Source organism: Pungitius pungitius, chromosome 3, assembly GCF_949316345.1.
Source record: "Pungitius pungitius chromosome 3, fPunPun2.1, whole genome shotgun sequence".
Lineage (NCBI taxonomy): Eukaryota > Metazoa > Chordata > Actinopteri > Perciformes > Gasterosteidae > Pungitius > Pungitius pungitius.
This window is the reverse complement of record NC_084902.1, coordinates 28,559,105-28,618,589: the sequence shown is the minus strand read 5'-3', so window position 1 is coordinate 28,618,589 and position 59,485 is coordinate 28,559,105. Positions and strand designations below refer to the sequence as shown.

The 59,485-nt window shown below is 49.1% G+C and overlaps 4 protein-coding genes across 8 annotated transcripts; 1 reads left to right on the top strand and 3 right to left on the bottom strand.

The window, feature by feature from the left end:
- Nucleotides 1-4,490: 4,490 nt before the first annotated feature.
- Nucleotides 4,491-18,956, bottom strand: LOC134127009 (DNA-binding protein SATB2-like). Its single transcript, XM_062561537.1, has 12 exons — nt 18,022-18,956; nt 14,173-14,364; nt 13,060-13,245; nt 11,168-11,294; nt 10,686-10,809; nt 10,069-10,171; nt 9,054-9,104; nt 8,473-8,936; nt 8,182-8,394; nt 7,958-8,110; nt 6,682-6,873; nt 4,491-6,045 (listed from the first exon to the last, which is right to left on the bottom strand). The coding sequence occupies exons 2-12, from the start codon at nt 14,339-14,341 to the stop codon at nt 5,482-5,484; spliced, it is 2,346 nt and encodes a 781-aa protein (XP_062417521.1). The 5' UTR covers nt 14,342-14,364; nt 18,022-18,956; the 3' UTR covers nt 4,491-5,481.
- Nucleotides 18,957-20,550: 1,594 nt separating this feature from the next.
- On the bottom strand, nt 20,551-36,517 carry LOC119219676 (potassium voltage-gated channel subfamily H member 4-like). 5 transcript variants are annotated; one of them, XM_037475047.2, is made up of 15 exons: nt 36,065-36,517; nt 30,368-30,601; nt 30,112-30,255; nt 29,843-29,988; nt 29,296-29,554; nt 28,725-28,882; nt 27,634-27,841; nt 26,733-27,113; nt 26,413-26,612; nt 26,054-26,303; nt 24,524-24,738; nt 22,048-22,322; nt 21,815-21,924; nt 21,628-21,680; nt 20,551-21,487 (listed from the first exon to the last, which is right to left on the bottom strand). In XM_037475047.2, the coding sequence occupies exons 1-15, from the start codon at nt 36,129-36,131 to the stop codon at nt 20,822-20,824; spliced, it is 3,366 nt and encodes a 1,121-aa protein (XP_037330944.2). In that variant the 5' UTR covers nt 36,132-36,517; the 3' UTR covers nt 20,551-20,821. The 5 variants fall into 5 exon arrangements, with proteins under 5 accessions (XP_037330944.2, XP_037330917.2, XP_037330925.2 ...); XM_037475020.2 differs by having other exon boundaries at nt 21,824-21,924; nt 36,065-36,271; XM_037475028.2 differs by having other exon boundaries at nt 30,124-30,255; nt 36,065-36,271.
- A 1,855-nt stretch (nt 36,518-38,372) lies between these two features.
- LOC119219737 (protein FAM184A-like) lies at nt 38,373-56,711 on the top strand. The gene is made up of 23 exons (XM_037475127.2): nt 38,373-38,769; nt 41,706-41,783; nt 42,451-42,585; nt 42,709-42,807; nt 43,664-43,870; nt 44,317-44,490; nt 44,619-44,780; nt 44,947-45,082; nt 45,373-45,554; nt 45,655-45,840; nt 48,731-48,853; nt 48,947-49,108; nt 50,072-50,193; nt 50,293-50,443; nt 51,395-51,509; nt 51,584-51,681; nt 51,890-52,043; nt 52,171-52,298; nt 52,406-52,590; nt 52,787-52,933; nt 53,033-53,150; nt 53,271-53,375; nt 54,585-56,711. Exons 1-23 carry the CDS (start codon nt 38,596-38,598, stop codon nt 54,591-54,593), a joined length of 3,150 nt encoding a protein of 1,049 aa, XP_037331024.1. The 5' UTR covers nt 38,373-38,595; the 3' UTR covers nt 54,594-56,711.
- A 306-nt stretch (nt 56,712-57,017) lies between these two features.
- On the bottom strand, nt 57,018-58,252 carry pln (phospholamban). Its single transcript, XM_062561599.1, has one exon. The coding sequence runs from the start codon at nt 58,027-58,029 to the stop codon at nt 57,589-57,591; it is 441 nt and encodes a 146-aa protein (XP_062417583.1). The 5' UTR covers nt 58,030-58,252; the 3' UTR covers nt 57,018-57,588.
- Nucleotides 58,253-59,485: the final 1,233 nt, after the last annotated feature.

The following is a 59,485-nucleotide window of genomic DNA, read 5'->3' as shown; positions in this document are numbered from 1 at the left end:
GTCCTTCTGCTATCATTTCGGATGCGGGATCATGAATTATTTGGCGGCCAGATAACACTAATTTTGCATTAGATTCACGGCCCAGTGAACCTGCACATTTTCACCCCCAACACACACTCATTTGTTGCCCCCCCTCCATCTCCTGCCCCCCCCGGTTGTTTGTGCGTCGCGAAATGTAGGTCAGAAACGCGTGTGTTTACTGTATGAGGGATAAAACGGACGCACGGCGGGCTGCAGAGGTCCCCCGACCCATCTACAAACATGCACACACACACACACACACACACACACACACACACACACACACGCAATCCGGCGGTAGGTGAGTTTAATATTTCATTTGGCTGATGGACGGCCGCTCTGTGAGCCAAACATCATTACAAACACACTAAGTGACTTAACTCTAATCAGAGCTGAAAATCTCATTAAAGCCGCTCCGCGGTGGAGGAGTAGCTCGCCTTTTTTTTTTTTTACTTCCCACCGTGGGTTTGGGGGGCTTTTTTTTAATGGAAAATGCACACGTGGCGCTTGCAGGTGCAGTGTGAAAGGCGCTTTCATGCGACGGAGGATTAACACACCTGAGCGGACGGCGGCTGTCACAGCATTAGCTGTTAGCTGTTAGCATCGTTAGCCGCCCGCTAAGCCGCCGCCATCACCTTATTTTGGCGCCATCCGTCACGATACACCTATTTTCACCCTACGTCCATAACTCATTTCCCTTTTCACACGCTTTCGGGCCATCATTTAAGCTTTGGTCATGTCACACTTTTGCATGATGTTGATCCTCTTTTTGTCCCAGTGTCACAACACAGAAAAGAAGGTAAAACCGGGCAGCGTTTTCGTCAGGGTTCCCGTGTGTTTAGATGTGTGTGTGTTTGTGTGTATCATTTATGAATGACGAGGGAGTAAACAGCTGGCCCTTTGGTAACATGCTTTTGCACTTTGACTGCGTGTGCAGCCTGAGCCGACATTATAAAGCGGTGAGTTTGAACGTGAGGTATTTAGATAAAAAAAAGGTGTGTCCTCAAACTAACTATCATGGAAAGATAAGCTGCAAAGTGCAGGTGGCAGATGTCCAGTTATGGGCGACACAACTTGGGGGAGATTAGAATGTTACAGCAGCATTTAGGGGACTTTTTTTAACACAACCCCCCCCCTCGTCCCCTTCGATGCATCCGCCCTCAGGCTCATCCTCCGCGTGGTACTCCTTGACATTTCTGGCATCTTTTCAAAGTTGCAGGATGCCACTCTCCCACCATCAGCCCCCCCTCGCCACCACCTCCACGCAGCGCCGCGCTTCACCCATGGCGGGAGTCAGAGATGTCCTTGTTGTTCTCCTCCCTCCACCCCGGCATCCCTCGCTGCGTTTGCTCCGAACAGATGCCAGCGCCGGGTAGAGTCCTCTCCGGAGGGGCTGCCAGCAGCATATTGCTTTATAATTAATGAAATTAGGGCGGCTGTCTGCCGAGGAGGCTTCAGGTCCCAGCGCAGGACAGACCTGCCGCCTGCTGCCTGCCGCCTGCCAGGAAGACCGACGACTGCAGAGATCCAAGAGGACAGACTTTTGGTCGACCCGGCGCCACGCCGCGCTCGTCCTCTTCATCGGCTTGAGGGGCGTGGCCCATCTGTCCCGCCCTTACCTGTGCGGGCCAGCAGGCCACTTCTCTGCGGCTCCCATGCGACCCGTGAGCTCTCAACACGGAACGCGTTAGTCCCCCACGAGAGGTGAATACAATTTTTTTAAATGCCATTCAATGTAAATGCATATTAAGTATTGATGCTTGAATTAATAATTTGGTATGTTCTGAATGAAATAATTCCAACGGACGCAGAAGACGTGAGACGAGATCGAAGCCCTTTTCACAGCAGACGTTTTGACGCGGGGGAAAAAAGAGCGAGTGTCGCTAACAACATCAGCTGCGTTTTTTTTGTTGTCCCGGTGAGACATGGCGGCGTGACGGAGAGACGGCGGGGGGGAGGGGGGGGGCAATATCAGGACCCCGAAGCTCCAGCAGCCTAATGGAACTCATTCATTGTATTATTTACACCTGTGCTGTGACATGTCAACATGTCTCCCGTGAAAAGGCCCCATTGTGTCTCCAGAAAACGAAGTTACACAGGTGTGTGTGTGTGCATGCGTGTGCGTGTGTGTGTGTGTGTGTGTGTGTGTGTTTCTAACAGAATAACACACGAGCAAAAGTAAGAATGCTAAACCTCCGGAAGGAGAGAGAGAGAGAGTGAGGAATAGTTTTTTTTTTAAAGGCCTATAGAGTGTGTAGCAAAACGCACAAACCCACACACACAAACGTTTTGGTAGACTTGAGTTCTCGGCAACAGCTTAAAGACATTACTCTTGTTCCACTGCGCTAAGCGGGACGCCATTCGTCACTTTAGAAATGCGCTTGCTCTCATGTACGTTATGTATTAGTCCTCATTTAACATAAAATAAAAGACGGGCCTCCCGCGGTGCAGCGGGCGGCGTGGACGCGGCGCGGCGGCGGTGCAGCGGGCCGCACTGGGACCCAGCGGAGGAGGGAAGGAGCGTGAAATCGCAGACACCTGGTGGCCCTTTCTGCACAGGATCCTGCAGCTGGTGTCGAGGGCCCGAGGCCCAGCTGCACTTCCTCGACGGCTCCGCTGGCTTCCGGCGACGGGTCGAGGGGTCGAGGGGTCACCTGTATTTCGCAACCACTGCATCAAGCTGATGAAATTAGCTGTTATTTTGTTTTCGATAAAGCACGTTGCTTTCGATCCGTAAAACCGTGACATAAGAGATAGTTCGGTGGTGGGGGTTGAAAAAGGTGAAAAGCTGTTACCTGATTGGACTTTTTCTATAAAAAATGACAGCGTGTCGGGTTCCACCGGTGGAGGACATGCTGTGAGATCCAGGGTGGAGCGAACTCACTGTGCAACGACACAGTTATTTACAGAGCGTGATTTAAGCCACGGCTGCATTACGTAATCACGGAACTAATAGCTCATTGACTCCGGTTTGGAGCTGGTCGGTGGGCGCGAGCTGTGCTCAAAGCTCAGGGAGGCATTAAGAGGCACCTTCATCGGCTCTCACACCCATTCACACGTTACGCCGATGAGACGATGTTCCTCCTCAGGGCGTCAACACAAACACAACGTGAGACTTAACACTAATTCACTTGATGTATTTCAACAACAAATATGGCTTTTTACTGCTTTAAATAAATGGAACACTAAAGCATCAGATGCCAGACTTTTAAAAGCATCATTAGTTGCTTTGAAGTGTCTTTTTCGGGCGGCGCACATTAAAACCTGCGGGTCAGAGCAATGTTTGCTTTTCTGAAGCGATGTGATGTGGTCGTTTTCTGACTTGTTTCATCATTGGTTTGTTTTCACCATCTGTGCGTATGTATGTATGTATGTATGTGTGCGTTTGGGTGTGTGTGTGCGTCATCAACCCAAAGTGTTTTCAATACTCATTTTTGGTTCTGAAAACATGTGCCAGACATCCACAATGAAGCAGGGGACACGAGTACGAAGGTAAAAATATTAAAAAAGAAGATGACACTAAAATGCTTAGGGTTGCCCTTTCTGTTACACACACACACACACGCACACACACAAACGCACACACTTCAAAGCATCAGACACAGAAGCCAGTTGCTTCTCTGATTACCGCGTGTTGTGTTCAATGGTGTGTAAAGCGTATTAGCCTGTTTATCAGAGTGTGTATTAGCGTGTTGCACTGCAGGAGCTGGAGGCCCACTGTGTGTGTGTGTGTGTGTGTGAGGGAGCGTGCTAGCAGGAGATCACAGGTGTGTTTGCGAGCTCCACAGAGAGCCTCCTCTACCCCCTTACAACCCCCACGCCCCCCACCCTGGGTAATATCAGTGCACCGTGCACCTGCGTCCTGATCCCACACACACACACACACCTCTAATGGCCCTGTATCAGCCTGCCATACGGCTCTAATAGCCAGCTGTGTGAGGAAGAAGCCCAGTGGACCGTACCAACAGTCACTGATGCAGTTGTAATATTATGCGAGTTAACTACCATGAACACACCGAAAAAGGACACGTTCTGCTTAAGCTGTGATTCCACTGAAACGCGGTCGCCTCCCGCACGAGAAGGGCCCCCGCCGCCATCCCTCGCGTTAGAACTCGGGGGCCGACAGGGGAAACAGGGAGCAAGGCGCTCGCTAACGAGGCGCAAAACCCATGAAATTAGTTCTCAAGACGCAAATATGAAAAGGGTTCCTACCTGCGGCATGTGATGCATGATGGGAAAACACCTGCAGCCAGAGGCTCTCTGCGTTTCCTTCTCTGGTCATTAATGAATCAGGTGGAGCCACATGGGCCTAAATGCTCGGATGAGAGTGACCTAGAAGCTGGGGTGTCACCATTTGTACCCGAGCATCTCAAATCAGGAGGGTTTTTGTTGGGGGGGGGGGTCTTCAAAAGCCAAACTTTCCACACAGAGCACTTTGGAACGTTTTTTTTTTTTTATAAGATCTTCACAATACAGCGATGATTGTCACATGATCCTCTGTGTTACATACGAGGGCGGATGGAGTTCGCCACGTGGACCTTTTGGTCGACATTTACATCACAACAAACACAAACGCCTTCATTTCTCCTACGGTCTGTAAAAAAAAGAAAAGAGTTGATACTCCTCCATTTGTTTTCACATTTGCAAAGACTTTAAATCAAAGAAAGTAATAAAACAACTATAAGCAGACTCAGATTTGAGTAAATGTAGGTAATAAATATCGATGGGAGTGTAGTGATTTACTGATGAAAGACGTCCTGGTTTGTAAGGAGCTTCTGGCTTCATTGTCTCTTTTGCCAACTTTTGCCAACTTTTGCCTCATGAGGTACGATGTCAGTAGGTTCTTTATTTATTCATTTGCAATTGCTTTAAATATCTCCAGGAAATCCAGGAAATAACCTTGAGGTTTGGGAGGATTTTACTGACAAACACATCACGCCCCGCTTACAGTATTTGTGGTCAGGTTTAATCACATGTGGACTCTGGTGCCAGCTTAACGCCTACAGTGAACCCCGCCTGCCCCCTACCTTTACAGGAAACATAACTTTGAACAGTGAAAATATAATAAACAAATCGTACATAAATAAACACGAACCCCCTGAAGAACTTCTCAAACCGTCCCTCCTGCAGCATAATCCACTGTAATCAGCTTCCATCGGTCTGAATACGCATTTAGACATTGTTTGTGTGTCCTTTGACGGAGCTGTGAAAGAAGGGGATTGTGCTGCAGAGGTGGCTGGACCGCGAACATCACCTTAAAAACCCACTGAGGTGCTGATGAGATCAGCTGGTAGGAACCAAACGCACCGCGGTCCTCTCAGAGCTCTTCTCTTTCCAGTCCAACCTGAAAGACTTTGGCACAGTTCCTCAGATGCTGACGAGCTCCGGTGAATGAAAGCGCGTGTGTGTGTGTGTGTGTGTGTGTGGCTCCGCAGATCGACGGTGACCTCTCAGTTTGTGTTATCTCTGCTGCTCCGCAGAGTGGGGGCTGTCCGGGCTGCTGCAGGGGGACGGGGAGGACGTGGCCCCCTCTGCCTTCTCCGCCTCCATCTCCATCTCCACCTCCACCTCCATCTCTGCGCCTCGCTCTCCTCCCTCCGTCCCCAACGCCTCCACCGACCCCCTCCCGTCCTCGCTCGACCCCTCGGACCCGGAGCGCCCCCGCCCCCCGCCGTCCTCCCCGGGGCCGGGCTCTCGGGCCGCGTTGTGGTGCTTGACGTTGTAGCGCTGGTTCTGGAAGAACTTGACGATGGTGTGCTTGGGCAGGTCCAGCTGGGCCGACAGGGTGTGGATGGCCTCCTGGTCCGGGTAGAGCCCCACGTCGCCGATGAAGCTCTGCAGGGTCCCCAGCGCCTCCAGGGAAATGCGCGTCCGCGAGCGGGCCTTCTTGGGCCCGGCGCCGGGGCTCGCCCCGCGCTGCGGCCCGTCCTCCGGGGCGCGGAGGAGCAGCAGCTGGACGGGCTGTGGGTCCTCGCGCGTCGGCGACGGCGCGGTGGGAGGCCTCAGGGGCGGCCTGTGCGCGGCCTGCAGAGGAGAAAGGAGGATGGATTTACGAGTCTCTCTGTGCAACGATGTCGTGCAGATGTTGTTACAGATGTGTGGTAATAATGCGACAACCATAATAACGCAACATGGCCTCGCTGCAGCTTCACTGCGGATGTTACACCAAGGACCCGAGCAATAAAAGGAACCACTCAGCTCCTCTCCCGTCATTCAGGGGAGTCAAGAAGGAGCGGGGGGGGGGGGGTGAGCAGCACACCCAAACACAGGAATCCAGCGCCATGAGTCTGTGGTCCATCGAAATTAAAAGACCTAAATAGGGATAATGGCAATTCTTTTTTTTTTCTCTGCTTCAATAATTACAGGGAATGTTCTGAATAATATTGAGGTTAGGGCCAGACTGGAGAGCATTTTGGGGTTTTGGGGAGGGGGGGGGGTGGGGTGGAGGAGTGTTCAGCAGGAAATGTGTGGGCCAGTCATTTTACCACTTCTATTTGCAATGACTTATGGGACACAAATAGGACAGACCCTGGCGAGACAGATTTGTTTCTCTTTTAATCTTCCCAGTGACCACAGACGAATCCCCCCACCCCGATAAAAACGGACCCTCGGCTCCATCTGAAAAGGCAGCGGGTACCGACTGGCGGTGCGGCTCGCTACCTGCTGGTCCGGCACCTGCAGGACGGCGTGGAGCCGGTCGCTGTGCTGCTGCCGCGACTCCTCCTCGTAGACCTGGTCCCGGTCGGCCTGCGTCAGCGCCAGGAACCTGCGGATGGTGCACAGGTTCTCCCACAGGGTGCGGTTCTCTGGGCTCGGGCTCTCCTTCCACCTGAGCAGCTCACACAGCCAGCCCTGCGGGGGATTCAGGTGTTTAATCACTCAACGCACCCTTTGATTCTGCATAAGGGATTGTTTTTTTGGGGCAGATTTGGGTCGGTCTCCTTGGTGCCGTGAAGCAGTATTTAAAAAAGGCTTGATTTGATTTGTTTGTTTATCCCGTGTGCGTTTGGAGCCGGCTGCCTCGTGTGGTTTCCATCGCTGTTTACTCACATTATGGTCTTCTAGTTGCTATTTGGACTGAGTGCTGAGCAACAAAATGCTTGCATGTCCCATTCTGCACGTTTATTGGTTTCAGTCTCACTTCTTTCTCAATCATTACGGTTCAAAAATGAGTCTAAAAAGTGTATTTTATCTTAAAATTGAATGAATGAATAATGAATAAAGCACTCTGTGTTGTCTCATAGAAGTTGTTCCCTGAGAGGAGGAATAAAGAAAGCAGGAGGAAAAAGTCGGCGGGTGTATGTGTGTGTGAAGATTAGATTATCTCTGCTGGGCTGACCCAGGATCTGCCACCAGCTGTTGTTTATGCGCAGCCTTCAGCCTGGAAATTAATGGTAATAATGTGATCATGCCTCCGTCATCTTGTCTGTCTTTGCCCTCCGTCTTGCATCCTTCTGCTCCTCCTTCTCCACCCCCTCCATCCATTTACTGCTTTATCATTTCAGGCTTTTTCTCTGTGTCTCCTCAGTCGAGAGCAAAAGTAGGCATTTAAACTTCCTCTCTTAGCCCCCCCCCCCCCCCCCCCCTACACTGTTTAGATCTCCCCCTCCATCACCCGCATTGTTTATGTGAGGATGGAGACACGATGGTCGGCCACAGCGGGTAATCAGATCCTCCACACGCCCACACACACGCGCACACACACACACACACACACACCTGCATGTTACACCCTCATCAGCTCCTTCAAACATCATCAACTCAGCTCAACGATGTGCACGTGTGCTCAGGGACGTCCTACGGGGAGGTCGACGCGCACCGACTCATTCTCAAGGACGTTTGTCGGCGGCACGTTGAACCAAATCATGTGTGCATGCGGGTTCAGGCCCTCTGATAAGAATCAAGGAATGCATCCTTCTGTTTGGTCGGGACTGACCTGACTTTTATTGGCCGCCACCTTGGCGAACAGAGCCTGGGAGACCTTCGCCCTCTTCATCTCCTGCTGGATGTCGTCGTAGATGCCCGACGAGATGTCGACCAACGGGTCCGACCTCGGCGGCGGCTCCGCGGCCGACGCGCTGCACTTTGTCTGCAGCGAGGAAAGTTTCATGTTTCCTGTTGTCTAACATCTGAACACAGTGAGCAGTCCGTCCTGCGTACCTGCGGGGGTCTGAGAGCGTTGCCGGTGGAGACGTGGTTGGTGGAGAGGTTCTGGTTGGAGTTGGCGCTCCTCTCTCTCTCCTCCTGGTAGATGCGGTCTCGCTCGCCCTCCGGCAGGGTGAGGAAGCTCTGCATGGCCTTCAGGTTGACCAGCAGCGACTGGGAGGCCGAACGAGGGTCCTCCTCCTTACGCAGGATCTCTGACAGCAGCCCCTGCAGCCACACACACACACACAGGTGAGCGTTGACATCATCCCACCATCCCCTGGTAGCGCCTTCGCCTCAGTGTACCTGTGTGCGGTTGAAAGCCACGCGGGCAAACACCGCCTGAGAAATGCTGGCCCTCTTCAGCTCGTTCCTGACGTGCTGGTAGATGTTGAAGGAGACCTCGGCCCCCGGGCAGCTCAGGCCCGGCTCGCCCTTGCAGGTGCGCGAGACGGGCGGGTGGTGGAGGAACTGCTGGGGGAGTCCCTGCGGGTGCTGGTGTGCGAGCAGGCGGCCCACGGCCAGCTGCTGGTTGAGGAGGTGCGCCATGGCGAGCTGCTGGCGGACCAGCTGAGGGGAGAGCTGGGGGGGCAGGAGCCCGCCCTGGCCAAGGAGGGGAGGGCCCTGGGCTCGCAGGGGCGGGAGCTGGCTGGCGGGGAGGGGTTGGGGGTCCTGAGCCCCGGGGCTGCCCAGGGAGCCCAGGTGGGTGGGCGAGGGTAAGAGAGAGGGAGGTCGCTGGCTGAGGAGGCTCAGGTCGTACTCCCTCTCCACTGTGGCACCACACACACACACACACACACACACACACACACACACACACACACACAGGGATATAATCCAGTCCAATTTCTAGTCCTTTCATTTGGTCATTGAAGACTTCAACGTACCTTTAATATCGGATTTTTTCTGAGCTAACCACATCTTCTCGATGTATTCACCTGGAGGGGGGGGGGGATACGCATTTTTAGTGACACACTCACACATCAACCAATTTCTAGTTAAACCACCAGTGTAACAACAATACCTCTGCAGTATTCAATCAACACGTGTTGATTAAATAAAGATACCCAGTCTACTGGTTGAACTCTTATCTTCAGGACATAAGAGTCTTCTTTTTTTTTTTACAAAAAAACCTTTTACTTTTTTTTCTCTCAACAGCACAGGTTCGTCTGATGGTGCAGAAGATGCTGTGGTTTCCACGGAGCCCTATCTCCACTGGCTGTCTCCACTACTTCCAGATAAGATCAAATAGTGTCTCCTCTCGAACCCTCCACTGCTCTCCTCAGCTCGTCTCCACGTGAATCTGCTTCTTGTTACGCCTCTGCTGGCTTTGGTTGAGCCACATTTTGGGCTATTAGGGGAATTGAAGTTGGAGTGAGGTTTGGCGGGCCTTCAGATTTTTACCTTCCTAGTGCCTGTGTGCAGATTGAGTTGGTTGTGGGGGGGGTCTGCTGCTGTTTTCCATTAGCAGTTAAGAGCATTTAGTTTTGTCATGTGTATTAAGGGTGACATTAATGCAAACCATGTGTGACAGTCAGTTCCTACTGAGAGCTGTCAGTGACAGACGCCTCATGCAGCAGATTACACACACACACACACACACACACACACACACACACACACACACACACACACACAAAGGGTTCGGACAGATGAATGGGGGAAAAACTCCTACAAAAAGCATCACATTTCAAGCCACGAATCACAAAAAACAAAAGGCGGCCAGGCAGGTGAGACGCTGAGTGCAGTTGTGATAAGTTGTGAGTGTCAGCTTTAGAAAGAGCTCTGACAGCCTCCACTTCTCAAAGCAGCGTGAGGCCCATAAAGCACAAAAAGCCGATGAGTCACCAACTGAGCTGAGCCAAACCGAGCTGAGCCAAACCGGCGAACTCAAACCGTTACCTTTGACGCGCTTGAACCTCTTGTACCAGCGTCCAAACTCCTGGCACTTGGAGGTGGAGACGTTGATGTAGTAGGAACTGTTGACTATCGCTGAGATCATGCTCTGACAGAAAGACAGAAATTCATAAATAAGTCACTCTCCTCGCAGCATGCATTGTGGTCACTTGTAAGGGTTGAAACTCTCTCCCAGGCTGCAAAAAAACACAGACACACACACACACACACACAGACACACACACACACACAGACACCACCCACACTCTTCCCCTAATCACTAATTACATCACGACTAAGTTGTGTGTATAAATCACAAGTCAAAAATGACAGTTTCAAGTCTAACGACTGCAGGCTGTGTGTGAGGAGGATAATTGGGGTGTGCGTGTTTGCAGCCTTTCCCCTGGGACGGTATCAATACTGTGTGTGTGTGTGTGTGTGTGTGTTACGGTGAGATTACACAGTGCTCCAAAGTGTGTGGTGAACTGCTGATGAAAACGCACATGTGTTTAGAGAAAATACTTAGCAGCATCTCAGCTTTCCCTGTGTGTGTGTGTGTGTGCGCTTGACATTTCCATCTCACGGCATGTGGACACCGAGCGATTGGGCTTTGGGCGGCGTACCTGGGAGAGGGGGCACTCCTTGGCCAGCGCGCTCTGGTTGGTCTCTCTGAGCAGCTCTCGGAGGGCGCTCCTCACGGTGGCGTGGGTCCACTGCTCCGACGGCAGCTCCGCCAGCCGCGCAAAGCTGCACACGCGAGGCAAAGAAGCGGTGAGTAGGAGAGCTCCCCGCTTAAAGGTTCGTTCTGCTCCCTCGCTCTCACCTTTTTGTGTCTCTAAGCTACAGCGGCTTGGGCGCTAAACTGACCTGTTTGTTACCACAGCTGCATGAAGCAGACCACATATGGTGGTTCAGTACTGCAGAGTCACAAGCGGATCTGCTAATGTGTTGAACATGAAACAACTGTTTTCCACGGTCAAAACATAAGGGACATCTGAGCGTTTTGGGGTTGATTTTTCTTAGTGAGGAAATACTAAAAGTAAGTCTGAAGCAACCCGCGACCCCAATGTGAGTTAAACTTAACAAAGGCGCAGCCCGTGCCGACCTGTGCAGGAGGATCCGCAGTGTGACCATGTGGTAGACGTCCAGCAGCATGTCGGCCACTGTGGCCTCCGGGGCGTCCGTTAGGTAGTGGATGGGCATCGGCTTCCACTGGCCCACTTTGATGATGCCTGGGGAGCAGAACACACACAGATACCTCACACGCACGTCGTCTGCTGGATGGCAGAAATCTAGATATGACCCAACCTGCTTGTATGTGTGTGTGTCTGTGTGTGTGTGGGGGGGCGGGGAGAGGCCCCTCCCGGTCTTGGAGCATCGTCTCGGGTTGAACATTCCCCAAACCTTCCAAGAACCGTGACTGGAAGCGCAAATCTAAACAGGCCTAATCGCGTTAGGATCTGCTAAATCAAACACAGACCCTGCTTGGCCTCGGCCTGCCAGCCTCCACTGGGTGTGTGTGTGTGTGTGTGTGTGTGTGTCTTCATTGCAGGAGGATGGTAGTGATAAGGGCAAAAGAACAAAGCCTACTCTCCTGGGACTCCACAGTTGATTAATCAGAGGAGAAATGTCAAATCAGCTCGGCATTAAGGGCCGAGATGTTGATGCACTGAGTAAACACTGTGAGGTCACTGATCTGCTGTCTCACTGCACAACGTCTGAACCCTCGTGTCTGTCGGTTCCTGTGTGTCCTGCAGCTGACTTTGCTTAAGCGATGACTTTGAATGGTTCAACATGTCCTCAGCAGGTTGTTGCTGGTACGGGTAACTTTGAAACTTCTGCTGGTCTCGTCCGTGTGGGGTGAAAGAAACAAGAGGTTCATGCCGTCGGTGCCAAATGAATGTTTTAGGGTTAAATCGAGCTGCATGCAAATCTCTCAGCTTTCAGAATGCCTGCCCAGGAAGGTGATGACTGTAACTAGGGATTAACTTCACACGCACAGAGACTATTTTAAACACACTCAAAATAACTAATATTGAATAAAGTTTGGGATGTTTATGTGAAAACATGGCCTGAAGTTTAATTAGACTGCTTCTTTTTGCACACTAACTCACCAAAGCCCATGTGAAATTCACAGCAGAATCCATATACCCTAAATAAGAAATAGCCTCTTTTAATCAGCCATAATGTTCAAGTTAGTTAAAGAACCCCCCCCCCCTTGGCAGTTAAGAGTTCAAAAATACGTATAGCCGTACCGCCAAAGTTATGCAAGATGCAATTCAATGGCAGAAGAAAATAGAAGAGACTCTGTATAATTTTGGTTGCGACCACACTGGGGGAAAAAAATGCATGACTTCAGCCAAAAATTATTTATTTGAAAAGAAAAGGCTTATTTCTCAGAACAAAACGTCGCCGTTTGGGGAGAGGCGAGGGGGGGTCGCAGGGCGTCGGCTACTTGGTCGGAGCGCCCTGTGTTTACGGGACACACCAGGAATGTCAAACTGCCACGCTCCCCCCGTGCGTGTGTGTGTGTGTGTGTGAGTGTGTTGTTTCACAGATGACTGGATGTCGTCTGCCTTCTTGTTTCAAACACAAAATGATGGGAAAAAGTTTTTGGTCCCGGACCGCGACACAGTGTTCAATCTCTAAATTACCTTCTTGGTAAATACCGCCCCTGTGAACATTTCACCATCCCCCCCCCCCCCCCACCAAAAAAACCCACTGAAACACTGGCGTTCCCTGTTAAGATGTGAGAAGCGGAGGCAGATGCTTTTTGTCAGCGACTGAAGGTACTTTTGTTAAATGGTGTCAATCAAAGTGTCATTAAAGTCCTTCACTGCAGAGTTCTTCTCGATACGATGGCATGTGACATTGGACGATATCCAGCAATACATTATATAATTTGTATTGAACCTTTGGCTATTAAGTGAGAAAGATGTGAGAAGTGGTTTCATTGATCTGAACACACACACACACACACACACAGAGCGTACTTACCACTTGCCTGTGCCGCTGAGCTGTGGGAGTATCCCAGAGCGACCAGCGCCGTCTCCACCAGCTGCGTGAAGAGGACGTCCTTGTGCACCAACACAAACTCGGCGTGGCGGTCGCCGGGCCCCCCGCAGTCGCCGGCTCGGCCCGCGTCGGCGTGCTCCACCACGCAGTAGACGGGGATCATCAGACCTGGTCGGGGAGGGAGAGAGGGAGGGAGGGAGAGAGGGAGAGTTACAGGAGGAGAGGCCTCAGACTCGTTGACACCGGCTCTGTGTTTAGTCTGGAAGTGGGTCGCCAGGCTGGGTCGAGCATTTCGGGGTGCAAACGGCATTCAGCAACTGTAGCCTGCAGACGAATGCACTTGCAGCCGCTTGGGATCGGCTGGTTCAGACCGTCACAGCCCGGACCCGGAGCCCCGTCACAGAAAACTGCACATTTCAAATATAAAGAAAATGGAAATCATACCAAGCGGAGGGCGGAGTAGACCTGCAGCGAGAGTCTGGATAGTCGGAGTCTAGACTTCATTTTGATCGTTGAGCAAGAAAGCGTTTTCTACATTTATGGAAGTCAACGGAACACAACCCGAGCAGCTCGGAACGTTGTTTGATCCGTGCACGATGCATCTGTGCATCAACCCCATCGAGCGATCGATCCTCCTCCACCTGACGGAGGGGCAGGACCCGAGCACGCCATTGGCCAACAAGACAAATCCCCCCCTGAGGGAAAGGGCGTGTGTGTGTGTGTGTGTGTGTGTGCGCCGTTACACTGTTTGTGTGATGAGGCGTGATGATGTTCCCAACTGCATGAGAGGATAATGGGCATTTGTGCGTGAGTGTTTTCCGTGTTGGGTATTTTTGAGTTTACATGCAGCTTTATTACCAACGAGCGAGGCGGACGTCGCCTTCCTTTTGGTGCACACACACACACACACACACACACACACACACACACAAACACACACACACGAGAAGAACGATGACACGCGCACACACATAAGAGAAGAATCTAAAGGGCCCCCCGTCGTTCAATTTAGCAGATTTAAAAGCCCTCGGGCCTCGTGACTCGTGTTGAGGTGGTGCAGGTTGCTGTCAGGTGCACAGTGTGTCACGGCCTCACCCCCCAGCGGCCTCAGCGCCGCGCCGCTGCGTCGCATGCCGTTGACCTCCCGGCGGCCGGACCTCCAGGGCGGGGGGGGTCCGCCGGCGGAGGCGGGGCTCTCCCCTCTCTCCTCCGGGCTGGCGCTGTCCCGAGGGCCGGGGCTCCCGGCTGCCCCGCGCTGCTCCATCCCCCCCGGCACGGAGCGGCACCCTGCGGGGACACACAGCGGCTCGCTTTAGTGCGCGTCGAGCCGAAGATCAAAGCGCACGAGGCGCTGAATGTTTCAGTTGTTACAGAAGCGAGTTCCCGCTCACACACACACACACACACACACACACACACACACACACACACACACACACACACACACACACACACACAGGGAGTATATCATATTCCACACTGCGCCAGTGTTGACAGCGAAGGGCAATTAGAGGCGGTTTCATCAAGAAGCGGCGCGCTTTGTTGAGCGAGGCACGTTTCCCGGTGCCCCCGCACACAGGGGGAGGCCGTGAGGACCACAGCGAGAGGCCGGGGCATCTGGGACCGATCACATGGCACTAAATACAGGCCGCCGTGTTGCTCTCTGTTTGGACACGTCGGGAGAAAAACGGTACAGGTTTGCGATGACAGACGGGACGAAGCGCTCTGTACACCGTCTACCGGGAAAGAAAAAAAAACAGTTGACCAATAGGAATCGAGTATTCAACAGATTTCCACAGCTGTCAAACTGTGAAACTCTTAAAAAACGACGCTGTCACGTGACACCACGTCACGGATCACAACTTCCCGAGGCTCCCGTGTGCCCAGAAGCATACGCGTTAAAGAATGTAAATATGCGTCGCCATAGATGCTCACATCTGAGGTCTTCATTTTGATTTAGAACCATAAAATCGGTTCCTTGGCTGTCAGAGGGAAACATTTAAGAGCAGAAAAAGCCCCAAAGACACTTTTATCAACCATGTGGACACAAACCTGCTTGGTGGGTGTTTCTCTGCCCACTGTGTGGTTTCCACTGGTCGGAACGCCAAGCCGCCAGCGACCCAAAAGCGCTGCGTGATTATAATGAAACACACATGCCGAATTATCAGCTCCCTCAAAAAAAAAAGAAAAAACAAGACAGAAGAAATATGAAATGGTGGAGAACGTGGCTGGAGCACCTGGTGGAACCGACGTCTCTTACTGCACTAAACGACGACATCGCAGGACTAAAGAACGCGTTTCGTTCATCTCTTCATGGGGTTAAAAACATCTCATCTTTACGGGGGGGGCTTTCCAGGCCTGAATAACTGGCTGCATTACATCCGTCTAAGTCCTTTTCTCAAATCAACACAATGGGCACAGTGCCGATTAAACTCCTGACATTTAATCTGTGGGAGCAGGCGTGTGCGTCTGCTGTCTGTCTCCTGCAGCTCGTGCGCCCGCCCTTCGATGAACGCGTTTTTGAATCATTCAGCGGCCCCCAATCCGCCTCCTCGTGCCCTCCGTTTGTTCTGGTCCCGGATCAGGAGACACCGTGTGACCGGATGAAGATACCTGACCCGTCTGTCACGCGCCTATCAGGAAAAATCACAAGTGCTTGCCGTCTTTTCACGGGAGACATTTTGACCCGTTAGAGGTGTCGCCGATGACGTCACGGAAGGAGGCCGCAGCGACTTCATTCGCCGTCGTCACACTTCACACCTCGATGTCACGGCGTCTCCTGTGAAACATCACAACCCAGGTTCCCTTTTGGCGCCGCACCAACACACTCGTGTGTTCTGTGGCAGGGTTTAACACGTAAAAGTATTTTTTTTATTTTTTTCTTTACACGTCGTCCTTTTCGTCAACAATTACAAGACGGGGAATTTATTCCTTATTTTCTAATTAACGTCCTCATTCTGTTGCCTTTCTCTATACTTTAAACTCTCATTATTAATCAAAATGTACATAAGTCTGTTTCAAGCCAAACGTACTTAAAAAAGTACTTTACCAGGCTAATAGGCTTTTATATCATTAATGCGGTAGGAAAGAGGTGTGGGGGTGGTGGTGGGGGGGGGGGGGGGCTTTGTTACGCTCGAAAAGAGTCTCCCCCTGACATGAAACCACTTGAAGAGACCACAGACTTAGGAGCACACATGGAGGCCAAATGTGGAGTCACTCAGTAGCCCACAGAGAACCTCCGTAGGAGATCCACCCGGGGGGGGGGGGGGGGGGGTCCACTTCATGGGGGGGCCTCTCGAGTGTCTTTAAGAGAGCTTCAAGGGGCCTTTAACGGCATTTTAGATGTTCACAGTGATTAAATGAACCGCGAGCCAGCTAAGTGGGGGCGCTAACGTGGCGTCTGAGGACCCCACCCCCCCTCCTCGGGGGGCCCAGAGAGAGTTCGGTCTCACAAGAGTTTCTTCCAGCAGCAATCGTGGGGTCTGGTGACACATCAGAGGGCCCTCGAGGCGGGACTCAAGGGCCCTTCATGGAGTGTCCTTGAAAGGATACAAGGACGCCCCCAAAAATCAGGGGGTCCTGGCTTTGTTCATTGCCGAGGTGATCTCAGAGCTGAGGGCGCCTTTAAAGCTTCTACAACAACGATGCAATATACGCAAAAGGCCGTGAACACGGGCCAAAATATTTCACTTCAGTATAATTAAATATAAATTGATCTAAAACAATATTTAGTTCATAGTAAAAGGAAAACATTTAAGTGGGAATAATAATATTTAGTGTGAATATCATCATTTTTAGACTTTAAAACAGTATCAGCTCGTTTTATTATAATGTAATAAAACATTACTGAGTCACATATTTATGGATCTCTGAAGCAGCTTGTTTAAAAAATATTATTATGTGGAAATCATGCTTAGATTATTAGATTAAATCTCTAGTAAATTTGGCAGATTCAGAAAACAGAGGAATCAGTAGTTTCTCCGTAGTTTAGCGGCGCTAACATGGAAGCTAACGGCTAGTTGGGTCTGGATTCATTCTCCTTCAGTCTTAAGTATTCATCTTTATGATTTTAACCGCCGGAGAATCCTTTAAAAAGTGGTTTTGAATTGAATATATAATTTTAGCAATAGGAGGAATGTTGATTGCAAACACACGCACCCTCCTCCCCAACTGAAGAGATATGACAATAAATGGCATTATTTAAAACTCCTTTTATTAGATCTTCTTATTTTCTCGTCACTTTTTATATTTATCTGATCATATTACATATGTTAAGTTATTCCTCCAGTCAACTAGTTTGCAATTATTTTTATCATCCTCAAAACATAAAGATGTAAAAGCTGAATAGAAAATTAACTTTGATCATTTTCAGATTAATGCTGAAAACCAGTCTGGATCCACATGTTTATCAAGTCATTGAAAAGAAGAATAGTAGATTATTATTAAATAGAAGAACTGACAGTCCCTCCATTAACATTCAAAAATACATTTCGTCAAGAATTAGTTCAAATATTTATCTCAAATTGAGCAAAATAAAAAAATAAATTGTATGAAAAATGAAATTTAATTTTTTTAATAAAATAATTATACTATATACTATTAACAGTATTTCTTCAGTACGAACCAAACATTGGATATTGTGATTAATATGTACCTTAACTAATTTAATTCATCATATCTCAGTGACAGCTCTGTTGCCGTGGTGATACTGTGAATATCGGATATTGAGAAACATACATGTTTATAGAGAACATTACACATTTTGGTTAAAGCCAACATTCCACCTACTTCACTGAAATAAAACCAAATAGCTTGAGTCCACCTGATCAACTGTTGCTAATGAATTCAGCCTTAAAAGCGCAGTGAAACAAACATTACAACATTAAATCCGCTATTGACTGTTTGATGCATAGCTTCAATCAGCTGTTCTGGGTTCTCACTCACTTTTCAAGAAGTCACCGTGTCTGCCGGGGAATAAACTCCATCCATTGGTGAGCAGGAGAGAATCCAGCCTGAGAGGAGGAGAACTTCACCAGCGCTTTCCCCCCCTTTGTGTCGAGAGCGGCGCTCTGCGTGAAGACGAGGAGGGACGAGGAGGGACGAGGAGGGAGGAGGACGGACGAGGACACACTGCTGCTGCCTGCGGAGCAAAGAGCAGCAGAGTGACACGTGTGGAGAGAGGGAGAGAGAGAGAGAGACTGAGAGAGGGAGGGAGGGAGGGAGGGGGAGCATTTGGGAGGGAAACCCAAAGAGAGACACAAGAGGATAACAAAATGTTGCATTTATCTTTAAATACTGTGGCATTTAAACTCTGCAGCAGAATAGACCCAATTAAGTAAAAACCAGCGATTTAAAAAAAAAAGGAGAAAGATCTTTACTGTAGAACGTCGTGCACTGAATGGATAACGCGATCACCGAATTAGAAAAGATGATTCATTTCCCAGATGTTGAGTCGGCAGAGAGCGGGAGGATTAATGGAACGTGTCATTTCTAAAGTTACAAACGATCAGAAGGGCTGTGGGAGAGAAGATGGCTTCCAGATAAACCTTGTGTTTCCCTGCAAATCTCACAGTCTGCAGCTTTGAAAAAGTCCAACCTGTAGCGGCGGCCTGCTCCTAATCCCAGAGGAGATGTGATTTTGTTTCTTACGGGTCGCCTTCGTTCTCTTCCCCAGCACCGAGATGTTCAGACTCCTCTCCAGCTTCCCTTAATGGAATGAACTAAAATGCCTTTGACTCGTTCATTTGTTCACGTGCAGATTAAAGCAGTTTAGTTAAATAAGTAAAAAAAACTGGCCTGCAAAGTAGTGTGGTTTAATTTGTATTAGATCTCCTCTGGAGATTTATTTAGATCCAGATAAATATTTAAATTCTCATTTTATAAATGATTAATATATTATATATAATATATATACTAATTCTGATTAAGATTTGTGACTTTTACATCACAATTCCCAGAATGACGTATTATCAAAATCTCCCCTTTTTTCCTCCAGTTTCATTCGGATTCTAAATTCAGAATAATGTTTGTTAGTGTGTCTGCTGCTGCTCAGCCTTCCTTCATTTATTCAGGATGGAGGAAGCGTCACCTATCATTACGACTCGGCCTGTCTGAAGGCCTCCTCTGCTGGTCTCCCTCTCTCTCTCTCCCCCTGTGTGTGTGTGTCTGTGTGTAAACTGCCACCACTTGTCTGTCCTACATCATCGTAAGTATCTTTGACAGCTCACCACCAGTGTGTGTTTGTGTCTGTGTGTGTGTGTGTGTGTGATGGAATGCAATTAAAGCGCGCCTTCACCAGGCTGCAACCAGCTCTGATTACCGGTTTACTGTGGCGCTGAGGAAACAATTATTTCATTCTGAACCTGGACTCTGATTTCAATCTATAACGACTGAGATATTTAGGGTTTTTTTAACTGCCCCAAACAGAAGGAAACGTAGAGGGGCGCTTGTTCTCTTTCCCTGGAGAGATGCTGCCCCCTTGTGGTGGAAATGGTAATGACAACCTCACGTCTGACCTAAAGTACACCTAAAAGGTAGATCCCAAAAGTGTCGACAGTGTCTGAGACATTTAACAGTTAAGCCAGAAAAAGTGGAAGAAGGCAAAAATCTTGACTAACTTGAATTGTATGAGCAGCTGCATTATCTGTGTTCTATTGTTCTCACACATGTAGTCTAAAATGAATTCAAGTTTCCAAAGGTTTCCATTACAGAAAACATGGTTAAATTCAGGTTTAAGCGGGAAAATAAAAGGTGAAACACGGACATCTAGTGGCCATTTGATGAGCTCCATCCATGGAGGTTTTATTCCCAAATGAGAACAGAAGTTTGACATTTATATAACTAAATAAAGCCCCATTTGCATTAATGTCTGAGTGTGTTAGTGCACTTCCCTGAGTGTGTTTATGTAGCGTGATCCTTCTGCAACACACGAACCATTGACTCAAATGTTGGATGTCGTTCTGGTGACGAAGCAGTCGTCTGAATCACAACGTGATCTGCGGCTGTGAAAGAGAACGAGGACACACGCGTGAATGCACATCGTTTCCGTTCTCGATGGAGGGTGTTTAACGGCCGTAGAATATTAAATAATTCTGTTTTTTCAGCCGCAGACTCCGTTCTGAGTGAGATGTCCTGCTCCTCGTCTCCCGTGGGCTCGCTTTCCTTTAAAAAAAAAAAAACCCTCCCTCTGTAAACTCAAGTCTGTGGGTGTTTACTGACAGAAATTCAAATGTGACAAGAGAGTATAACGTTTACAGATATTTCCTGATATCAGCTTTGTGTCTCTGGTTTTAAGATGTTGAGTAAGATGCTTAGTTTCCTACCCTGTGCCTGCTCTCCTCCATTGTGGCATCACTTTGCATTTCTCTGCCCTTCCTTCACCCGTCCACACACACAGCGTCTCTGCATGCTTCTCTCAGTCCAACCGCTCCCCCTCCGCTCCGTCGTTGCACCACATCCCTCCCAACCCTCTCTCCCTCTCTCTCTCTCAAATGGTGAAGTAGTGGAACTTCCTGCATGATTTGTTTATATAATCAGCTCTAAAAAGGAGTTTATTATCAATCAAATAAAAATGAAACTGTAAAACAAACTATTTTATTTTCAGAACAGCTGATGCTCACGATCATGATCCATGACACGTTTAAAATTGACCTATTTACATCTTCATCTTGTGTGCCGACCTTCGGACAAACGCTTGTCATGCAGTAAGTTGCGCGGCATGCTGGTCGGTCCGGATCGTCCCTTCTCACACAGAGGGCTGTCCTTCGTTGATGAAGCTAAGCTTGGCGGTGTGCTCCCCCCACTCCACCTGCTGCAGGTCCAGGTGGGGTTCTCGGGGCTGCGAGGCCACGCCGGAGGGCCGGAGGCCGGAATGAGGCCGGGATATGAGCCCAGGCTGGGACAGGAAGTGGAGGCGGGCCGGAGGGTGCTCGCTATCAGGCTCTGATAAGTCCACCAAAAGGGGAGTGGTGCATGACGGGTGGCCCGATGAGGAGAGAGAGGGGATGGAGGAAGAGGAGGAGGAAGAGGAGGGCGGCGGCGGGTGTGGCGCGGCCGTGTACTCGTGGGGAGAGCTGTTGAGTGACGGGGGAGCCGAGCGATGGGAGACGGGTGCAGCGGCGCCGGCGGGATCAAGAACCAGAGGACGATGGGAGCCGACGGGGCGGGAGGAGGGGCGCCGCGGCGCGTCGAACTCTCCGGGCACCGGGACGGATCGATCGCCCCGACAGTCCACGGGCGCCCGCTGGGCGAGGAGGGGCGGGGCCGCGGGGCAGCTCTGTGACAACACGCTGGGGGGCGGAGTCATGGGCATCGCCAGCACGGAGGGGCTGTGGAAGAGGGGCTTGAGAAGACGAGTCATCTCCTGAAGCTCCTGACTGACGGCGGTCACCTGATGGGAGAGGGCGCACATCTGGAGAGATGGAGTGGGGAAGGTTAACCAGGGTACTACACATCCATTACACTTACTTCATGATGCATTACATATATACAATATAGAATAATGAGAAATCTTTCATTTTAAACTATGATTAAACTAGTAATGAGCATTGCCTCATGTTTCAGCTTAGCGATGGTCTGCATCGTGTCGTCCTCCTCGCGGGCCGCTGTGGACAGAAATGCATTTAATACACAACAGCTGATGATTAAGAGCAGATTAGTTGAGTAGTTGCCGCTCTGCACCCCGCTTTGTGAGTGTGTGTGTGTGTGTGTGTGTGTGCGTGCGTGCGTGCGTGTTGACCTGTTGCACCTGAATCAGGGCTGGGGAGGAAACTGTGCGTTGCACTGGGAGAGAAATCAAACTTCTGCGCTGATCCACTTTGGTTCTCCGTCTCGATCCCATCGACAAACCTGCGGACGAAGAAACAACCAGAAAAATGAATTTAGAAGCACTCGGTACCAAAGTAGCAGCGATCATGTCATTCATAAACACCAACTGGACATGGTTCGGTCTCCAAAGCGATGGTTCCTCACCGTGGGCTGAGGTCCGGCTGCAGGCAGCTGAAGCGCACCACGGGGATCTGCAGGCTGGCGGGCCGCGAGGGGTCGCTCGCCGCTCTGAAGGCCCTCAGGGGCAGCAGCGGGGAGCGGAGGGGCGAGCGCAGCGGGGAGCGCAGGCCTCGGCCCAGGCGGCCCGGGGGAGGCATCTTGGGCAGAGGGGAGTGCTCCCCCTCGGAGCCCGATCCCTCCTCCACCTCCGTGATGGAGGCAAGCTTCTTGGCGATCCCTCCGTTGCTGTCGCAGTCCGCCTGAGGGGCGAAGAATAAACAGAAGATGGAGCGATTTGTTTTCGCTTTTAAAGTCAATGTGCCACAAGGTGGCGCCGCTGGGCCGCTGAAAGCCGCCATTCACAACAGCTGCAACGCTGTCCATTCAGTTTGTCAGCAGCGCTCCCGTTGACAACCGAAGCACACGACAAAGGTTTTCCCATAATCTGACAGATTTAACCTTTGTGGATCATCACGTGACTCGCGACGAGTAATAACCAAACAGACGGCCCCTTCAAAGTAAAATATATCTGCAGTCAGATTGTTGCTGGTGGGAGGTTATTGGCATTATAAGCTGATTAAAAAACTAGCAAACAAATCCCATTTCCTCCGCTCTCCCCCCCCAAAGCCCCCCCCCCCCCGCTCTCCCCTCCGTTTGTTGTTGTCTAACCCATCCTGTCTTTGGCTCACATGCTCAGCTGGTATTTTTAGATCGCAGGTTTAATTTTAGCAGTGGTTTGCCTGGAGGGAACCGAGCAGAGAAGAGGGTGTTTTGAATTCCAACGTGTGTGTGTGTGTGTGTCTGTGAGCTGCACGCGGCACCCTTGATTTGCAGCACGGCGCATGCCACGCGAGTCTTTGCAGGCGTAAAGAAGGAGTTGCATGTTGAAATGCGGCCTCACTGTGATGGGAAATGGGCCAACAACGTGTGTATCTTGCATGTGAGTGAGCACGTGTGTGTCTGTGTGCGATTCTGAATCAGCAAATGTGGGGCGTTCCCGGTTTGTTGCAGTGCAGGAGCCGCATGTGTGCATCTCTGCGGTGTTTGATGCGTGCGTGTGTCGACACGTGAATGCAAATGTCGCTGAGTTCCGGCCCCTTCCTCTTTCTTTCATCCTGATGTTTTCTGGTCTTGTCTTCATCTGGTTGTTCTATATTTATCCGGCGAGGGACGACCCCCCCCGACAGCGCTATTTTTACTCCCAGGCTCAGGAGAGGAGGAAAAACTTCTGTTGGTGTTCTGCATGCATATTTATGTGTGCGTTTGTGTGAAAGTTTTTAAGTTCAGTTCGGAGCCCAAATTCCGAATAGATAAATAAAACCTTCAAATATTTACGAGGGGAGTAGATGGTGAAAATGAGAATAGCGTCAGGATCGATATGTAAGAGCAGCAAAAGAGTAAAAGGAAAGAAATGTTACAGACGTCTGCACACAGAACAGCCGCCACAAACTTTCAGAAGCAGCTGTAATATTGTTGTGGCTGTTGTTACATATTGTTTATGTGAAATCTATGCAATTCATTTCCACCTCTGAGAATTGGCTTTGTGTTAAACCACTTCTAATGTGGTGGAATAACATCTATTTTTAGCTAGATGACAATATACAGCACCACTTGTTTGTTGACAGATGTTATGCAGCATATATTCACCGATGCACTTTTATGTTCAGAAAGCTTGCTGATGTGTTTTTAGCAGTTATCAGTGAACAGGTTTTTCCTAATCCAGAGATGCTTTTAGAAACAAATGTCAACTAAATATTTGTATCTAATCATCTTCTATGCTGCTATGCCGTCTCGCCCCGTGGCATTTCTCTGAAACCGCTGCTCTAATTAGCGACCTTACTCACAGCGTAAATGTGACTTAGTTATTTGCAGTATACGCAGGTTATTCATGTGAAGACTACAGCTGAGATTCCATCTGGAAAACCCCGGCCTCTGAATTCGTGTTTAGTTCATGTCTCGATCTGCTGGCTGAAGCTGCGTCTTTCTCGCTGCCCGTCCAGATGGCTAATCCCCCTTCAAGTGCATCACTCCGGCATTGCGTAAAAACGGGCGCAGGAGGTCACATCCGAGTCTAATCCAAAGAAAACAGAAAGAGATCTCTCCCAGAATTGGGTGCTTATGTGGTCAAATTAATAAGATATATATATATATACAAACTAATCAAGAAGCTTAGATATTTCGCCTCCAGCGTGTTCCATGTGTGAACATCCTCAATGCTGGAGGGACGACGCGACACATCTGGGAAAGTCTCTGTGGGGGGGGGGGGGGGGGGGCGTCTGCTGCCGCCTCTACACACAGAAAGTGACAGGAGATGGATGGATGCATGGAGAGCGCTAAACCTACACCTCATAAACGTGTTACATTGTCACCAACTTAACCGTCACAACTAAGATCTGTGCTGCAGCTTCATGTCTCGCGTGCACGCCCCCCCCCCCCCCCCCCCCCCCGCTCCCGCTCGTACCTCGGTGTCGTGTCCCTCCCGGAGGTTGTACGTCAGGTCGTGCTGGATCTCGGTGATGAACTTCTGGGCGTAGTCGGGGTAGAGGCCGAGCACCTCGCGCAGGCCTTTGAGGCTGATGTACTGGAGGTCACAGTAGGTCAGGGCCTTCACACAGGCGTTGGTCTTGATCACTTCCTCCTGGGTCAGACAGTCGGAGCCAATCAGGTCACCTCGACCTGGAAAGCATTTTCATCTTTCAAGCTTCTTTACCGGAGTGGGGTAACACCCTAAGGACCAGTTATTAAGAATAACACACTCCAGGTACGGTTGGACTTATTATTCTGTTTTTCTGCTCCCTGCCCGATGGGGCAATGCCACATTGGATTTGTGTGCGCGAAGAGGAGAAAAGCAGTACGCGGGAAGGGAGAATAAAACGAGGCACAAGGGAGAGAAACCAAGAGTGTTTGAGAAATGTGTTTCAACAGACTGTGTGTGTGCACTAATGAGTTGCTTCTATAGTGAGCAGTAAAGTCATTATTTACCCTAGATAATGAATTTTGACAAAAGGGTATTGGCCATTTGCTCCCCCTGCGTTACATGAGCCGAGCTGATTCCAGAGCTCTGTGTTTCTTTATTGTGTTTCACCGGTGCAGAGGAAGGCGTGTTGGTGTACTTTTAGTAGGACAACGTTCTCTTGGGCTTTTATTGTGGAGTCAGGTGTCAGGTTCCAGGTGCATCAATTAATGTGGTCAATGGATTTTCTGTTGGGCCTCTGGCTTCTACCCAACTGGTCCCATCATGGGTTGAGACTGGTTTGCTTGGGGTAGTTAATTATGGAAAAAATTGCAGTTTATTTAAAATTCATTTGTAGCACTTGGCTGCTCTTTCACCACATGAAAACATTAAATGTTTAATGCTGCATTTCTAATTATTTCCTCAGGAATAAAATTTCCTGCACATAATGATTCAAGACTTTTGTTAAAAAAATCATCTAATGGTCTCACTCCAGTATATCATGTAAATTAACCACAACGATGTGTGTTTCTTCTCACGAGTCTCTGACATCTCTTTTATCAACTTATATATGAACCATGAACATAATTCCCACAAACCCAGCATGTATAGCTTCATTGTTTTCTTAAATTTGCTGAACCCTTTGACTTAATCTGGGAATGAGCACAACGCAGACCAAGACAGAGAAGCCCTTCACGATTCAGGTAGCAAGATGAATCACTCGGACCTACGGGGAGGCCACTGATGTTCTGACCCACCTAGTCAACCAGAGTTCTAAGCAGGTCTCTCAACATACCATGTGGGATGGAGTCAGGGTGCTGTCCGTGGTGCTGAAGCTCAATGTGTACTGCAGCCGTCTTATTATGTAATATCTAATATGTATTATGTCATCTAATACGTGCATTGTACATATCAGTCAATGCATCGGCTGGTACTGATATCGGCCATTCAGCTAATTCTGAAAATTCCGATAATTAAAACGAGGACGACAGTCAGTAAATACATACTTCACACAAAATGCGCTGTTCTGTTATTTACCGAGAATGGCCTGCACAGTGTTGTCCTTAAGTACTTCCATGGAGCCAGAGCACACAAAGTAGATGGCCTGCAGGGCGTCACCCTGGCGTATGAGGAACTCCCCGGGAGCGCAAAAGGACGTCTTGATGATGAGGGAGAGGGAGCGCAGACACCCCCTGCTGGCCGACTCAAACAGCGACAGCTGCAGCAGCTCGTTGTTCAGATGCATGGCGATGTCGGCCCTCAGCTCATCCGGAAAGTCCTTCAGCAGCTGTGTAAGGAAAGACAGCCTTCAGGGAAACTAAGGCGCCCCAAGTAGGATTTGATTCCTACGCTGTCATCTTATCTTTTTTATCTCTGTCACGTTTAGTCTCTCCTACCTCGCTGACATCGATCCCGTTGTTGACGGACCAGGTGGTCTGGAAACACTCCATCATGCGTTGCTCAAGGGCCTTGGGCAGTCGGTGCACCCGGATAAAGTCCTTCAGGTCCTTGGTGCGGGTTTGGTAGAGGGAGCGGCGCGAGTACATCCTCTGGATGATGGCGGTCACATTTCCAAATACTACAGCATGCATCAAAGCTGTGGAAGCACCGGGATGAAGTCATTATTCAGTAATCTATTTCTGTTTAAACAGCTTTAGATAGAAAATCCTAAGAGTGACATAATGAGGATTTTTTTTGTTGGTGGTGTTCACCCCACCTCCGATCAGCATGGTGCAGATGGAGAAGATCTTCTCGGCGTCTGTGTTGGCTGAAACGTTGCCGAAGCCCACGCTGGTGAGACTGCTCAGAGCAAAGTACAGCGACGTCACGTAGGAGCTCCTGACGGACGGACCGCCGCTCAGCGTCGTCCCCGAGCCGCCGGCCGTCCTCGCTCTGGCCCGGCTGCCGTTCCCTTGGCCGGAGCCCGGCAGCCCGGCGGACCCGTTGAGCGTCTCCAACACGGAGCCGTTCCACCGGCTGTAATTGGTGAGCGCCGCCGCCATGGTGCCTTGAGGCGAATCGGGGACTCCCAACAGGGAGGTCAGCGGTGCCAGGAAGTACGGCGTTCCCAGGCGTTTGGCCAGTTCGTGGAGCCAGCCTGGTGGGAAGAGGGCCATTGTGATGATGCTGGATCGCTTGATTAGCAGAGACAACTTGGCTTGAAGGGAACACTAATTACTTCAGTGCTGGCACAGCCCACAACACTGTTTTTGTATATTCCTTCGTTGGTAAACGTAACTCAGCAACCGTTGCAATGGACATGTGTGTGTGTGCCACGTTTGTGCAAGGGATTGATTAAGTGGAACATGAGCAATCAATACATGTCAGGGTTTGACATTTAATTAGCCAGATGAAAGAGTAGGGCATGACGGGTCCAGCGTGTTCTAATGTAAATGCCGCTGTCACCGAATAAGAGCCCTGGAGGAGACAGGTGATGTGTAAATTCATTCATAAGATGCTTCTAAAAGCCTCTGATTCACCAATGATTACACACTCATTACAACCCACAGCTACCCCCCCCTTGTCTCCTCCTGCCTCATTCCACATTGCACATCACAGGACAGCCTCCATCTTCACAGCCGTTAGAATCGCTGCGTGCAGTAGCAACAGACACAAACCTATGTCCCAGGTGGCGGGGCTGTTGCTCTCGATCTCACTGCGTCCGATGAAGTACCAGACGCAGGCCATCCAATGGCCGAGCAGGGCGAACGTGGACATGAGCAGCGTGAGGACCACGGCGCTGTACTGGGAGTAGCGGTCCAGCTTCTGTAGGAGGCGCAGCAGACGGAGCAGGCGCACAGTCTTCAGCAGGTGAACCCCAAAGTTCTGCGGGAGATAGCCAGGGGTCACATGGGTCTTGTGTATAATCTTCCACTTTTCCCATTTGGAGCCAATTAAAAATCAGCCAGTCGTGGTGAGAACTCTAATCATGCATCTTGACAGTGAGCTGGGCCGCCGTGGGGCCGCGAGCTCTTTCACGGTGCAGAGACAACATTTAAAGGTTGCTCCACAGATCTTCTGAACCGTGTGCCTCAAATGGGATTTAAAATACTTCAGAAGACGAGTTGAACTAAGGATAAACTTCCATTTGCAGGTTTTTACCACAGAAGCCAATCAGAAGAAATCACTGCCGTTATACTCCTTGACTGGAAGAATCCCTGTGGTCTGCCTGAGGGAAGAATTGCCTCATCAAAAATCCTCCCTTCATTGATTTCCTCGCTCACTTCTGTTCACTGCATTTGCAATCCCCTGCTTGTTTCAGTCTCAAATAATTGTTCTTTTAATTTAAAAAGATCTGGTTTCATCACAGCCCTCTATAGGATTTAATCCTCCTGGTAACCGCATATGGATCCATTCAGGGAATTTAATTCAGTAGTCATATAAACCCGTTGTAACAACATCAAGCTCTACCGGATGTCTGCAACGTTGTTCATATTGTAATCTAATACCCAGTGTTCCTTCAAACCCAGTGATCGATCATAGTGTGTCTGTTGAACCGCTCTGTACTCTACATCATCATATTTGTCCTCAGCATACTCATTAATTAGCTTAAATTACCGGTTACCTAATAATGAGTTGCTTGTTGACACTACTCTCAGTCTTCTTTCCTTGAAGACGCCACAACAAAAACAGCAAAGATTCAACAAATGGTGTAACAAGATGAAACATGTTTGGTTTGTGTGTTTGTGTGTGAGAGAGAGGGACCCACCACACTGATATTGAAGGCGTAGAGCAGGTCAAAGGGCAAGGCGGCAATCAGATCCACAAACAGCCAGGAGGTGACGTAGTGAATGCAGATGCTGCGGGCGTCGTACACCACCTGGCCAGATGTGCTCACGAAGGTGGTGCGGAAGTTCAGCGCGATATCTGTCACACAGGACTTACTAATTAACAGGTCATATTTCAATGTCGTTACCCTCATGCAGTTGTTGTGCTAAGCTGTGCTAAGAGGCAGCCTTACATCTTCTCATCTCACTCCACAAAAACCCAGCTAATCCTTTAACGTGATGCACCCTGATACCCGGATATCCTCCCAGAATATTTGACACCTCCTCAACAATTGTGCGCTTAGCAGCTAATTGGGCCAATTAAGGGAGAAGGGGTTGTGGTTTAAGAGCCGCTTGACTGAATAAAATAAACCAGAAAACAGAATATAAATGGAACGGAACAAAAAAATGACATTCTTACTGTTGACCAAACAATCGTGACCCTATTTTACCAATTAGTATTGCCTGATATAGTTTAATCCTCTGACTACAATGACTCCAAAGCTTCCTCACCGATGATGAAAAGTATCTCCACCAAGATATCGCTGACACTCGGAGGGTGACGAGCGGCCGATGGGCCGTCCTCTCGTATCTCCACCGCCGTGAAGCAGACGTTGTAGGGAACGGTGACGGCCACGTAGAAGGTGGCCAACAAGATCAGCCAATCCCAGCCGGCCTTGAACGCACCGTAGTGGAGGAGGATGAGGCGAGACTTCTGAACGTCCGCCACCTTGTACTCTGGGACCGGGTTGGCATTGGCTCCGAGAACACTCTGGATGTGGAGTTTAGATAGACACACATCTGCCATATCAAGACTATATATTTTCTATAAATGTATCAATAATTGATCTTGAGTGCTTGAGAGCATCTCCACCAGCCGGCATGAATATTTCCTTATCATTAACACCACTGCTATTCTAAGTACAGTAATTTCATTCAAGGTTTCAGTTCAGACGTGTACTTTGGTTGGAATTCTACATAATACAGAGGCAGATCTAAATTCATGGGTCATGCTTGGAAATGATATAAGAGAGGAGGTACACAGGAGAGCATGTCTCACATTGTTGATCTTCAGCTTGCTCTTGGTTTTGTCTTGTTTCTGGAGGTGTCCAGAGAGCTGGTAGAGGACGGCGCGACTGCGGCGGCGCTCCATATTCAGGCCTGGTGGACGGCTGACCTGATGGATCTCCAGGCCTGTTTCCACATCTGAAAAAAATCAAGGACACCAAACTAGACACACTGTGGCAGAAACTGCCTTTGTGCCAATATGTGGCCCCCAAACTCGGATCTAGAAATTTGAATTTTAGCGTAATGGGAAAAGGGCCTCACTTTTCCTCTCACCCGTCTCAGATTCATTGGCATGGTCCTGGTCCTTTTTTTCCGTGATGTCCTTGTGTGACACCAGGAACAGAACCACCTCGCCCTTCTCGTTCTTTATGGGCACAATGTCCAACAGACACCAGAACTTGGAACCTGCTCAAAGAAAAGAGATTAGGTTCGACTTAAATATTAATTTCACTTGGCATTACCTTTATTAAACATGATTCATCTTGACAAAATCGCCTGGCCTTCCTTCCAGCCTCACCGCTCTTCTTGTACAGAATGATCTCGGTCTTAAACTCCCGACGTTCATCCAGAGCTTTCTGCATCTGCGAGGTGAGGGGATCGCTGGTCTCGCTGCCGCAGAGGAAGTGACACATGCTGCTCTTCTGCATGAGCTCGCCACGGGCGAAGCCGGTCAGCTCGCAGAAGCCATCGGAGCAGTAGACGATGGGATAGACGGACTGGACCTGAGCGTTCCCCAGGACGAAGTTACTGTCTGGTAGGAGGAAACGTGGGATGGTAAAAAAGGGACAGGAGAGGGAAGAAGAGAAACAGAATAGGGATAAAGATATGTTATGAATTTAATAATAATGGATGCAGTGGATGCATCACTTTGTGAAGGTGAGCTTGATGGTGTTTCAGAGTTCATAATGGGTAATAATTTCCACCTAGCTGTTTCGTTTAATAACGTTATATAAAATCCTGGATGGAAATTGGTTTTGCTGGAAGATATGCAAGGATTCAATGTATAAAGATTCAAGGATATTTCATCTCCTGCTTGGACCAAATGTTGGTCTTCAGAGGCATTATTTCAATGACATTACAAAACCTTTTATCCTCAATTCAAGAGTTTAAAGTTAAATTACCCCTTGAATTATCCGTTATACGACTGTCCAATTACTAAATAAACCCTGAGTCTACAGTCATGCTAGCAGCTTGTTAACCGACCACTTGTTAGCTAACGCTAGCATGCTAACATGCTAACGCTACATCTGGCTAGCAGGTGCAATGATTAAGATAACGGTAACATATTATACTTTCACGAGCTGAGTATAAGCACGTGTACAATTGATGCTAAAATTCAACGTTATATGGTACTAAACTAAAGCAGGAGAAGGAATGTTTGACCTGATGTTGGTACGAGAAGCCTCAACAATGCATTCTGGTGGCGGGAATATTTACCAAAATCTAATGCAAACCTTTCATTTGTGACGAGATAATTTAAACAAAGACTGACTTGTGAAAGAGCCTCGATGCTATCTTTACTCAAATAAAACGTCTTTGTTACTGAATAAAACTATTTCCGGTAAACCTCTTCAAGTCCATCTCAAAAAGTAAGAGGGCTCATCACAAAAAACAAATCATGACCGCTTCACTTTGTATCACTCCGCCAATACAAACCATTGCTCACAACACAGATTGAAAATATAGTTCCTAAACGAAAATAAGAAATATGAAAAAATATATAGAGTGTGTTTGTGTTTGCTTTCCTGAACATAATATTACCATTAATTAAACTATGCAAAGTGTATCAATAAAAAATTTTGATGCAAATATTTACAAAAAACGTTAGTGCATGTTTTAATATGATGACAAACACCACTTTATTTCATGTATTATATATATATATGTACCTAAAATAGGTTATACATTTATTTATTTCATAATATTTAGGATAAATTATTAGTTTTTACTATTATTGAGAGCAGCTGTCATATATATATATATATATATATATATATATATATATATATATATATATATATATATATATATAATATGCAGTTTATATGCAGTTTATAGACTGAATTCTCCTCAATTCAAAGAAAACATAATTTGAATTTCTTGCACGGCTCTCTCTTTTTTCCATGGTGTTCATTCTCCCTTAATGTTCTTTTCTGCCCTCTGAAAGTTTTCAGAATAATTCTAGTCTTTGAAGAGCTTTACCTCGAGCAGAATTCAACACGTTTGCGGCTTTTCATTGATATTCACTTTCTCCCCCCTTTTTCTTTGTTCGTGCCATGCCTCTTAACCATCTAAAATAAGTCCATTTTCTGCCATTGTGGCCTTACACAAATAAACTCCACTTCATTTTGTCTCAACAGCCTCAAAACATGCCAAATTTAAATCTTTGAATCTTGTCATCATTTGCATTGTACGAAAAGGGTATAGAAGCGCTGGGATGGTGCGGCCATGAAAGAGTGAGATACGTCCTGGCTGCAGAGACACAACAAGTTGGTTCACATGTGTTGGAGGCCACCTGTGACTGAACTGTTGTTGAACTGTGAGAGGAGGAATGTTCTTGGCGGTCTACTGAGCTGTTGTGACCTTTCCTCCCTTGCAAGGAAATAATCGGAGAAAGACATATTTGATTCAGAGACTTTATTCTTATGCAAAGTTCAAAGTTGTGCAAAGTTCTTCCATCAAAGAGGTGAAATTGTTCCTGCGTTGCAGACCTTGTTTTGTGCAGCAGAAGCCACAGCGCACAGTTGTCAGATCGCCTCAGCCTGACGGTTTGACTTTAATAATTAATTATTCTTATTATGCAACTGAATTGACATGTGACTGACACAGCCAAGGTATTTATTCCAGTGAGATTATTAAAGGTAATGAAAGGGGAAGACTGGCTTTGCTGAGTGTCAACACTGTAGGACGAGAGATCGATTTCATGAAGATGAACTGGGGAAAAAATATTTAATGCATGCCCTAATAAAGCATGTCCAATGTAAATCAGATCCAGATTTTAACACACCTACAAATGCCACTGAGGCAGAAGTAAGTAAATCTCAGTGGTTTGAGCCTATATCGAAAGATTGGTTTACAAGCCACAGTAATATTTAAAGAAAAAGAAAAGGAGTCTGTCTTCAATTCTCAACATAAAGCAGTGTGGCTGATTATATCAGGGTTGCATGAAACACTCCCCTGGAAACTACTTTTTTTTCTCAAATTGAGATGATTAAATGGTCGAATGGATGGATTTCTGAATATTTAAGAGCAGTGAGCACACGTTGCAGGAAACAGGGGGTCAAGCTTTTAAGTGCTTCCTCCCGCTCAGCCTCCACGCTGCGCTGGACGCGTTGAGCTGAGGTCTCTTTCTGCATTTCTCTGTGCACCTGGCTTTGTGCACTTTATGCACTTTGTGCACTTTGTGTACTGGGGCATTGTCATGTTGCAACAGGAAATGACCGGCTTGATTCCCTTCATTGTTTCGGATATTTTTCATGAAAACGGGAATTATCATTTGTCGACAGCACAGAGATTACGTCACACACAATTTGAGAAAGCACGAGGGACGCATTCTCTTTGTCGTTGCACCTCGACGCTCTCTGCCTCTACGCGGGTTCAGCATGCCAAGGCCCCGCGCTTACAAGACCGCCCCCCCCAAAGACGTCTCCATCTGCTCAGGCTCTGAGCCGCGTTCCGTGATCCTTGTGTTGTACTCATTTCCTGCCTACTTCCCCCCCCCCCCCCCCCCCCCCCGGCACTGTGAGCAGCCTGTCACATCCAGGCTCGCGTCAAGGTGTAATAACGCGCGAGCCGAAACCACAAAGCCGCTGCGACGCGGGAAAGCCCCGGCAGCACCGACGGCGACGGCCCGCCGCGACACATCCGCCAAACGCGTTTTTTGTCTTTTTTCACAGTGTTTATTAAGGACACCACGGGGCTTTTTTTTCTTCTTTGATTCAATGCACGGATAAAAGAACAAACTGTTTGCACAGCAACATCCCGCTCTAATGCGGCGAAAAGATTGTTTGTTAACGTTAGCATGCTAACACGCTAGAAACAGCTTCCTCGTGTTTTTGCATGTGTATATTTCCCCAAATACACTATCAAAGTACTGCACTTGTAGTAATAATAGCATGTTTAATAAAGTCATCTATGATTTGTTCATAATATCACTTGCATGTGCTTGAGAAAGGAAATGTGACGTTTCACAGTTAGTCCCTTCTTAAGATTATAAGATGTGTCTGTCACTAACACAGAACATACATTTGTAATGCTTTAACATAATTAGATGACATTTTACAGGCCAAGCACTAAATTGTTAAAAAGGGTTATAAATTATTCCGAGGATCGCTGGGCTTCATTCTCTGAATCATGTATGTAGAACATTTCACAGCAATCCTTCTGCCACAAACGCAGTCTGCACAGTGTTGACCCACTAACATCGCCATCCAAGGGATTAATTAAAAGCACTGACTTCTGTCCTCATAAATATGCATGCGGCGTATTGAGATATCTCAGGGTTCAAATCTGCCTCCAGCTGAGGGCTTTCCACTGCTGCTAGGAAAATAAATGTAGACAGAGTTCCCCGGAGTCCCTGCGGTTATAGCGCTGCATTAAACTTGCATGGCAGAGATGGAAGACCCCAGCGTCAGACTCCTGCTCAGCTGGTTTTTAACTTCCTTGCAACGTTAAGACGTGTCCAGGAGGACGATCCTGAACAAAGGTTTGTCCACAGCGGCGCTTTGGTACTGCATCTATGGCTTTGAGTCATTGCTGTGATGAATTGATACGGCATCAACCTTCTCTGCCAGTCAATTTGGCCCGCTGTGTGTTTGTGCGTGTGCACACTGCGTTGGCAGCGCCCCACAAACAGCTATGCACAGTTATTTGCTTTGAGAAGCTCATTGAAATCCCCCCACCCACCTGTGTTCTTGTCTTTTTTTCTTACCAAGGGCCGGCCAGGAGCTAGGAGCGAGAATGTGCTCATGAATGAACATTGAGCATCGTTACCTGTGGTGTGAGACAAAGGCCCATTGGCTCTCCCACATGAGTCAGACACACACACCCGTTTGTATAGTTGTTTTGTGTCTGTGGTCATATCATGTGACCGCTATTTTTTTATCATGTGGATTGTTTTGGCCATTCTGTAACAGTTTTGGATCACTTTGCTGTTCTGTTGTTTGTTTTTGGTCACTTTGAGTCCTAATTGGTTTGTGTCTCTGGGGGGGGGGGGGGGGGGGGGGCAAGCACTTAGGGGGCCGTGGGCCTGCACCCATTGTGCCCGTTCAGTTAGGCACCCATGCATTTATTTACTGCATTCACAAACAGGCTCAAACATCATCCAAATCCTTCATTGACTGCTGTGAAGACCACTCCATGTCCGACGGTTCCCCCGAGGGCCGCCGTGCACTAAATGAAGGATTCTAATGGAATCAATGCTATGGCAGGACGCCTCTGTGAAACCAACAGAGGCTAAATAATGTCATTACTTCACAGATTTCCCCACAGGGCCATCGGGAGCTTCTTGCTACAGGAAACCTTCTGTAATCTCCTCCAAAAAAAAGAAGAATAGACAGTTCCACTCTTCCTCCTTATGCATCAGGTTCCTCCACCCGCTGGCTGCTGGTGCAGTTTTTTTTTGCCCGTGTTATTCAACAGTGCATGAGAGCTGCAGTTTGCATGTTGATTGGCTGTATGCAGGAGTGAACCATATGACACAAATATCTTCAACTCTATCAGACAATTTTGCAGGATGATGCTGTTTGTGGTTATTTTATTTATTCTTCAATGGAGAGTTTACATGCAACTTAAACTCAAGAATATTTTCTTTAGCTGATGTAATGGTTTGAAATATGTCACTCACTGATAGCTGGCATTATTAAACAGTCTTTGCACGGTTTACTGGCATTGAGGCAGGTTTAAATATTCTGGTGAAGGGTCAATCAGGAGTAAACGAAAGGAGAAAGTCGTCCTCTGGAAGGACAAGCATGACTTTTGGGCGTGTGGTGAATTATTCATGTTTCTAACATCAGTGCGCTGCTTTCATTCATCATAATTCATTCAGTATCAGCGTGCCTGTGTCTTTGGCCTTAATCCTCTTAAGCACTTTGCAGGTTTTTGCAGGACTTTGCATTTTAAGAGTGAGGGGACAATTCCGATTAAACACATCTTCTTGCAAGATCCGTTGCGCACCACGAAATGAAGGGATTACAGAGAACCGGGATGTACTCACGGGTCCCGTCGAAACGAGTAGCGATGGTGTCCAAGAAGGTGTTCTGCGGCGCGATCAGACCCCTCATCGCCGGCCTCCGAGAGCGGGTCGAGCCGCGTCTCTCGCGCCGCTCGGAGCCTTGGCTCTCGGCCGCCGGGGTCACGAAGCCCGGCAGAAACCTGGACGAGGTCCCCGGCGCTCCTCCCAACCCCTGGAGGAGGGCGCCGAGCCGATTCACCCGGGACTCCACGGTCCAACGCTGACCACGGACCACCGCGCAGGTGATCCCGCCCGGATGCTGGAGGGGAGAGGACCGAGGGGTCGGAGGGATCGGAGGGATCGGAGGAATGGAGAGACCACGGCGAGGATGGTCACATTTACGCACGGGTGTACCGCAAAGCAATTCCCCTCTCCCCCTCCTCCCCTTTCCAATCGACGTCTCTCTTCCTCGCTTTCTCCGTCGTTCCCCTGTTGTTTACGCGCAACCACCTCTCTCTCTCTCTCTCTCTCTCTCTCTCTCTCTCTCTCTCTCTCTCCCTCTCTCTCTCTATCTTTTGGAAATGTATCGGGCTCTCCTCACCTCTTAACCGTTGAATGCCCGTTTCACATAAAAGTTATGTCTTTTAGTTGGGATTTCTTACGAATGAACATCTCTGGTCTGTCATGCCTCAAACGTCTCACCCCACGGACACAATCAATGTCAGGACGGACAGAACATTCCATCCTTTCTGTCGGCGGATTCATGACGTGATCGATTCATCTCCACCTATGAATGATTCGCAAACCCCCCCATGTGCCTGTGCGTGTGAGTAGCATGTCACCAACATGTGGAATCAACACGTGAACGGCCCTCTGTCCCTTAAACAGCCCTTTGGCTGGATGGATGGACATAATGCACCCCCACTAATAAACAAATGGTGTGGAAATACTCCGGTTTGTTACGTCTCACCTATAGGTTCGGTATCTCATTGTATCATTCTGCGGCTCTGCTTCTCTTTAAAGGTAATCAGCTGTGCGCCTCGTCTCTGCTTAAGTACCGTCAGACATTTGACACAAGCTGTTTTATCCTTCTGCAGCCTTTCAGAGCCGCGTGGGCGCCTGGTAATTGGATGCCATCAAGATCAATTGAGTGAAACGCATTCAAGTAAATGAAAATGCGTAAAATGTCAACACTGTCAAGCGCAGATCACTGCGGGCTCTAAATGTTGGATGCCCGACTCTAAAAGTGAGTCTGCGGCTGAAACTGAGGCAAAGCGATTCATCCACACGTGTCCGTGTCAACGCCTGCGGATGAGCCCCTGCTGCGGGAAACCAGTCAGTCATATTGGGACAGTGCAGATGTCCTGAGAATGAAAAAAAAGAAGATTGTCATCCATATAACAAGAATAGGTTCTTGCACTGATGTTAATAAAACACTAAAATAACATTACATGACCACATCGCAATGCTAAGCGGGTCCGATTCAGAATGAGAAAGGGGGTAGTGCCCCCAACAGGCCATGCAGCTCAAGTGAAGAGACATTTAAAGTATTTTAAGCGGCAATAATCTAAAATGTTATTTGCCTGCAGGTTATTCCCTTTGTTGGAGCAAGCTGCTCCCGAGGCTACACTCCGGGATTATGTGACTGCCCGCTAATGATTGGATTGATTCATCAAGATGATCAAATACGTACTGAAAAGATGTAAGTATTAGGAAGCTTTTACGTTTATGTTTTTCATTTGATTGCAAATGTATTTACTAGTATATAGTAGTATAGTATTTATTATTAGTATTTATGTATTTTTTCATTTGTATTCTACGTATTTGTGGAAGATGTTTAGTTTACAGGATCGATAACTGTTCTGCGGTGCATGTATAACACCAGCAGATGTCAGCGGAGGATTATTCACCACTTCATCTCTGGAGTGACGCAATGCAATAAAGTCAGTGCAAAGACTGTTCACTCTTTTTCATTTTTAGCATCTTTTTAATCACTGTATACTTTCAGAATTTGAACTGTTCTCCAGTTCAAACTGTGTCTTCTTCCTTTTGTGAACCACAGGAATATTAATAATATATATTTGATTTGCTGAATTCCAAAACTGCAATGGGGCAAATACGATCAGACAATTAAATAAAACATTAATCACATTGTTAATAGTTAGCTCGAAACGGCTCTATTTGTCAAACAACAGACAATAATGGAATTAAAATGAGCACATCCCTGACAGGTTTATTTGTCTCCATCAAAAAAACAATCCCCGGGAGGAGAAGAACAATCCATCGAAAGCTGCATTACAGTCAATTGAACCAGCCATTGGCTGAGCAGCTGGCGCGCGTCTCCGCGCACTCTCATCACCCCGATTGCTCGCTCCCGCTCGCGGATGCCCGCGCCGCTTGTCCCCCGCTCCTCGTCTCTCACGCGGTCTCGGGAATAACCCCCCCCCAAAAAACAAAAAAAACGGAGGATTAACTAATGGGAGCATTTAACGCGTAGCGGCCGCCGCTCCATCGACATCCAGAGCGTCGCGTTTGGCTTCTTTTTTTTTTTTTACCCCCCCCCCCCCTGAAAGATGGCGACGGGGGCAGGCTGGCTGCCTCCGTACGGCGGCACCGCGGGCAGCAACGCCAAGTACAACGCTGCCCCGTCCCCGCCGTCCGGCATGTTCTACGACGGCAGTGTGACGCTGGACTACACGCAGGACCTGCACCTGAAGATGAGCAAGAAGATAGCGCAGCTCACCAAGGTCCGTAGGGAGGGGGGGGGGGGGGGGCGAGGGAGGGAGGGAGGGAGGGGGGGGGGACGGAGCAGTGCTGTGAACTGGTGCCGGGATGGCGTTGGTAAACACGCGGTTGAGGACGTGTTGGTGTTCCGTGTAGTTGTTGTTTTTACGCGTAGTGTCGTGTGTGTGTGTGTGTGTGTGTGTGTGTGTGTGTGTGTTGGCGCAGGCGTGAGCTGCTGCTCTGCATCCTCGCCCTCGCCGAGGTCATAGGTCACCGGCAGATGACCGACGCCAGGTTGTCGTTATGACGCAGAGGTGTATTTGATGCGTGCCCAGAGATCAGGCCGCTGGTACTCTCCACCCTGCAACAAAACAACAACAACAACAACCGATCACACGGTACTACACCGATATAGGCAGAGCTTTCCAGATGTGCGGGCCGTCATCTTCCCCTCTGTACCCCGGCTTAACCCGTGCGCCCTTCCAAGCCGTCACAGGGCTTCCTCTGCTGCTCACAGGGCCGGTGAATTTATGTAATCTTGGAGGGATGCAGAGGTTTGGCGGAGCTGCGTCTTTGTGCTCCACCTGAAGCCGGCGTGTCAAACCAGGGGCTCCGTGTCCCGCTGTGGCAGAAGATTTAAGGTGGACACAGTTCACTATATGGTTTGAAAGGGTGAATAACATGTGAATGGAGCAGATTGTTTACCCGTGCCGATTGAACGGAGACCAAAGCAGCGGGTGGAGGACAGGAGATTTTACATAACGGGCTCGCTGATGCGATCGGCAGGATGAACACAGCCCTGCAAGCAGAGGATTGCGAGGCTGCGTTTGATCAGAACAGCTTTCGGCGTCGAGGAGGTTCGACCCAAACGGCCGAATTCGGCGCTCCGTGGGCTCGACGTGGAGGAACGCGAGAGAAACGCAGGCTCGGCTGAACTCCAGGATGACGGGAGGAGAGCTGACAAGCCGTGCCGGGCATTCTGGGGGCCCTGCTGTCAACCTTTCACTGCAGAGTAACCAGTCAAACTCGTCTTCCGCCAGCACATTATTCCATGGAGACAAGGCGGGGGGAGGCTATTTTCCTGTTACGGTCGCCGCATTAATGGTGCTATATTGCTCCCTCGTGATGTTCGGATCGGTGGTGGTGTGCATAATGCACGGCGCCAGCTGATCAATCACTTCAATCAGAGGTAGCTTTTAGGCAAAAATGGTGGCTTCCCCAATGTGAAGTGCGCCGCCGGCCTGCGTGATATCGACACTGAGCTTTTATGCTCCCGCCCCGCGGCCAACAAACACGCCAGATGAGGAGAATGAAGGACAGAAGCCCAGATGTGTGCACATCTGGGCTTCTGTCCTGCACAATAACGGTCTGATCCAGGGCCAGATTTGATTGAGATTCCTCTGCCATGTTTTAGTGCGCTGTGATTTGTGAATGTTATCTTATTTTTTCAATACTTTGAAAGACCTTGAGGTGTGACACATATAAAAAATAAAAAAAAGACCCCGTGTAGATGCGTGGAAGGCCTCCTCGCTCTGCTGCTGGAGCTCCTTCAGGAAATCACACTGAGAACACACCGCAGGCTCCGTTGTTTGCCGTCTTCGTTTTCTTTTATTGTAAAAGCTGTTGTATCCGGGATGTGTCATGTTCCAGATCCTCTGTATGTGCGTGATGTACCAGAGCTGCCCGAGCTGCCTCTCAGCCTGCGTCGTATCTTCCGGGTTGTCATGGGTTGGACAAAGCCTTTCGCTCGATGGCTGAAACTAAAAAGTTTTATTGAAACACCCCGCCAACTACCAGGCATACTGCAAAAGAGCATCAAGCGTCATCAATGCTCCTTTTAACCAAAGCCTAAACCTGTGACTGACCAAGGTTCACATTGAATAATCCCCTAAATCACGTTTATGTCATTTATCTTTGCAGTTTTATTTGGATTCGCCGTCATTTGCCGAATGTATTTTCGCGGAACAGAATTCCCTTGCAAGACACTTGAAGCTCCTTGAGATCCCCGTGTTTGTGGGAAGCTTCAGGGTTGGGAGCGCGGACACAAATAGACGACGTGAAGTACCCCCTTCTCCCGGGAGACGGAGCGAGGAGCAGAGGGAGGAACCGGAACCAAAAGGGGGAGAGATACAAGGATGAAAGCAACCCGGGAGAGGCGAAGAGAGCGAGATGAAAGAGCAGCAGGCAGCGGCATAAAAAACAATCATGTATAATTGAGGGGTGGGTTTTCCGAGGCCGCCTTCCCTCTGAATGGGGGGGGGGGGTCAATAAATGAGCCTCAGGGTGCTTCCAACAAGTTTAATCTTCTTATTCTGTCCCGGGACCTTTTGTTTTGGGGTTACTTTAATTCATCAGTCACTTTGGCTCATTCACATTATCAATAAGGATATTCTCCGATGTTTATAAAGCACTTCAGAGTGTGGTAAGAATATAAATCAGGACAGCAGGGTTTCCACTGCCACCCAAATCACCATCACCATTGTCACTATTAATAATCCTGATCAGCACTCTAAATAATTGTAATCAGGGGTTGAGGAGCAGATGTTTCACCGCGCAGCCTTCTAATGAAATAGAACATTCCCAGCTGACTTCAGGGAGTAATCATCACGCGCATCTTCTCACGGTGCCTGATGGAGCAGCGTCACCACGTGACGTAGCCCTCAACTAAGCTTCAACTTCCAGAAGCTGAAGCTTTCTTTTGTGCGAGAAGAAGAGAAAAAAAAGGCCAGTTTCTCTTGGGATTCATTTGGCGATAGAAGAAAAAAAATGTTTAGACCATCTACTCGGTGTGTGAAACGTATTTCCCTCCCTCCCTGATACTATTAGCATTGATTTTGTTGCAGTCTGATATTGACACTGAGTCCAGGGCGAGCGGAGCTTATTGATCTGATATGGAAACGGTTGAAGGAGCTTTTCATCACGCTTTCATTCTGACAGCTAATTGCCTTCCTGCCTGCAGGTCATCTACGCCCTCAACACCAAGAACGACGAACACGAGGAGGAGATTGAGTCCCTGAGAGACGCCCACGAGGACGAGGTATGAAGCTCGGGAAAACACCGGGTAGAGCGATCGCGCGCCCCGATGATCTCACAATCCCACGCGCGCTTCTCCGAAAAGTCATCACGCACTACTCTGAGGCATCTGTGTTCATTCTGCTTTTTCCTTTAGTTTGTCGCAGGTAGAATATCTGCTCCCTCCGCTATAATTAGTTTGTCATTTGGCTGCTCGGTACCTTGAATTGAGTCTTGTTTGAGTACCTCCAGCCTTCAGCAGCTGTTTCATGCAGCAGTTGTGTCTTTGATGGAATATATAGTTTATTTTATGGGCTGGTGGCTGCGGATACAAAGCTGAGGCAAAAATGAAACTGATTTAAGTGTTTTTTATTCCTATTTCCTTCAGAGAGAAGCTTTTAGAGCACCATGGTGCCTAATTTCTGTTGCTTTCATGTGTTACATTTTCAAAGTGGGTCTTTTCTCTGCTGCCAAGAAACATTTGGAGACGGCGTTCGCTGCGCAGCCTCCGAGATTTATTCATTTTTTTCAACCCACTTCATATTTGGGATTATGAAATCCTCCACATGGTGCATCGGCACAACGTATTTTATTTTTTAGCCTTGACAAAAATATTGACAAACAGTGCATGGAATCCTCGTATTCAATTATTCCCCCCCCCATCCCCGCCCCCCACCCCCCACGCTTTTCAGGTGCAGCACATTGTCACCGAAACCAGAGACAAGATCATGCAGTACAAGAGTAAGATGGTGGACGAGGCGGAGCTGAGGCGGCGGCTGGCCACCCTGGAAGAATCGGTGGAGCTTCACGAACACATGAAGAGACAGGTCATTCCCGGGTGGGGGGGGGGGCGGGGGTTAACTCATTCGTGGCCCTCGGCTGGTCTCTGGAGGAACTATCGCGGCGTTTTGCGTCATTGAATGGCCGGTGGGTTTTTGTTTTGCGTTCAGGCTTTAGCGGAGTTTGAGATGTACAGGCAGAGGATGGAGGACTCACAGCTCTGCACCGAGGCCCAGCACACACAGAGAGTGGTTTCTATGAGCAGAGAGGTACGGCTTCACACGCGCACACACACACACGCACGCATGCATGCATGGGCTGTTAGAGGACGGTGTTTTGCTGATTTTGCAAGATTTTGTGAAATGGGTCAAGTTCGGAGGTGAGTAGGAACACGAGGATGTACTTCTGGGCTTTTATTTTGTTGGTTGGGGGATTTATTTTATTGCCATACGTTGGTAAGCAGCTATTTCTTCGATCTTCCGAGGGACATTAAATCCACGTAAAGTAACTCGTAACGTCTCGACACTGCAAACAGCCGTCTGCTGCTCTGTTAATACCCACCGTTTCCCACGAGGCTCCTTTAAGTGGGACGAATTGTGCAAGCACGCCACTCATCACCACCGGCTCTATGACTAACGCACGCCATATCACCAATCTGCACCAGTCCCTGACTTCACGTAGCGGAATGAAAGAAGATGACCAAACGTGAATCCTACGTGACTCCACACCTCATGTCATGCGTTGTTTCGTTCCACTCTGTCTGACCACTGGGCACCAATGACCACCTGAGGTGGGCGTGGAGGTCTGCCGCCATCACATCACATGATACGTTTTTGTATTTTTTTTTTCTTGTCCGTCAGATCTTTTTTGACGTAACTGCAGCCCGTCGTTTCTGCGCGTTAGAGAAGCTGCGAGCATTTGCTTTGTCCCCGAGGGACAAAAAAAACAAAACAAAATAAGTTTACTGACAGCAGAAGGTAATATAATTCAATATTCTGCACTTTTCCGATGATCACAGAGGGATTTTTCCAGGAGATGCTGTGTGATGCTGTGATGCTGTAGGCTTGGCGAAGGGTTGAGACGAGCGATTGAAACGGAGTGGTCCATGTCTCGTGGTTCCTGTAGGTGGAGGAGATGCGTCGGGATTTTGAGGAGAAGCTGCGGGCGTTCAGCCAGACTCAGGCCCAGTTTGAGGCGGATAAGCGGCGAGCGCTGGAGGAGCTGAGGGCCGCCCACCGCCTGGAGGTGGAGGAACTCCTCAACAACCAGCAGAACCAGAGCGCCACCTCCACCGAGGACCAGGAGAAGCTGGCCGAGCTCCATAGACAAGAGGTGGGACCAGAGCGAGAGAGGGAGGAGGATAGATGTGTTCTGGGAAGATCGAAGCATTTTACCTTCTGACAGCTTGTCTCAGCAAGTTACTTGATGGAGTAATTGCTGTTTTGTGAGGCTTCTTAAGTGTTATTTGGCTTTACGAATGTAAAAAATAGGGTTGTTTTGTTGGCACAGTTGGTTTATGAATATAATATATAGCAAATGTGTGATTGTAATTTGGCCACGGGCCGTTGTTGCATGTCATCCCCTTGTTTTATTCACATTTTTCCTTTCTTCTCAACTGTTAAATATCCAATACAAGAAAAAATAAATATATAAATATTCATATAAAAAAAACAAAAAACAGATGTGCTCAATATATCGTGGCTCCTAGTTGTACTGCAGCGGCTGTGAGTCACAACACAAACACATTTCTTCTCATTTGTCCATTTCTGCCTGTGTAGGTGGAGTCTTTGATGGAGAGGGTGGAGGAGATAACCAGGGACAAGGTGCGTCTGATGGAGGAGTACGAAGCCAAGCTGGGCAAAGCTCAGGAGTATTACGAGCGGGAGCTGGAGGCCATGAGGAGAACCCACCAGCTCACCACGGAGAACCTGCTGGCCTGGAAACGGACCGAGGTGAAGGGGCAACACGGGGAAGACCACAACAACAACACAAACGAGTGCATTCACCACAGGGGGGCGGGAGGGGGGGGGGGGCGTCTTCGGTCTCTCGGGGCTGATTGGCGCGTGTCCTCCTCGTGAAGGTCGAGCTCCGCAAGGAGTTCCAGGCCCAGGAGGCGGCGCTGCAGCGCTCGCTGTCCAAGCTGAGGAGCGAGCTCCAGAAAGCGCACGAGGAGGCGCGAGAGAACCGAGACAAAACCAACCGGCTGCAGACCTCGCTGGCCAACGCGGAGGGAACCATCAAGGTGTGTGTGTGTGTGTGTGTGTGTGTGTGTGTGTGTGTGTGTGCTCGGAAGCTTCGCGTGACTCCGGGCCGCGGCGGTGGAGGCATGGCGAGCGTCGCGTAGAAGACGCGGCATGCATTCTGTGCGTTTCTCTGCATGTGTGTGTGTGTGTGTGTGTGTGCCGCAGAACCTGCACAAGCAGCTGGAGGAGGCCATCCAGGACGGAGAAATCTGGGTGATGCAGCTGAAGGACACCGAGTACGAGCTGGACGGCAGCAGGGAACGAGTCCAGCAGCAGGCCACTGAGATCCTCCACAAAGCCAGTAAGCTCCTCCTCCTCCTCCTCCTCCTCGTTTGACAGGCATCTCTCGGGGAGCTGCTCCAGCGCCGGGGTCAAATGTCGTCTGACTCAGCCGCTTTGTCTGTTTTATTGACCCGTACTGAGACGCGCTGCTGTAATATAAAAACCTCTCCTCGTAAGACTCATTTCCGCCGATAACACTTTAGAAGAAGGACCAGGCAAGTAGTCACAATTGAATCGAATCGATCCAAACCGCCCAGATCGCCCAGATCGCCTCTCTCTGACCCAACTCTCCCACGGGGCTGTTCCCAGGTCAGATCGGCTCCCTGCAGGCCACCCAGATGTCCCACGAGGCGACCATCAGGAACCTGGACCAGGAGCAGAGCCGGCTGAAGGACAAGCTCGGCCGGCTGGAGGAGGAGAGGGAGGCTCTGCTCAACCAGAGCCAGGCCTCCGGCGAGCAGCACAGGCAGCAAGTGCTGAAACTGGAACAGGTGCCGCTGAGCCACACCTTGAGCCTACGGCCGGTGTCCGAGGAGCCCGCGGATCCCCTAAAAAAAAAACCTTTGTCCTCCTGCTCTTTCCTCCCCTCAGTCGCTGCGCGAGGAGCACCAGGGTTACGAGAAGGAGCTGTGCCGGCTGAGAGCGCACTACGAGGAGGAGATGCACCGCTTCAAGGAGGCGCAGGTCCGAGCGCTGGAGGAGTTGGAGGGGAAGCACCAGGCCATGAGGGAGGAGGCCCAGCAGGAGAAGGAGGACGAGAAGAAACTCCTCGTGGCGGTGAGTGCCGGTGGAATAACGTCGGGGGGGGGGTATTCATGACTCAGGAGGCACATGATTAATTAAATTTAAACGCCGCGGTTTGTGTCGATGGGGTCACAGCCCTCATCTCAGATGTTGCGCTTTCTATTCTCAACGGTGAGCTGTGTTGATGGTGTAAATCCACAGATCAATGAAGGCAGTGGATGGAGTGTGTTCCTTAAGAAGGGAACCCAGCCACGGATGGTATTTACACACTGCTCTTCTCCACTGCTTTTCCTATTTCAAGATATGCAAGATGTATAAATAGACTCCACGCTAGTTTTTGCATAAAAACAGTAATCACATCCCACTCTTGAGGGGTTTCCTCTTTTGTGTCCATGCTTTCAGTGCAGCAACATCAGTGATTACATTTCCTCCTCGGAGCCATTGGCCTTTAGTCTATTAGGAAATATGCAACTCTGAGAAATGAGCAGCTCGCTCAACTGACTGCACACATTTAATTAGGTTTTCACTACCAAGACAACATATCTCTCTCTCTCTCTCTCTCTCTCTCTCTCTCTCTCTTCCCGTGTTGTGGGTCTTCACGCTCCTCTCTGCACCCTCCACATGGATCCAGCTTCTCGCTTACAAACACAGACGGAACGACGCGGTTTGAATGATTTAACCCGGATTCATTTCCCTTCCCTTGTTCCCTTCCCTTGTTCCCTTCCCCTGTTCCCTTCCCCTGTTCCCTTCCCCTATTCCCTTCCCCTGTTCCCTTCCTCTGTTCCCTTCCCCTGTTCCCTTCCCCTGTTCCCTTCCCCTGTTCCCTTCCTCTGTTCCCTTCCTCTGTTCCCTTCCTCTGTTGACCGTTGATCAAACTGAATGACTTACCTGTGGGTCATGAGGCCACCGGGGGGGGGACCCGATCGGTCCAGTCAGAACCACGGCACATTAAATCAAGCCTCGGTGTGTTCCTGCGTCAGCAATGTACGCATCGCCTCTGGTCGCGTGGTAACCACGGTTACGCCGGTGCCCTGGGTTGCGGGGTTTTTCATTTTTTAAGAGATGGAAATAAGTTTGAAAAAGGTGCGGCAAAACAGGCGCCTCGACGTGATCTCGTATCTCGTGGTCCGTAAACTCTCAGCGAGCAGTTGAGTCACGCTAGATTTTTTTTTTTACCACATGCCCCAGGGGGCGGGCCCGCGACGCAGGATGACATCGTCCCGCCGCGCGGCGGTAAAAAAGGTCTGTTGTGTTTTTTCCGGCCGGTCAGCAGTATTTTTTATCCTCCCTCCCAGAGGAGGAGGAGGAGGAGGAGGAGGAGGAGGAGGAGCGCTCGCTTTCTCTTACATGGCTCACATGGCTCCACCTGCGTTCGGCGACCACGAAGAAGCCCCTTCACAGTGGCGGCGACTGGGCTCAGAGGCACAAAGGCAGCATGAGACATCCCGCTCAACCTGGAACCAACGTTGCAGCTTATTTTATGTCACAGCCTTCCGCTTTTCTTTCTTTTTTTCCCGCCCTCTCTTGAGCTCATATTCTTTAATGCAGTTTGAAGCCGAATGCTAATTGGTTGATTTTCATTGACATTAAATCCTGCCTCCAAGCCGGGGCGAGAGTGGTGTGTGTGTGTGTGTGTGGACATGTGTGTGTTTATAGCTTTCCCTAAATATAAGGAGCGATGGAGGGAACGGATGGATAGAGGCGCAATGACGAAAAAGAACAATGTTACGTAAGGCCGAGCAACGCTGCGCCTCGTTATCTTTAGATTAATGTCTGTCTGATTTCATATGAGGAAGAATTGCAGACTGTCGTTTTTAAAACAGCAAATTCTTCTTTCTTCGTCTTTTTTCGTCTTTCAGCGCGACATTAAGGAGTTTCTCAACCCGAGGCCGTGCATTGACTAATGCTGCAAATTTCTTGTTCCGTATTAATTCATAATTCACCGCACTCTACTTAAAGCAATTTGAGACGGCAGCAGGATGGCGGCTTTGCGTCATATCTCCCTGCTGCCGATTGTTCTTCTTTGGATGTTAATGAGTGATTTAAATCACCCGACCGGGCCGAGGTGGCTGTGACACACTGACTTGTCTCCTTTCTATAAACAGATGTGCATATGAAGAGCAATATTCCACAGACTGTAATGTGAACAAGAAGAAGCAAATATTTCTTCTCAAAATGACTGAATAATCATCGAATCAGCTTCTTTTTAATCAACTTATCTTTGCAGCTTTAATTAAAGGAGACATGAATTGGTTGAATTGAACCTTTGACCTCGGGGGGGTGGGGGGGGATACTTAAATCAACATGATGCTGGCAGGTGTGCTGTAATTGGGTTAAAGAAAGAGCATGTGGATTACTGGTGGGCCACCAGTGCATTAAACATTACACATTCAGCCCACCGACGTCGACATTCTCTGCAGCCCATGTTTACGGGAAAATGATTAGTTCTGTAACTCAATCTGTCTCGAAGGATTATCCAGCAGCACATTCACATTATTCTTCCCAAAGAGCTGCTACAATGCACTTAACCCCCCCCCCCCCCCCACACACACACATATCCACCCGGTGGATGAATTAAGCGCAAAGGATATAAAGAGAAAAACAGCGTTTCATAAGAGACGTCACGGGGAGGATTTAGGATTATAGGAACCGTTCGGATGGTTGGTCGGATGTGACGGCCTTTTAAGTTTGAAGTGAAAACTGCAACAACTGCCACGACGCCACGACGCGGCGCTCAGGGGATTCACGCTGGCGTCTCATCGCCCCCGCCCCCTTTTTTTTGTAGGGATTATCCCTACAGGGGGAATACCGGGGCCGGGCCTTCCTAGTGAAACAGGCACTAATAAATTACTTTTTTTTTCTTCTTCTTTCCGAAGCTCCACGCTCCCCTCATTCGGTTCTTTCTCCTCCCTCTTCTCTGCAGAAACTGAGTCAGGAGTTCGAGATCAAGCGCCTGTCTTTGGAGGAGCAGCGAGACCGCCTCCAGCAGCACCTCGACAACCTGAAGGAGGAGCTCTCGGCCAAGCTCAACATGGCCAACCAGGAGGTGGGAGGCGGGGGCCGAGCGGGGCAAATCGCCGGGCCGCAGGCGGCTCCCTCACATAACTGATGACCCCCCCCCACCGTGGATGTCTTCCAGGTGTCCCACCTGCAGGAGGTGGTGAGGGAGGGCGAGCAGAGCCTGAGCTCGGCTCAGACGCAGATCGGCTGCCTGCGGGAAACGCAGGAGAAGCTCAAGGTGGAGCTGGACGCGACCCGAGGCCGCGTGCGAGAGACCAGCAACCTGCTGACTGACCTGCAGGTGAGCGGCGCGTCCCCCCCCCCCCCCCCCCCGGAAAGGTTTACGCAAATGTGTATGCAAATGTCCTTCATCCTTTATTCATTGAGTATTGGAAAGTATTCTCTGTGAACTGTGAGATGGCCTCAAGATAGATTTCCCATTTTTGCACATTCAGCTGGAATAATACCAAGGTAAGGGCTAATAATGATCTGGAATGAATTGATTTGAAGCGTAAGGATTGAGCCCTACTTTATTGATGAAGAGTAATAAATACAAATCAGTCTTTATTCTAAAGTCATTTTGACAGTCCACCAAATACTGTAAAACCATCCGAAGGTGTCGGTTTTGCAGGAAAATCGAAGCTTAACTGGATTTTCCAAAGTTTTGACGAGTGACAAAGAAGGAAAGACGGGACGGGGCCGAGAGGAAGAGCGCTTTGAGCGCCGGAAATGGGATTTTTAACCGAGACGTGAGTGCAGCACTGAAGGCCAGCTGCGAGATAATGACCGCCGAGGCTATTTTGAGTTGAGTGCCCCCCCCCCCCGTGTTTGAAAAGGGAGACGGGAAGATGGCGCGTTGTGAGTGTTCCAGAGAGACGGGTTGCTGTTTATTCATATTCTTATTTTAAGAGGTCACAGCTGGTTAGAAATTGACTCTCAGCGAAACACAAAAAATGCCCAAAAAACGACAGACAGGAAAGCGGGCGGCAATAAAAGAGACAGGAGGAGGAGGAACGAGGAGTCGGGGTCCCGTGAAAGGAGAGGGAGAGGAGCAGCAGGGTCTGAGGGGGGAGCAGCTGAAGCAGATAGTATTAAACTTGTTTATTTTCATGCTTTCACTGGAACAAAAATAGGAAAAAGGTTTCTCTCCTGAGACAATGAAGAAGAAGAAGAAGAAGAAGAAGAAGAAGAAGAAGAAGAAGAGAAAGAAGCTATATTTAAGTAAGATAGCAAGCTGCTACTGAAAGCTGTTTGTGTCTCGCAGGAGGAGATCGAGACCCAGAGACAGCAGCATGACGCCAGAGTGATGTCCATCAGAACCGAGGAGAAACAGAAGGTGGACAAGATGGCCGATGACCTGGACCACAAATGGAGAGAGGCACTGCGGTAACCCTCCCCACACCCCACTTTAGTCGGGAGGGGAAAAAAAAAAAAAAAGGAGCCGATTGAGCCGCGAACTAACCCTTCGCCCGCTCCCGCCTGCAGGGAGGAGGTGCGCTTGCTGAAGGAGGAGCTGACGGAGGAGTACGAAGCGGACAAGCAGGCGGCGCTGACGCAGGTCTCCCAGCAGAAGGAGCTGGAGATGATGGCGGCCCGGGAGGGCTGGCAGAGGAAGGTGGAGGACCTGCTGGAACAGGTGAAGCACCGACGTGCGCTCAGCCCGCCTCCCTCCGCGCCAAAGTAGAGCGCTTCATCCGCGCATGCACACGAGAGCCTCCCATGTGACGGAGGAGTTCTCGTCTTTGGCTCCGCTTTAAGGGGGATTTTAGGAGCGTGGCCCCTCGAAAAGAGTCGCTCAAACGGCGTCCGCTCGTCCCCTTAAAGTGGAGGAGGAACAATATATTAGCAGTGAGTGTTGTTTTGTATGTGTGTGGGTGGGAGTGCCGTCCGTATCTATAATGACTTCCTCTCCATTTAAATATTTTCATTAAAAGCTTCGAGCCGTAGGCTGCAGTCTGCGTCTTTAATGAAAACTGCAGGTTGTTTTTTCCAACTCGATCGTCCTACATGCGTCTTTGTAAGTGTCTAAAAAAAGAATCCATTTCATCAGGCAGGAAGTGAGGATAATCTGCACAGGTCACCTGTCCGTCACTTTAAATCCACACCCAGCGCTGAACCCCACTCACGCACATCTCAGCGCTGCTCCTCATCCTCTCGTTTTAAGTCCATCTTACTTCACAGTCCCTCGCGTTGGACTCCTTCAGCAATAAATCCCTCCGCCGGGGGCTCAGCTGCAGCAGCTCGAGGAGGAAGCGAGCCGCCCCCCCCCCTAATTGTCCCGATAGCTGGTTTGCGTTGGTGGGGCTGTGACGCGAAATCTCCAGCTGCAGCTGTCAGTGTTTGGCTGATATCCATGGGTTGATACCCCCCCCCGCCCCACTCCCCCTCCCCCTCCCCGCCCCACTCCTACGGAGAGTCGTTTTGTGGTTGTTTGCCCCCAAAAAATATATTAAATATGTCGTTGCTGCGCAGAAACAAACACCGAGTTCCTGTTGTTGCGTTCCTCCATCTCTTTGCACACTGGGATGAAGGCCTCGTCCTCCAGTGTGAACATCAGAGACCACATCCACTTCTCCTCCCTGCGCAGATCTCTCTGTTGAAGCAGTCCCTGGAGCTGCAGTTGTCTCAGTCCAAGTCGGCTCTGCAGCAGCTGCAGTCTCAGTTCAACCAGGAGAGGGAGCTGCTGAGCCAACAGCTGAAAGGTAAGCACGCGAAGGCGCCGCAAACCTCACCCGCGCCGCGCCGCGCACGCTCACGTCTCTGTGCGTGTCTGCAGAGCTGCAGAGGGAGCATCAGCGGCGAGAGCACCGGTTGCAGGAGGCTCACTGCTGTGCTCTGAGCACCATGGAGGAGGCCAGGCAGCACCAGATAAGGGTACGAATCCACACACACACACACAATTAACAGGGAGGGGATGGTGTCTAAAAACCGATTACTTTATATTACATACAAAATGATTTGGGACAGCGTTGTTTCTCGCTCATTGTTTGTCTGCCATCGTTATTTTCGGCCAAACTCTTGCCCGAGTGTTATAGTAATCGTCGTCTCCACATGGAATCTGTTGTGTGCTCCTTCCCGCCAGGCCCTGGAGGAGCGTCTGAAGCAGGAGCAGAGGGAGGAGGTGCACGCTCTGAAGGAGGCTCACAGGAGGACCTTTGACATCCTGAGACAGCAGTCCGACCAGGAGCTGCAGACGCTGCGATTCGAGCTGGAGGACGAGGGGAAAGCCAAGCTGGGTAAACGATTCGAGACCCACACATCAATGATTGCCTTTGACACTACGAGAACTGATTTGCTCCCTCGGCGACTTGGTTCTGTGGCACTCTGAGATGTTGTCTGATGTTTCTCCTCTCCGGCCGGCAGCGTCTCTCCGTGCAGAGCTGAACCACCTGCATGCTGCATCCATAGAGCACCTGAAGCAGCTCCACCACAAAGACAGCCACTCCGTCAAACGGGACCTGGAGAAGGCGATGGAGCACAGCCGCCAGCAGGTACCTCTCCTTCTTCTCCGCCTTCTTCTTTCTTTCTCTCTTTTTTTTCTTTTTTCTCCTGCACGTGAGCATCTTCTGACGCCCCGCGTGCCGTCCACGTGTCCCAGGAGCAGGAGCTCCTCGCTCGCATCTCAGACCTGCAAGCCGAGCTGTGTTCCCGTAGCAACCGCATCACCGACCTGGACCACGAGATCCACTCGCTGAACGAGACCATCGACACCCTGACCAGAGAGCTGGAGATAAAGGGCAAGGAGGTGCTGCGGGTTCGCGGCGAAGCGAACCATCAGATAAGGTGGGAAACAGTGGCCGGACCCACCAAGGTGTCCCACGTGGGAATAATCATCCAGTTAATGTCATTTTTGCTCTTTCACTCAAATGATGTCACATTTCATGTGACGTCAGACGTGTGTTTGATGCATCAGAGGCTCCTCGGCTGTGCTCTTCATGAGTTTCGTCTGTCCCCCCCCCCCCCCCCCCCCCCGCTGTAGGGCCCACGAGCAAGACCTTTCAAAGAGACACGATAGGGATCTGGGGGAAATAAGTATAGTCCACCACAGAGAAATACAAATCCTGCTGGGGGACTTCAACAAGGCCCAAGAGGTCCTCAAAGACAAGATCAGCGCTCTGCAGATACTGTGAGTCACCGATGTGTGTGTGTGTGATCCAGTTGTGTTGATCCTTATTCTTCTGTCCCTGCTGGGGGAGATCACTGCTCTGTCCTTGTGCGCGTTCAGGCTGGAGGGGACGGAGGAGAAGCTCAGACACAGGGAAAGCCGGCCAGAAGACCTGCACGTCATCGCAGAGCTCAGGGAGATGGTCACCGAGAGAGAAGCTCTGGTGAAGAAGCTGGTGGTGAGTCAACTCGAGCGGACCACGAGACCAGTTGAGGGGCAGAAGAGATTTGGATTTTTAGATCCACCGAGAGACCGGTTGGAATTTCGGGGGGGCCTCAGAATGTCGTCTTTTCCACAGGACGACAAGAAGTTCTACCAGCTGGAGTTGGTCAACAGAGAGACGGGCTTCAGCAAGGTCTTCAACTCCAGTGCCAACGTTGGCGTGATCAACCCTCTCATCAAGGTGAGCGTTCACCCACTGGTTTCAGTCTGAACTGAGACAAACTCAATCAATCACAAAATGACGTCAATTCTTATAAAGTAGCTGGATGCGGTGGCCAAATCAAAGAATTGATCCTTATTCAAGGTGATGGAGGCCGCTTTATCTACGTTACATTAATACAAACACGAATTAGCTATAAATAAATCATCCCATCCCACACCTCCTCACATCGAGTCCATCCTGGAGAGGGATCTCAGACGCTTCCCCAAACTGTCGCTGTCGTTCAAAACCAGTCAGATCAGTCACCAAGGAGAGGAAGAGGAGGGAGGTGGAGGAGGTAGAACCAGTAGGCCGCTTTGTGCCTCCCACCTACATCCCCCCGCCTTCAAAGGTCCCGCCCCCAGGCTCAGGAAAGGCCCGCCCCTGCTCAGCCCTCTTCCTCTTTCTCCTCAGCATCCTCCTCCTCCTCCTTCTCCTCATCCTCCACATCATCCCATGCCAATCCTTGCTCTTCCTCATGCTCCTCATCATCAGGGAGCCCTGGTGCAGCATCAGGGCCGGCAAAGCTTTAGGAGGTGAGAACTGAACTGCCTTGCTGCCACTGCTGCCCCCCCCCCCCCCCCTCCCCCCCACCGTCCCGCTCACCTTCACTTCCCTGGGGGGTCAGGGAGGGAATACGAGATGTTTGCAGCCCCCACCGTCCGTATGTCTCACCTCACTCCTCCCCTCCTGTCCTCACCCCACCTCCCCCAAACCTGAAGGAGGGCTCATTTTCTTCAAAAATCGGTCCAAAGCGGCATCAGAAGTAGCTGCAGACATTAGTGGATGCATGGCTTCGACGGGTGAATGAGACACTTGGTCGCAGCCTCTTCTCTGCAGACGCTCGCCACCCCACGTGAAGAAGGTCCCAGCGTGCAGTTTGGTGCATTCTGCATGTTAACGAAATGTGCGTCGGGTTTCATGGTTGAATCTCTTTTATCAGCCCGGGGGTCAAAAGAGACTAATGATGACGATTTCATCTCTTTTTGAACTACCTCGTTCTCTTTGCACTTACCAAAAACAGATGTTCCATCATTTTAGTATTTGATTGATCACCTCGATTCTCACGGGGTCCATTAGCCGCTGGTTCTGTCCACGATCCAGACACCAATTGATCACTGCCGGGCTTGTAATCTCTAAGCAGTGTGTAAACAAAACGCGTCTTCTTTCTCGTCCCCCCCCTCCCCTCAGCCGTCCTGAGGCCGGCGCCACCACGCCGTCGGAGCCGCGAGCGGGGAAGGCGGGAAAGAGTAGAGAACAAGTCCTAAAAGAAGAGGAGCTGTACGCCCAGTACTTCACTTTCTGACCGGCCCCAAAAGAAACAACAACAACAACGTGTCCCAAATACAACAACAACAACAACAAAAAGAACGAGGTAACGGCACAGGGAGCTAAAGTTCTCTTCTGAGAGACATTCGGAGCGACATCAAACATCCGCACGCGGTGAAGTGTGCATGGCAGCGGGATACGGACGCTTTTCCATTACAACGTGACGTTTGCATGAGCTCCAAAGCAGCGACATTTCATCCTTAAAGAGCCTTCACCGCCCAGGATTTTTCAAGTCCTTAAAGGGAAAACGTAGTGGACGTCCCCTTGCAGCCGTTCTGTAGTTCCCTCTGAAGACTACAGGAGTGGTTTCCACACAGGAGGGGGTTGGGGGGGTTAAATCGATATCGGGGGTTAAATCGGGGGTTAAATCACTGGTAAAACTCCTGAAAAGAGACAACATCAAGAAGAAGGCTGTATTATTTTTTCATAGCAGTCATCGAGGTGATTTCTAAAAAAATGTTAAAATGCTTTGTCCGAAGTTATAGGAGAGCATTGCTGATCTGAATATTTGATGTGTCTTACAAGCTGTGACCTGACTGCAGGTGCTTTGAACGTGTTTTTCTGCCTCGACGCTCGCCTTCGGTCGCGCACGACGACCCACAGAAGACGGCACCGAAAACCCATTCAAAAAACACTGACTTTAGCTCGCTGAAACCCGAGAACGACCCGAGGGGCGCTTGATTTGCATTCCCTCACACGCCGACAGGCCCAGGAGGGCAAAACATCACGGGGGGGGGGGGAGCCAAATCAAGCGCCCCTTTTTATATCCCCGTGACGCTGCCGTCACTCACCCGAAATCCTCACGTTTTTTCTGCGTATTTTGTTTTGTTTTTGTCTTTTTTTTTTTTTTTTTTTTTTGTTTGTTCTTGACTAAAAGTTTGCGTCGTTTCCAGGACCCGGAGGTCCGCTCAGCCACGATGTGAAGTGTACAATCTGCATGTGAGCCGCCTGAAAGAGGCCTCGTCTGTCACTCCTGGAAGCCCCCCCCCCACCCCTATGACGTGATGCACATTCAGTAGTTAATCATGTAAATATTGATCTGTAAGATATATACGGACGCCGCTGCGGTCGGTTCATTCCTCGACGCACACTGTGAAGAAGATATTTATTCAAGTGACGATGTTGATATACTGACATTTACGCTTCGACATCTGCATCAGACCACGTAGATGTTGCTTCTCTCTTATTGATGCTTTTTTTCACATCACATTCTGACTTCCACTGGTTTTCATCAAAAAATCCACTGAAGTAGGCCGACGAGGGACGATGCTTCACAGCTAATGTGAAGCTAATCTGGTTAAGAGAAAATATTATAGATGAAAACAGGAAACTGACAAAAGGACGATTACAAATCCCATCGGCACCACGGACAGCGGCGAGGCAGAAGACACTGACTCCGCTGCCTTGACACGTCAAATTTAGAAAAACAATACTTTGAACCACTTTAGAATGTAATTTGGGATCCACTGATATGTCAGAAAAGAGCTTCCGAACCGCTCCTCAATGGTTCTCCATGGTGAGCTTGTTCATTTCAACAAATAAAACGCTGTAATGAAATAGAAAATAGACGTTCACACGTCTGTAGTTGCTGATTTGATGCTTTTGTTTCTTACTGGACCGTTGTTTTAGGTTAAAGTCGTTTACTGTGGTCATCAGCAGAACTGCAGCTGTTCACATGTCACGTGACCTTTGACCCAGGAGGTTCAAGTCTTTTTTAAACGTTGCAACCTTTGAAAATAAATGGCGTATGTTTTTTTAAATACTGGCATCAGCTGACCTTCACTGAACCGCTGAAATTGTCTTTATAATGGTATTTTGTTTTTTTTAATGTGAAAGTAATTTGATGTTACCTTTGGGACTTTTCATTTAACGCCTGTCTTGTCATTTATGACGCACAAATATATAACAATTATAGCAACAACAATATTTATATTTATATAATTTATGTTGTATGTCATGGAACAGTAAAATAATGATTGTGAGATCAAATCTTCTCTTGTGCTCCTTTTAGTGTGTGTGTGTGTGTGTGTGTGTGCGTGTGTGTGTGTGTGCGCGCGTGCGTGTGCGTGTGCGCGTGCGCGTGCGTGTGTGTGTGTGAGGACCTTCCCCGACCCCCTCGTATGACGCTGTGTTTTGCAGAATTAAATTCATTCCTTCACTTTAATTTATGCAAACAGAATTCTCAATTAATTTAAAAGCAATACATTCATCATATTAGAGTAAATTATAAATACATGTTTGCATAAATATGAATACATCTTTGAGTAAGAAATAAATGAGGAAATAAATTATTATAAACCAAATTCTCGATAATATGCAAGCGACATAATTTAACATTCAAAACTGGTCAGTTATCTCGACCTGTAACACATCTGTTACATTTTTGTTAAATTAATCTGTGCAATGAACAAATCACGTTTCTACACATGGAGCAGGAAAACCACTTTAATTTATTTCACTCAGTTTAGAAGTCAGGTGGTACAATCTGGTACAGAAGAACGAAGCCAGTTTTATCTCAGCCATGTCGTTTTCCAAAAGTTATATTTTTACATTTTCACAGAACCTTTATGGGCATAAACAGAGAAGATCATTAAGTTAACATGCAACATGCAAAGTGAAGTTTTCCTCACTACTGCAAGTAATTTCTAAAGGAGAAGCATTGCTTTTAAAACTCTGGACACATCATAACAGATATGCATTTAATTCTGCGGCCCATAGAAACTATTGCATATATATATATATATGCAATAGTTTCTATGTTCATGCTGCCCATCGGAGACCTTTGCAGATAAGCGTCACATCTAGCGTTTTATTTATGTCATCTTTTCCTCCCGTGTTTCACTTATTCACGCCCCCCCCCCCCCCCTCAGCTGCTCAGCAGGACGATGATGTAGATGAGCAGCAGGCAGATGAGGATGAGGGTGAAGTTGACGAACAGCTCCTGCAGGTTCCTCTTGGCCTGCGGGGTCACCTCGATCTGAGACGCCCGGCGGATGGCCGACTTGGTCATGTGCTGCACGCGCTCCATGGAGACGGGTGGCGGTGGGGGGGGGAGGCGAGGTCGCCGGGAGACTCGGAGCTCGGGGTCAGGTGATCGGGGGGGGGGCCTGGCCCCGAAGCGGTTCAGTCCCTCGGCGGCACGAGAAAGAAACCAAAGGCCTCTTCTGTCGTCTCCTCCTCTGTAAGACAGAAACAAATGTTTCCCAAAATGAAGCAAGTTGGCCTGCGTTTCAAAACTTTCATCCTCTGTTTCTTTTAGCCACTCGGTGCCTTCTACCCGACAAATCAACACTTCTATTTTTACCATTTTTATCACTTTGGTTCCTTCCACTTGTAATCTGCTTCTGAGTCACCACCTATCACTTGACACGTTAACGCCTTAACACACACACACACCTCGGTCAGAGCATCGGTCTACTCTGAGACCTTGAATTTGAATTGAACGTATGAAGCTGGACGAACTTAAGCAGAAACAGGTGACACATTCGTAGGTGGAATGAAAAGAAATGTCTTTAATAATTAAAATGAACTACGTGCATCGAAATGGGAACGAAGGCCAGACCGGTCTTCTCTAGATTAAAGTGCTCTGTATCCCTCCACTGGGTTCACTCCTGTGCTCCAATTACCACTTGATAAACGTCAATTGTATCTAAAAAAAATCAGTTCCAAGGCTTTTATTTCCTCTAATTGTGTTGCCACCACCTAGTGGTCACTGGAGGAACTCCAGGTGCCTCCCCTCAGCTCTTACTGGACCTGGACCCCATCGCTAATCCCTCCATCAGTCAACGCTGCAGGTCATAAAGGGAGCTCTCATTCCCCCCCCCCCCCCCCCCTGACTCCGCACATTGACCTTTGACCTCCGCTGCATTAGACGGGGCCGACAGCGTGTCAGGCGGGACGACGGCCCGCCGCTCTGTGGGGATTAATCCCACGTTTCTGCCAACAAAACAGCTGCAGCGTCTTTTGCAACTTGTGGTCGTCTGAGAAAACGATGGGATGCTTTTAAGAAGTAAAAAGGTAGTCTGGACATTTATATGCAGACCTTTTGTGAGGCAGCAGCACTCACCTGCTGATCATTATGGTGTCTGTAGGTTTCAAATAAAGATGAGATCGGATATTTCTTTAGAATTTGGTATAGTATAACTTAACTTCAATGGCAACAGAAACACAAATGCTATTTCATAATAAAGGATAACTAGAAACAAATTTTAAAACATTCCCCAAAAGGGAAAATAATGATATTGACTGATGAATAACGCCTGAATATTTGGGAGTGTTTGTTCTTTTGTTTGATTTTTGCTTTATATTGGGCAACTGTAAAGAGCTGTAAATAATAAAAACTTAATAGAATTCCATCACATCCGTCACTAGTGAGGCGAGCGTCGGCTACTCTGAAGTTCAACTATAAAAATCACACCCTGCGCTCTGGATCGTGTTTACAGTTTCCATCCCGACCCCCGTCGGGGTGCATTTAATCCACCAATCATAACAACTCTTCTATTCCAGATTATTTCTCAGCGCTATTATCTCCTAAACATCGTCTCCTAAACATCGTCTCCTGCTGAGAAGAGAAGTGACGACGAGGAGCAGCTGTTTCCGCGGAGGATGCTGGATTCTTACCTTTCAGGGGGGGAGAACAGAGCTGGTTGGAGTTTGAGAGAGAAATGTCGGATATGCAGCGCTGTGCACGGCTGTGAACAGAGAGAGAGAGAGAGAGAGAGAGAGAGAGAGAGAGAGAGGCAGGGCATCCCAGAAACGATTCA

Excerpts from the sequence above, each read along its gene's own strand:
- LOC134127009 (XM_062561537.1), bottom strand. The coding sequence starts at position 14,341 with ATGGAGCAGCGCGGGGCAGCCGGGAGCCCCGGCCCTCGGGACAGCGCC. Across the intron at positions 13,246-14,172 it reads GGCGCTGAGGCCGCTGGGGG|GTCTGATGATCCCCGTCTAC; the intron begins GTGAGGCCGTGA and ends CTCCCCGACCAG. Across the intron at positions 6,874-7,957 it reads TGGCGGCCAATAAAAGTCAG|GGCTGGCTGTGTGAGCTGCT; the intron begins GTCAGTCCCGAC and ends AATCCCCCGCAG.
- LOC119219737 (XM_037475127.2), top strand. The coding sequence starts at position 38,596 with ATGGCGACGGGGGCAGGCTGGCTGCCTCCGTACGGCGGCACCGCGGGC. Across the intron at positions 41,784-42,450 it reads GAGACGCCCACGAGGACGAG|GTGCAGCACATTGTCACCGA; the intron begins GTATGAAGCTCG and ends CACGCTTTTCAG. Across the intron at positions 51,682-51,889 it reads CCAGGCAGCACCAGATAAGG|GCCCTGGAGGAGCGTCTGAA; the intron begins GTACGAATCCAC and ends CCTTCCCGCCAG.
- LOC119219676 (XM_037475047.2), bottom strand. The coding sequence starts at position 36,131 with ATGAGGGGTCTGATCGCGCCGCAGAACACCTTCTTGGACACCATCGCT. Across the intron at positions 29,555-29,842 it reads GCAAGCTGAAGATCAACAAT|AGTGTTCTCGGAGCCAATGC; the intron begins GTGAGACATGCT and ends CTCCACATCCAG. Across the intron at positions 27,114-27,633 it reads CCCCGCCACCTGGGACATAG|GCTGGCTCCACGAACTGGCC; the intron begins GTTTGTGTCTGT and ends TCTTCCCACCAG.
- pln (XM_062561599.1), bottom strand. The coding sequence starts at position 58,029 with ATGGTAAAAATAGAAGTGTTGATTTGTCGGGTAGAAGGCACCGAGTGG.